This window comes from Haliotis asinina, chromosome 8 (genome assembly GCF_037392515.1).
Source record: "Haliotis asinina isolate JCU_RB_2024 chromosome 8, JCU_Hal_asi_v2, whole genome shotgun sequence".
Classification (NCBI taxonomy): domain Eukaryota; kingdom Metazoa; phylum Mollusca; class Gastropoda; order Lepetellida; family Haliotidae; genus Haliotis; species Haliotis asinina.
In genome coordinates, this window is record NC_090287.1 from 10,187,915 (window position 1) to 10,260,003 (window position 72,089).

A 72,089-nucleotide genomic window follows, 5' to 3' on the forward strand; every position below is an offset into this window, starting at 1 on the left:
TCATTTACAAACAAACGATACCATTACATTTACATAACTGAAATCATTTTTTCAAATAGGCCCAAAGGCAATGCGTAGTTTTGTAAAACGTATGCCCCACGTGTGAGGAAAATACATGCCATTGGTTATTTCGTAATGGACTGTGTATATATATTCTACAGGTCATATATGGCGCAGTTATACAATATCCTATAAGGCTCCCCGCCAAGTACAACAGCGTCAATGATAAAGTGCAAATCAAAGTCCAGTCCAGCTTGTACGTTTTTTTTCTTCAGTCACTCTATACAGGATGGATGCAGACCCATCACCGTGTTCTGATGTGTTTTGGGGGCTGTGTGGTAGTCTAGCTGTTAAAGCGTTCGCTCGTCACGCTGCAAACCCGGGTTCGACCCACACGACTACAATGTGTGAAGCTCATTTCTAGTGTCCCCGTCATGGTATTGCTAAAGGCGGCGTAAAATCATACTCACTCGAATTATGTTGATTAGTTAAAACAGTAATTATTGGTACTGATGGCAATAATGTGAGCAGTGGAATAGTCCTGAGTTTGGGATAAAGCTTTGAACAGTATCCACGTTTTATACTACCCATCAAGAGTTAAGACACGCTTAAATAAATCAGTCACTGTATGTTATGTATATATGTATGGTTACATCGAAGATGATTCTCTCCACTAAGTTGGGGTAACCAATTGAAAACCATATGCATATAAATTGCACGAGGATCCTGCATCAAACTGCTGTTGGCATGTGCAAATATCGTGCATGTGAACCACTTAGCTTTGGTGTAAAGATTTGTTAGGAATTCGCCAAGTTTTACAGGGAGTCATCATTTATTGAACACATGACAATAATCTTTTTAACTCGAATTACATGTTTAGCAATAGATTCCAATACTGCAACACACTGGAAGACACAACTTTCACTAAATAAATATAAGATTGATTTCAAGCACGTTGGCTGTGTTTATTGTGAAATTGTATGTTATAGAATAACACTTTTAGTGTGAAGTACATGGCCATCAGGATCCAAACCAAAAAAATGTTATTGAAACATATATGAGGTTTGCTATAATAAGAACGTTATCAACTCTCTGAAATAGAGGCCACAAACCTTCTACAGTAGTAAACCCTGAATATAGGCAAGAGCCTTCCTAGCTTGAAGACCGATCCGTCGGAGTAATGACGTAACTAGATTTCGCTGAACCGACGGATGATCTTCACAGAAACTCGTATATCTGCACCCAGAATACGTGGTGGCACTCTGTTGGCACCCTTCTCCATCTACCACTGATCTGCTGTTGCCTTGACAAAGAGATGGCAATTCTTCTCCAACTAAAGTATTCCGGGCCGTGGTCAGATCCAGACCAGGAAAGAGCTGAGCCAGTTCCAGGTCATCACACAGTGTTTCCAGAATATGGTCAGGGTCAAGCCTTGTCACTTGGTCCTCGGCGTGAGAGACGGCCGTGTCCAGTATTTCAGCGATGAGATAGTCCAGCACACCGGCGAGGTAGATCGCAGCACCGATGCTGACAGGAACAAAGGCTCCGGAGCGTGATCGCATGGCATTCAGAATGAACTGGGCCGATATTGTTGTCATCGTCGCTGACGAGTGGTGGTCTTTGGTACGAATCCCGTCATGGTTGTGACTTTTACGTCTTTGCATTGTTGTTGGTTCTAAGATCAGAAGAAAATATCAAACAGCATACTTTATAACCTGTACAGACATTTACTTCATCGTCGTATCCCAGTTACCGGAGACCAATGCTCGTGATGTCAATCACTTGATTATCGGGTATGACATGCATAATTTCATAGATATCTAAATCTTTAACTGACCACCATGGGTTGAATGTGAGCTGGAGCAGTCTTACTTATATTATAATCACATTTTATCATGAATTACACCGAAATGCAACTCCCAAATAATAAAACTATTGTAATATACATAATAATGGGAATACTTGAGAAAGCAAAATCAATGTTAACGATGTAGAGTGAGATGGCCTGTAGATGTAATGCTAGACTGAACACGTATGCCTTTGTTCAAAGTATGGCTTTATGTCACCAGTATTCCCTCACTTAAAACAGTGGAACATACATCGAGGAGTAAATTTCGTCATGGTAGAATGGAGACAGAGATGGCATGCTCGGTAATAGATGAAACCAAAGAATATATTCTTTCATTCATTGAACCTCTTTGTTTCTAGAAACAACACAACGTCATACATAGATATAACTGTTTATTAGTTTTCATTTTAAAAAAAAACAAAACAAAAAAAAACAAAAAGAAAAAAAGTCTACGAATTTATTGAATTTATTTCAAAAATAAAACTGGATTAAAGGTGAGCTGATTTCAACAATAATAAAATTACGAATTTGCAATTTGAGCCAGCATTTATTTCTCGCGTTGTTTTATTATTTGTAATAGCGACACTGTGGAACATGAGAAACACTTTTGAAGTTCATGTCCTGTTTCATGTTTACGTTGGAGATAAACTTTTATTATGCAAGCAATAATGCAGCAAATGTTTACGATCTTAGAGTGGAAGTTAATAAATGTTTGTATGGATTGGTGTATTCAATATATAGTTATTCTTCAAGAACATGAACTAGTGGACATTATATATACTAGTATTATAATTAATATTAGTATTAATGTAGTTACCATGTGACAAGAACCTTATGACTGGGCATTACTCTTTAAAGTGTTACTGTCCATTGTGACCTGCCTATTGTTTATAACAGCTGAAACACGTGACACGAAAGTAAACTGTTTCTCTGTTCAATATATGTTAAATAGAAGCACGCTACAATAAAAAAAAATATGCCGATCGTTTTAATTTTCCTTTTAAACTAACAAAAAAAAACAATAAATCTTTTCTTAAATATTTGTTCAAACGCTTTATCTTTAGTGGGTTAAAAAGAACATGATAGAAAATGCGTATATTTCTCGAACATCTAAATATTGTTATTTAAATATATATTACCCATGTTACTTAAATATACTAAATATTCCGCAACAGTATTATATTTCTTCTTGTTAAAGCAGCCGATGTAAACATTTGATGTGCTATTTCGGGACAACTTCAACTTCAACGGCAAACCAACCTCCAGTCTGTTCAGAATATATATTGGTGGGGTAGGTGTTACAGTGAAAAGTTATTTTGTTTCATTGTTGGGGAAAATGATATAATTAGGATTACGAAACATTATAATTCTGATCTAAACGAATGATCCTGAATGAGAAAATATACATAAGAAAATACCTGGCATGTCTTCATATACACTGTGCGAGACAGAACAACAGGTTATGTGCATCAAATGAAAATTTCGCTTTATATTTATACCATATTATGCCGTTAATATAATTCATCATGTACTGAGAATCCATGAATCGTTTTCTGACTACACGTTGTATTCTGTCTCATGATGTAACAATTGAACAAATTCGTAGAATTAAAGTCTGACCCCCAAATCAACATTTTGCTCTTTCTGTTGAATCTTTTGTTTTTCGTTTTCATTGACTGATTTTATTAAAGATACAAAACTTGGTTCATATCAGTAACGTTTAAGTGCAAATAATACCCACATATATGTAAATAAAATGAAATAATCTGAATAAAAAGTTACAAAGTACCTTAATCGGAAAGATCACTGCTCCCGACTGTTTTTTTCTCTCTCTCTCCGAGTGGGCATCAATTCAATGTTTCCCGGGCAGTCAGAAGGGGTCGGGTCAGCGTCCTGCTGTATTGGAGGCGGGGTATAGGTTTCATCATGTCTAAATTTAGCTTCATTACGGGCAGCGGGCAGATAATTTCATTACCTTTGATGAGGAGAAGCGTGGGGGGAAGGGAGCGTGACTTGTTGATGGAACGGGCATGTACGAACATGTTGAGATTCCCCTTGAACACGCTGATACATGTTGCGCTGCAGAGCGTGTCCACTATCAAAAGGCTGCTGGGCGTGGCCATGACATCCGCTGAGATGATGCAGGTGAATATTAATAATATATCATCTCTACGATCGGTACTTGCCAATCATGTATTAAGAAAGAGGACATCTTTATGGTTATGCAGTTTCATTATTCTGTACAGGCGACGTTTAGATATAGAACCAAATGTCGTTGTCAAGCAGGTATTACCAGGTGAAATGGTGACACTCTACGAAAATAATATGAAATATCTTTCAAAGAAAATATAGATAATTAATCTGAGCTAGCCACCAATATCTCCCAGCAGATATGTCTACAAAGTTAAAGGACCACTGTGACGTTATGGATAACCATGACATCACAATGAAATGGCATCACTAATCACCCCCTTTACGCGAGTCTGGCATAGGTTCTAGCATTGTGACGACACAACCGTCAGTCGTAATGGCGTCATAGTCTAGTGATATTACTGTAAAAGTATTACACTTGTATGCTTCTCGCGATGTTAGTCGTGTCATCCGAGCCGGTGGGCGACCGGGGACAGTACTACGTAGAGTGGCACATCAGACTTTATTACCCAGGGAGAAACATACAACGTATTTATCCTGCTGCCATTTAAATGTACAAAATATGATTTTATGAATTAAGTTTTGCACTGTAGTCTCTGTTTTGCCTTTTTTGAATAATGAAATTAAGAAATTGCAGTATTTTGAATATTTATAGTTTAATTGCAGGTCTAGTGTTAATGTTGTGGGTAATGCAAATTGCTAACATAAGAATCGGGAGTAGTGCACTTTACCTGGCACACTTTTTCCGATTTTTTTCGGATGGATATACTCGCACCAAAGGTAAGCCATCCCCAACCTTTACTCACTAACCCTAAGGATCTAGAAGTGGGGTGCCCAAGGGCTAAGGATCTAGAAGGGGTAAGGAGCATTTCATGAAAAATAATTTAACAAACATTTGCATAAAAGCCATAGCCAGGATCAGGATCAGCACCAGGAGTCACTATCAAAAATATAGAAAATAAATGTATTGAGTAACAAAAAATCCCCACGTGAAAAATCTAACCAGGAATTCCGGAAGTGACGTTACGTTATTTTTAGAACGGGGAACCACAAGCAAAATGGCCACATTACAAGTGTGTCGGCGGTTGTTGTCGCGGGTTGCCTTGAAGACGACATCAGCTCCAGTGACAATTAACCCAAAGAGATATTTGAGGGTAAGTAGTTGTCATGTGTCTAGAAGAAGGTATGTTAAAAGGTAGTGTTTGTAGACCATAAATGTGACAGTGAAAGTTTAAAATCAGTTTCACTTCTGTGGGTCATGCATGCATGGCTGATGGAGTGAGCTCTTTTACGAATGAGGTCAAAATAGAGAACTAGGCCTGACGGTTCAAAATGCGTAGCAGAGAAGGAGGGAGGGGGAATAATGGCATATTGGAAGTGATAGATTTGTCTTGTGAGTCTGACCAAGCATCTAGGGCCCTTTCTGTTAGAGGTTGCCAATCACCTATACCTCTTTGTCTGATAGTTGAAAAGTTATCATGTACAAATATGTAAATCATTTTTACAGGCAGTGTTCTGTTTTGCACAAGGCACCATACCAGGTTCAGATGTATTCAACAAGATCAATCATTTGCTCTTCAGTCCAAGACCAGGGAAACCTGAGATAGATAACTTAACTATTTTTTCCCCAAAACCTACATTTTACAATCAAAACTATGTGTCAGAAAAATAATTATGTAGATCTACATTTACTTTAAAGTATAAGTCTTTCAAACCTTCATTCAAATATTGATTCTCAAAATGTATGGATATTAGTATGTTCATCAAAACTTTGTTGAATGTTATGTCATACATGGTTCATATGTTACATCAAATCGAGGGAGCTGTTGCATAATTTATTGTGTATGATATTGTAGAATTTATGGTGTCAGTATAGAGGTCACTTATGTAAACATTTATTGGTGAAAGTGAGAGAAACCTGGGATAGTACACTGCACCTAAGCAGAGACCATGTGTACATTATATATATATACAACAGAGGATGTAATTGTAGGTGTGGTTATAGATTACTTTGGCCACTTATTTATGGAGCTATTTTACCACCATGTTTACCTTATTCCACCAATATTTATTTCCTCTGATAATCAAAGGTTTAGGGTAAGGGTTGGTGTTTGGGTGTTGGTTTGGGTTAGGGCTGGGGTTAGGACAAGGTATGTATTCTAATAGTGCAGGGGTGGAAATAACCCACTGCCTGACGTCCCAGACTAGTGCTTTTTCTGCAGGGCAAGCTAGTTTGTATATCACGCTGTACCAGTGTCCAGTTGACTTTCCATTGTTAATTTTGTTGTTTATTTAAATAATCAACGAGGAAATCGGCTGGTATAGTGGAAAAATTATCAGGGCAAGTGAATTTACAAGTGCCACTGTACCGGGGTACTTTAGCAGTTCAAGAATTTTCCGTCCCTGTAGTGGCCTTTAACTGTTGAATTCTGAACACAACACCTATGGATTTCAGTTTTGGTTAAGGTTTGTCATAACATGAAAATATGTTAGTTGGCCTAAAAGCAATATATTTGTGTTATCACTGTCCAGTTAACCATTGTCTGAAATGTGAATATTGTTCTGACAATGCATATATGTGTTATCTGTTTGAGCTATTGTATTCCATAAGTAACTTACATGTTGCAGGCTGGTGACAGGTTGCCAGATGTTGAGGTATATGGAGCCACGCCGAATGATGTCATCAATCCTGCTGAGTTGTACAAAGGAAAACGAGGCGTTCTATTTTCAGTGGTTGGCGCCTTTACACCAGGCTGTAGTGAGGTAGGAAGAAATATTCAATTAGCAGTTTTTACTTTAATATGCCCAGATTGATATAGTGTGAAAAAGAATGAAATTCCAGTTTGAAGTATTTTATATTTAGAGACATCAAGTCTGTTAATCATGGTTATGAAACAGGCCAAGCCTTGTTAGCAAGGAATTGTAATTTGTGGATGAATTTCTATTCTTATCTTCACCTGTACATAAAAGTGAAAGCTTTCAAGTTTTGTTCTTTTACTTTTAATGTGACTGCTGTCTACTGCTTCAATATTCATCATTCTAGCTACATCAGAACAGCCTGTAAACATTGTTAAGTAATCTGGTCCATATATATTCATAGTGGGTATTTAAGTATCCTAGTGAAAATTTGCAGTCTAAGTAATAATCCTCTGTACTTTTCATTACACTCCACTACTGAGTCTAACAAAACCTTATGGGACGTCGCGTCAGGTAACCTTTGAGATTGACCAATCAGAACACAGCTTACCAAATCGCAAAAGTGGACATTTGAATGTACCTTTGGAACTTTTTATCTTGAAAAGGTTTGTACCGGAACAATTCTGAATGCTATTTAGCTTACGCTCGCTTCTGTGTGACACACATACAACCATGACAATGGTGAGTAAACAGTCACTGAAAAAAGTGTTTTTGGCAATATTCAAGGATGTCAGCTTGCGGAAATATTAGCTAATGGTAACCATGTCAACAAAAAAACCCAAAGCGTATATACTGCAGGTCAAATAACTGTGTTATATGCAGAGTTTTGTTTGTGGAGAGATCTGTGTCAGTGACCTGAATATTTTGAAAGTCCCTCTGATCACTAGATAGTAGCCGTTGTCTGATTGGTTAAATCTATTTAACCGTCTCACGTTTCATTGGATGGGTCATTGGTTGCTCAAAGGTTACCTGATGTGACCTTCTACTAGGTTTTGTTAGACTCAGTGGTGGAGTGTAACGAAATACACTGAGATTAAGTTTACTCAGACTGGAAAATTTGAGTAGTATATTTTATCTTCCATACAAGGTTAATTTAGGGCAGAAAAATACTTCTTAGGCTTGCCATCATAGGAAAACTCACAGGCACATAGTTCTGTTACACATATTTACAGTGGAATCCCTCAAAACCAGCATCCCTCCAATCTGGCATGCTCTCAATATCGGCACAAGAATTTGGTCCCAGCAGAAGCTAGTTAGTTTATGATCGTTTGCATGCTTGCTAATCTAGCATCAGCCTACTCCATACTTCAGCACAATAAAAAGACCGCCCAACTGACTGTTTGTATAGTAGTTTAGGTTCACAAAACTGGCATCCGCCATCTTGGGTCTCCTGTTGACTAGCTGAACATGTATTAACAAACACAGTGGATTATGGTTAAGTATGGTGGTTAAGCATAAGCAGGTGAGGTAAATTGGTGAGTGGCACATGTCACACGGCAAATTGAATTAACTGGCATCTCCCTGTTTGTCAGTCGCTCACTGTGTTGAGATGGCTTTAAAGATTAGCTGTAACATCCCTCTTGCTGAACTCACCTCAAACTTTGCCAAAGGTTCTACAATAGCAGCCTTTGTTTCCTGTGACATGGACATACCAATGGAGACTGCACGAAATTTTGATAAACCCTGCATGCTCACTATACCGGCATATTTTGCAGGTCCCAGTGCATGCTGGTTTAGAGGGCTTCCACTGTGTCTTAAGAGGTCACTTTCAAATGATGTAACTGTGCCTGCTTCATTTGGGGCTTTATTTATGCTTCACCATAGTCTTGCCTATACTATAGTGTGAAAAACATCTGTTTACAAACTCGTAAAGAAATGTGAAAAAGAAATGATGAAATGACCATCTCAACTACAAAACTGAATATATTTCTGGTACAAAATGTTAATACAGTCCATCTGTGTCTAAATCTCCCAAAAGAATTGCACTCTAACTCAAAAACAAATAATTGTAAATGACTCAAACTAATGCCAAAGTAATAGGAAAAACACACCAACTCTGCCAAATTTTGTTATAATTTTTGTAAACAAAATATAAAAGTTGTTTAACAAACCATCATTACATCGATTCAATACTGCAAGATTTTTTTACATGGGTGTAACAACAGCTCACATAACAGCTAGGTAAGCGGGAGGCTTAGACGAATATGTCATCATGGTCATGTGATGGTTTATCCTGCTGACTGAGCGATTGATTCATCTCACACATTGAGTTTTACTGAGGATGTTAAAGCCTTAATTTATGAGGTCAACTTCTTCAAGTCTGAAACTTGTGGGAGATTGTGACTCAAGTGGACTATACATACTATCAAATGATTCCTTTGTTTCTGTTCAATTTCAGTCACACATTCCTGAATACATATCTAATCATCAAAAGTTCAAGGTAGGTGGAGAATACCGATCTGAAAAAATATGCCTAAGGAATTCACCTACTGAATTTTTAGTGTGTGATACGTTAACCATTCACTGTATTGAATGTTACTTCAGATATGGCAGTGCAAATTAATGCTTGGGTTTGAGTCTCATATTGAATTCAAAGTGTGTCATCACTCAGACACTTTGATTAATCCCAGAATGTATTAATTACAGATCTGATGTTATTACATCTGTTTTCCAAGGAATTATTTATAACTGTGGTGTAAACATATTAAATGGTGTTAGCATTAGTTTACAGTCTTGTCACGAGATGTTCAACTTTACATTACTATGTTTATACTGATGTCCATTTAGTCTTTGCACACAGAACATCATTGAAGGTACACACTGACCAAAGCTTCAGAAAATATGATATGTGTATGAATTCATCACATTCATGAATTCTACCGGTTTAGCAAGATCTGCAGTATGTTTGAGACTTCTTAAATACAAATGACACATTGTAAACAATGTGAGTATGAGTTACCACAAAATGAGTAGATTGTGGTGGGAGAATGTGTTTTTTTGTATGTTTACTGAAGCAAGAATGCACGATTATCTACATAAAATATCCTGATATTGCATCATGAATTTACCTTACTCATGGAGCAATTGTTTGTCATAGACAATTTCCTATGAGACAGGGTGCCTCATTCACAGAATGTTACTCATGAGTTTGGAACATTTTTGAAGTGGTATGGTAGTGGAGAGTGACTCCTACATTTCAGTCCTGGCAGATTCCTGTATAGAGAAAATGACTTGGGGTACATTTGTGTTGCATCATACATGACTGTTCATATTTTCTACTACACCTTTGGCGGTGGGGTTGGGTTGTGGATAAAGTGTGGGCTCGTTACACTGAAAACATGGACTCGATTCCCCACATGGATACAATGTGTGAAGCCCATTGTTACCCACTGTGATATTGCTGGTGTATTGCTGGTATACTGCTGGTATATTGCTTGTGTATTACTGAAAGCAGCATTAGCCCCATCTCACTCACTCACTCACTCACTCACTCACTCACTCACTCCAGCACCCGATCAATGGCTGATGTTTCTGTGACAGGAGGAAGGGTACGATGTTATCTGCTGTGTGGCTGTCAATGACCCCTTTGTCATGAACGCCTGGGGGAAGGAGCTTAAAGCTGAGGGAAAGGTAAAATGGTTTATGTCATGGCGCAATGTCTTGTTTATAACAAGTTCCAAACTCCATCTTGGATGCCTTGATAAACTTGAACTATTCAATTGTTTAGATAGTATGTAAAATATTTTTTTAATTCAGTATATATATTTCTTAAAATCTTTTTGGGACAGGGGCTTGAAACTAAGCATGAGTGGGTACCTGATGTGTAGAAGTCAGTTTAAACTGTCATGATTTGTAATCAAACATGGCTGCAAGCCATTTGAGAAATAAAAAAAATGGTTTTCAATCTTAGACTTACTGTCCTCAGAAACCAGTTGACCAGTGAAACAAGGGCCTTCAGATGTGTGCTCCCATGATGACTCCTAATTTGGTGGAAATGTTTGGAGTCTTATTGAAGCCATATTTGAAACACCATATGTGGGAATCACTCAGTGACTTTCGCCAAAAATATGATGAATTCTGGTACATGCAAAGTTACAGTATACTGGTACATTCTGATATGTTCATAGGGTTTAGGTTTGAAACTTAAGGCAAAGCCCACTTAACCATTGTATGTATAGCATGCAGAGGCCCAAATAAGCTTCGTATCCAGGTAAAATACATGTATGCAAAGACAACTTCCAATTATGCATTCAAGAATATTTGTTGTGTACCAATTACACATTTAAAATGTTAGGTTCTCGAAAAATATTAACACATATGTGTATTCAATATATTCATAAAAATGTGTAATGTGTAATGAAAAAGACACAGCTATCACGTTGTATAGTTAGTACTGTCAGTATAGGATGAGTGATATTTTATGAAAACATTTCCATTGATTACTGCATAAGGCAGCACACACCTGCTTAGTAAACTTACTCAATGACGTATACTTAAATGAGTAAAATTCCTAAAATACCCACATAACAGTGGGTAAAGGAAAATGAAATACCTACTCAACTTTCATAATACCCACTCAAAAAAAAAAAGTACAGTGGGTACAGAACCCTCTTTTTGGGAGCTCTGGAATTCTGGAATGAATCAGTGAATGTTCTACAATAGTGTGATCAGTCAGAGAAAATGTTGGTTAGTTAGTTTCTTATTTAATATTTGTGAAAAACTTAACATATTTCAATAGCATGTATTGACATCTTGGTATGATATGTTCTGTTTTTGTGTTTCAGATCAAAATGCTGGCGGACACAAGAGGCGAGTTCACGAGGGCGATGGGCATGCAGCTGGACTGTACCAAGCTTCTCGGGGGATGGAGGTCCAGGAGGTATAAATGCCTATGTATTTCAGCTATTGTTTGCAGTGAAAGTATTAATGTTAAAATGTTATCTGTGATGTTGTTGTTGGAAGAAAGTAGATGGTAATCCTGTTGTTTGTGGGATTATGAGTGCTTTTGGTATTTGTTAGTTCTATATACATCATTTATCCATATTTTATCTATATGATGCTATGATAAATTTTTCATGTAAAATGAGTTCAACTAGATTTGCAGCTTTTCTGTAGTGGCAGAGGACAGCATGATACAGCTGTAGCTTTTTGTTGAAGGTATTCTATATTGGTAGAGGACAGTGTGGTACAGCTGTAGCTTTGTGTTACAGGTATTCCGTAGTGGTAGAGGACAGCATGATACAGCTGTAGCTTTTTGTTGAAGGTATTCTATATTGGTAGAGGACAGTGTGGTACAGCTGTAGCTTTGTGTTACAGGTATTCCGTAGTGGTAGAGGACAGCATGATACAGCTGTAGCTTTTTGTTGAAGGTATTCTATATTGGTAGAGGACAGTGTGGTACAGCTGTAGCTTTGTGTTACAGGTATTCCATAGTGGCAGAGGACAGCATGATACAGCTGTAGCGTTGTGTTGCAGTTATTCTATATTGTTAGAGGACAGCGTGATACAGCTGTAGCTTTGTGTTACAGTTATTCCATAGTGGTAGAGGACAGCGTGATAAAGCTGTAGCGTTGTGTTGCAGGTATTCTATAGTGGTAGAGGACAGCATGATACAGCTGTAGCGTTGTGTTGCAGGTATTCTATAGTGGTAGAGGACAGCATGATACAGCTGTAGCGTTGTGTTGCAGGTATTCTATAGTGTTAGAGGACAGCGTGATAAAGCTGTAGCGTTGTGTTGCAGGTATTCTATAGTGGTAGAGGACAGCATGATACAGCTGTAGCGTTGTGTTGCAGGTATTCTATAGTGGTAGAGGACAGCGTGATACAGCTGTAGCGTTGTGTTGCAGGTATTCTATAGTGGTAGAGGACAGCGTGATACAGCTGTAGCATTGTGTTGCAGGTATTCCGTAGTGGTAGAGGACAGCGTGATACAGCTGTAGTGTTGTGTTGCAGGTATTCCTATTCTATAGTGGTAAGGCACAGAGTGATAGAGATGTAGCTTTGTGTTGTAGGTATTCTATAGTGGTAGAGGACAGTGCGATACAGCTGTAGCTTTGTGTTTCAGGTGTTCTATAGTGGTGGGGCATAGGGTGATACAGCTGTAGCTTTGTGTTGCAGGTATTCTATAATGGTAGAGGACAGCATGATACAGCTGTAGCTTTGTGTTGCAGGTATTCTATAGTGGTAGAGGACAGCGTGATACAACAAATCAACGAGGACCCAGATCACACAGGTCTTGTATGTCTGCTGTGTATAAAGAACATGAAGAGTCGGGCACAGGCACCGCCATGATAAAGGACTGGACCACATGTCCTGCCATAGTCTCCCTTTTCAACTTTGTGAACTTACGCTATCTTTTGATTTGTATCATAATTTGTTCACGTTAATCAAGGCACTATCTCCGTCCGAACAGAGTAGGTTATCGGCTGATAGTTTGTTTCAACGAGGACTTGGGATCTGTGCAATCTGCGGTTGAATTCTCTGTAGGACCATGTTGAGTTGCAGTTGCATCCTACTATCTTCAGTTATCCAGAGTCTTTAGTTGAATTTTACTATCATAATTACCTTAGACTCATTTCCTGTGACAGCTTGGTTTTGAGTCTGATATCAGAGGGACAGGTCTAAGAATGTGTGGTCGGTTCTGTTGAATCAGGGGATACTCTATGATAATGTACACACATCAAAGATTATGATGTAATAATGCTATCATGGTAAATTGGTCCACGGTAGAATGAAAATATCTTTCACTGCACAACTTTGGATAACAAACGACTTCTCATCTGCACACATCACTGCTCTTATCCTGAAAGTTAAAAATGCAGTTCTTCTTTTCAAAAAGTTATTTTCACAATATCGAAAATGAACAAGAGTTAATGAACTCACTGGAAGTATGTTGTCTTGATTTCAAACATAAGCCAAATTCTATTTTCCTGAAGAAAAGAGTTTGTGTCCAGATGTTTTTAATATCTGGAAGTGGCTATTCTGTTGATGCTGAAGGTGATACGAGAGAGTCCACTTGTGTATCTCTACGTGGGAATGGATATATATGCCAGTTCACTTTTGGTAGTGATAAGTATTCAGTTTATTACTGAAGGAGACTTACTGTTTGGAAGTGTTGTCAGACAAAAAGTATCTGATATTTTGTGAAACATGATTACTTCTTTTCAAGTTAATCAAAAAGTACTATAGTCAATAATATTTTCCCCTGTAGTTTTCTTACAGCATAAAATTTCAAAATTCCAAGCGATTGTTTAGTAGTATGTAAGTAAAAATAGAGGAAACCCGAGTTTAGACAGAATCTCATGGTGAATGTATCTATAGCTCACCTGTACAAAGATATGTATTGTGAACACCTGCAGGTGCATGTATATGGAAATTGTATAGAACAGCATGGCTCCCTGACTCTGAAGAAAGGTTCAGGCAAACATTGAGATCTGGATACTGCCAGAATTTGTGTGTGTGTCTAGATTGCGTAATACGTCTGGGAAGACATATTTTTCACTTCAGGTCAGCTGGTGATCATTCCTGGCCTATTTGTCTATTTTCATGGTTTGTCAAACTAGTCATGACTATGTTTACTCTGTATTGTCACTTTTATCAGCTGTCGTGGAAATCTGCTGGGATGTGATTGTGCTGGCTGTGTTTTCACGATTAAGTAGCTTGTGTTCTAACTGAACATATTATATAGAAATTATGTTTTCAGAAGGGTTATTTTGCCTGTGTGGAAAGTTTGCCTTTCTGTTTTGACTTTTATCTGAAATTGTTTACTTGCACAGTGATATGCCCATCTACATCTTGAAATCAGTGTCAGTTGAAATTTGTGGCCTTAATTCTGGCCTTTCATGAATCTTTTCTGTATTTGGACTGTTATATCATCTTGCTCTGATGTTAGAAGTCTTGTTTGTTAACAATTGATCACTCCAGCAAACTGTCTTTACCAGATAACAGAACGCCAAAGAGGAACTGTCAGAAGCTATATTTTATAAATATTTGCAACTACATCTGGATGTACATGTGTACTGTGCCTTTCATTCCTGCTACATACATACTGCTTCGGGTAGTCCTTTCGAGAGCTGCTCGTACACCAGTTTTTGTGATTGTGTGTTGTTTTGCCTTGTAGAAAAAATAAGTTTCTTGTCTTCCATTTCTGTCTGCTGCCAGGTCTCAATTTGTTGCAGCAAAACAAGATAACTCTTTACACAATCTTCAAACTGATTTTGAGATGTAATGTTACTAGAGCTTTGAGCTCAGTTGTGTTTCTTAGCGCACAGTAAGCAGTTAAGATCAGTTGCAGTTAATGACTTTTATCTGTGATCAAAGTGGCCTTGGCAGTTAATTTCTCTTTATTTCTAATGATAATCTGAAACTCAGATTAATTTAGAGAAACACATTTGAGTTTGTTTCAAATCTCGCACATAATGCTAATTTATATATAAGATGGCTACAGTCAGTAAGTGATGTTCCTTGTCATACCATGATCAGTTCTGTAGGAAGTCAGTACTGTCTTTCTCTTGTGAAAACACTCATGACCCATTCTTATGAACAGGTTCCTTGTGTACAGTGCATTTTCTAAAAATACAAAGTTTCAGTTCAGATGGAATAATAATAATTAAAAACCCACTACATAGCACTCTGTCAAAAACCATGAATTTCTGACTTTCTCATTAACGAAAAGCCAGGAAATAGGCGACCAGCTGTATGTCTGTCAGTGTGTATAAAGTTACTCTTGTACACTGCTGTATTTTTGGGGAAAGAGTATGCACTGTACACAAAAATACACATTTGGTAGTGCTTCTGAAACCTGCCATTGTTGGGTATGTTGTTTATATTTTCGATTAGCTTATATTTGAAGAATTGTTCTTTTTGGAAATCAATCCTAGTTTGGTTTTACCACTTGCTTCTGCGAGTATTAGAATTTTGGAAAGTGAGAAAGATACTTCTTAAAGGATAACTGTTATGTGTATGATAAAGTGTCATGCAGTACTGGAGCAGTGGATTTGTATTCAGTGTTTTTTGATGTAAACCTAAATTGATGTATTTTTTGTTTCACTGTGTTAGTGGTGTCCATTCATGAAGACGGTGTTTTTTATGTCAGACAAATGACTTAACTTTTCAGGGAATATATTTTTAATGTTCGTATACATTTTTCAGAATCTGATAAGAGGTTCCAGATGAAACACTGGTACATGCTACTGTTGATCATGTTTACCTGGGGAATACAGATCTTGTAGTTACAATGAATTGATCTGGTTCTGGTGTTGTCATAGTTACTTGTTAATCATGAACATATTTGGATAATGGTGAATGTGTAAATAAACGTTTATGATCTTGACTCTGACTTTCAACATTAAAGAATCCTGGTTTGAAGTGAAGTGTGATGAAAGACCATAGTTACCATGGTGAACGTCCATCAACACCCAACACTGAGCAAGATCAACTTAGTAAACCTTTACTGGGATTTAGGTCATTGTACCCTAATCAATGTCCAGTTTATCAAGTTGGACGTGCAGGTTCAGAGTTCCAGAAGAAGTTTATATGAGACAAATGCAATCTGTGGACATCCTTTCCATTCCATTATCTTGTTCTAAAACACAAGTTGTAACACCTGAATATCTCCCATGATTTTATTAAAATATATTCTTTCAACAAAATATGGAAACAGTGTTTTCATTCTTGACAATGCTCACATGTTTAACACTGATATATGATGACACATAATGTGAACACTGGCTTGTTCATGGTGTCCTAGAACCACTGGGACATACACACCATACCAACATGCATGATACCATATGCCATCTTCAGTCACCGCTCAAAACACTATCGGTTCTGGCTCTGTTAGAAAAGTAACTTTGCCAAGACAATATCCAATTTTCAGTTAATTGGCAAAACAAACTGTATATGTACATTTTGATACTAATGGTAAAAGTCTTACACTTAAGACAAGACCTTATTTTGTGAACAACCCCTGTTAATGTGCTTCCCAAGCAGGGATTTCAGAATCTGATAGACATTCAGTAGTAGGAAGAACAGGAAAAAATGAATTTCTTACGGACAACAATCCACATTTTTCAACAATTTCAATTACAAGAAGATGACAAAACTTCCGGACACTGGAAGTCCAAAGAGGAAATGCCAGCATAAATGAGGACAAGTATGTCCTGTACTCCAATGGCTTCGCTCCTGTTCTTCCTTTCTGATCTACCGACCTGAACATAATGAACAAATATCTGCTGATTGGATAAAAAGCCAGGTTTAATGGAGTTATGTCCTTCTGTATAAGACATGTTCCAAAAGTTATATCAAACGCTCATACATTCGGGATGCGAGATGTTTTTACTACCTGCAACATTGTGTATCTTGTTAGGTGTGTCCTTTAGCAACAAAGGAGCATATTTACATGTACAAATAAAAAAAAAACAAGACAAGACACACACTTGCTAGACATATCACAAGAAAACATACAATGATATATATCATGCTTCATATAATGTCAGCAACCATGGAAAAACGTATCAGTTGTGACCTGACAACCTTAGTCCCCAAATGCCCTGTTGCACCATCACCAGTAAAACAAGCATGTCATGTCTCTCCTGCACGTCACCGTCAGTATTCACTATATGCACATCCCCTCCCCGACCACTAGGTGGGGTTGTAGTGTGGACTCAGTGGTCTTTACCAACATTCTCAATAAACACAAAGTTGTTCTGCAGAATACAGATGCATGGGACAATGTCATAACAACGGTGATGCACTACAAGAGAAGGACAATAATTAGATCATTTACAGTAATTTGTCTTTTTTGGTAACTTTGAAACTGTGGTTTCAGCTGGAAGAATGAGAGTATGGTTTTACGTCATTTTCAGCTATATTCCAGCAACATCACAGCGTGGGACACCAGATACAGACTTCACACATTGTACCCATGTGGGAAATTAAACTAGGCCTTTGGTGTGATGTGCAAACGCTTTAACCAGTAGGCTACCCCACTGCCCCTCAGCTAAAATAATGTAAGACTGATACATGGAGAGTCTGATGAGTGACTTCTGTTTAGATCCAGTCTTATTTTGTTGCATTCAATGAAATGATACCTTTCACAATATCCCTATTGTCTGGTGAAATGGACAAATCTTGAAATCTGCCTTAAGTACTGGTCCAAATGAATGAGCTAATGATAATAAAACTGGTCCATTTAATTACAAAAAATATCCAACAAGGGCTTGACATCAACAACCCTTACAGGATCAACACAACCCACTGACATGGGAAGAAAAGGGAATGCCAATCATAGGGCAGTAAGTGAGCCCAGTGTTAAAACAACTGCAAACCACCTGAGTACCGCTGTACAAAGAAATCTTAACCGAAGGAGATTGCAACCACCATACCTTAACATATATTATGACTGGCGTATCGCTAAGGTTGCTATGTTTAAAGGCACTCTGCTCTATCTCAGACAGTCATGACTCTAAAATTCCCAGTGGAACGGGACTCAAGCCCTGTTCTGCTTGATGTTAGCATAAGATATTGGCAGGTCAATGTTAAAGTATAGGAGTTACAAATGCAGTGTTTATGGTGAGAACACCTGTGTTACCCCAGACCGTTAAAAAGGAGTACCACTTGTACACTTCTACCCGTGGTACAAAAAGACATACCACTGACAACCATTCCTGCCCCAAAGTGAGACTGAGTAAAGATTCCACACATTCATGCACACAATATCACAGGGAAACTTGGTCCAGATTGAGACAAATTATGATTATTTTAAGTCAAACCATCTTTCCCACAATATTAATGGAAAAACTACCAAAAGATTGTGAACCTTGAACCCGTCACTCACAGGTGCTGCGCCTCCCGACATCGCCTTCGACTCACAGCTCATCTCTGTTGCCACAAAAAAGAAACAAAGTTAGTGCAACACAACACACACCTGGCAAAACAAATCAGGAAATTTATTTTGAGATTTCAAATACCCAAAAATTACCGCTGAAGATGTAGGCCATAGGATGTAGGATATCAAAATGAATCTTTGTAAGGATTCAGATATCTCATCTGCAGCCATAATTGCATTTGACAGGACAGTTAGTCATTTGAAAGTCACTCAGTTATTACTGAAACAAACCCATTAAGTTTACCAAATAAGATTGCCATTGCTTGTGGCAACATCGTAAACTTATCAATTTGACGTAAGTAGCAATCTGATGAAAAAACATTTTAACCTTTCCTGGCTTGACTAATTAACAATGACAATTATACTTTTTTTCTCGTTACTGAGATTCATCGATTATTCATTATATACTTTTTTAATAAATAAGAAAAGAGCATACAGTGCAATGAACATGGACAAAGTTAAACATTAAATGCAAGCAGGAAAAGATGATATTTTACCAACAGATATCTGTAAGATATGAATACAGATCAAATTTGAATTACGTTAAGGGAATGAGAAAACTGAATTCATTCACGAATCACTTGCAAGTCAAAACAGCAGCTTTGGGATTTGAATCGAAAATAAGCTTTCTGATTATCATATGGATTGACAGTTGATGAAAATCCTCCATATCAACACCGCCTGAAAGAAAGAAAACTGTGCTTTTTATAACATTCAGCATGCCTTGGCTCAAAGTGAAATGCTAGGTACAGCTCCACTTTTATTTACATCCACTGAGTTTGGTTGCCAGTTTTGCCAATATATACAAATTCCTCAACAAGTCATGCTCTTATACAGACCAGTAGTAATGTGCACCTGCCTCACAAACATGCATGAAATGTTGCGAAGAATTGTTTGAACCCCATGTTCATACATAATTTAGCTTTAAGTACAACATTAATCAGCTGAATTTTAAAAATTTTTCACAATATTATTTAACTTGTCCTCTGACCAAGACTAACATCTACACTCCAAATAAAGGTACACAAATTTACAACATTTGTTGTGCTTTAAAGCTATTATACTTTGAGTTTTTACAAAAGCAAAATGTAAAATATAAATTGAAATGAGAATAATAATAAATGTAGACATGTCCAGTCATTCGAAATATGAGGCGGATACTGTTCCCAATTTATTCGCTTAGGTTTGGGACATGGACAATGACTTTGTGAATGTGATGACTCGCATCAGTCTCAAAGCATGTTCTCGTAGTGGGATTTGTAGGTAGGGACTAACTGGCTGTTGATGTTGGACAGTAAAACAGATCAGAGACTGACATCACACACAAGTATGACAACACAACACGGACATATGCTGGGATCTGCTGGTTCATGCTGCCAACATAAACAACACCAAGACTAAGACAATATGTAAACATACATTCTCTGTAGACTTGAGTTTCTTTCTTTATCAAGGGTGGATTTCAGCCATGATGTGTCTGATTATAAAGCTTTCACACTCGGTTTAGCAAGTTTCATGCAGCATGGATCAGGGCCACCAAAATGAGCTTCACACATCAATGTTTATGTACCTGGGGAGTCAAACCCAGATCTTTGGTGTGACTGGTGAACATTTTAACCACTAGGCTACCCAAACACCTAATATTCAGACCACTGTGTTTTGAAACGATTTTACAAATGAAACTACAGATGAATCTGTTGGTAACCATGGAAGCAGTTTCAGTATTAGAAATGAGGACAGGACAGGTGCTTATATATTTTGCAAAATGACCATGTCAGCACTAAATGATAGATGGGAAGGTGCGTGTTAGGATGAAAACTTAAGAGCAGAAATGAAGTGCCTGTCAGAAATGTTCATATGGGCCAACAAACCCGCCCACCACACCCTACCCCCCAAAAAAGAATGAGAAACCACAAACAAACTTCACGTCAGGGTCCGTACACCAAATTTATAAACATGACATAAAAACGTGAATTCCTGTCACTCTATCAGGCTATGAACAATATGACTAGCTCTAGTTTAGTTGGAAACTGGAAGAAATTAAATCATGAAAATTAAGAATTATAATACCTTACTGTAATCAATATATTTCTGTAAAATACCATAACCATGTAATATGTTATATTATTTGAAGGCTCAAGCAATACCAATCCCAAGGTGTTCCAAATATTACGAAACTGTCACAACACCAAAGGGAGACAATCAGTCAGGGTTTCATTACCACAACAAAAATGATGGACCAACAAAAAGGACTTCTACATGCACTGACCAAAAACCAAACCTACCTTGCTTCACTGGATTAGCACATAAGGATCTTTGATAAAACCAACATCTCAATCTGTCCAAGATGAACTATGTCATGTATGGACACACATACAACATGTGAAACGTGCCTGTAGCAAATTGTCCACGACATGCACCAGTTTATCATCAATGACAATGGAGGCAGACGACAATTTCTCCCATGAAATATTGCAGGTTATGAACCAGGACAGGTAGTAAAAATTTTCAAAGTACTCTGTACTTGTTCTAAAGCTACAATACACAATTTTTCCACATAACCACCGTTTGGTTTTTGCCCTCACCAACCTCACTGCAAATATCCAGTCTCATGAATGCATTGTCCAAAAGAACAGACTAAGTAGAATCCTCATGTGTCTTTAATCCCACCATGATTTGAAAGAAACATCTTATATGTTGTTCCCCCAAACAGATATGGTTCATGTGAATCACAAGTTAAGGTATACAGACATTTAGAACAGTTTATATTTTAACAAATAAATGTTGATAATTGAATACCTTGTCTAACATTTTCAAAAAATTAAATGAAAACATAATCAATATATTGTGGCCTGTCATGTTTATTATACAAGCCCAGGTAAGTAGATCAACAAGTACCACAAACTCTGTGTTCAATTTCAAAACAATTTACAAATTCAGTTTATCCAAACATCATCTTGATTACTGTACATCAACGATACTGACAAAAGCTACAAGTCGCTCCAGTAGAAATTTTTCTTCTTCATAAGCAACAAATATACAGGGACAAATGTACTGATAAACAATATGCCAGAATGTAGACACACAGTTATGTTGTCGTCAATAATAGCACCTAATACAAAATACTGAACCAAAGATTTGATTCTCTCTGTAAGTCTGGTCAGTAACAATCAACAGCCTGCAGCCTGGTTGCCAACACCAAATGACCGCTGTAAAGCATGATCGCCATCATAAATAGCCCACCCTAGTGCAAATGGGTAGGCATCACCGGTAACCTACCCTAGTTCGAGTTGCCACCATCAGCCTACCACAGTGCACACTGGACACTATCAACAACAGCCTCCTACAAAGCAAGCAAGTCACTATCGCAAATAACCTACCACTGTGCAACCTCACAATCAACAACGGTTTATCATTGTGCAACGTCACTATCACCAACAGCCTTCCACAACCTGGTCACTATCACAGGAACCTTATTAAAGTGTAATCACACTAATCCTAACATGATGCACCATCATCAAGAGTCCACTGCAACCAGTTTGCCATCACCTACAATCCCAAAGCATACAGCTAAGCTCAACCCCCTTTTGACAACAGTACAACTTGGTCATCTTAGAGTCATGTGAACCTTCACTGTTGTTTAAACACCACGGCAACTAGTGAACAACCAGAGTGAGGTTCTAACCTCAATACACCATTAGGTGATATAGGAGGAGTCCACAATAGACATCAGGGTGAACACAATGCAAGTGAACTCTCCCAGTCTGGATATTCCAGCAGTCCCTGTATCATCATGCATTAGAACAGTATGGAGTGTGTTAGTTGGGAAGTGGTGTTAGTTCAGTCATAGATGTCATCAAGATAGTCGACAACTTGCTGCCACCAACCGCCATCTGTCTGGAAATCAACATCATCTTCTGACGATGCACTGTCTGTGGCACTGAAATAAACATGGCTGTTATATGAGAGACATGGCATACAGAGAGACACAACAGACACCTTACAATGGAGGACATGGATGTTGAACACTAAAGGATGACGAACAAGTGAAGGAGTGAGTGAGTGACTCTTTGACACCACTTTCTGCAATATTCCAGCAATATCTCGGCAGGGAACACCCAAAATGGGCTTCATACATGTTGTACTTATGTGAGGAATTAAACCCCGGCCTTCGGTGTGATGAGCCAATGCTTTAACCACTAGGCTACTCATACACCCATTTTGTGAAAGGGGGGATATATGCTAATATACACTGATGTATAAGAGAGTAACATTGCAAAGGTAGGGGTTTAATGTTCATATACAATGATGGACATGAGAGATATTTTGCACTGATAGAAAAGATTACACACAGGGCATGAGTGAGTGAATGTGGTTTTAAGCCTCTTTTTGTAATATTGCAGCAATATCATAGGTGGGGAACACCAGAAATAGTCTTCACACATACCCATACATGATAAACATATTTTTGTAAGAGAGAACGCATCTAAAGACAAACAAAAAGGTAAGTTTTCTGATAGAGCACAAAATATAACTAGATACATTGGTTAATATGGAAGGCACTTTTCAACAGACCCAAGTGATGCTAAATGAAGAGGGAAGCTTTTCTGAGAAGTATCTGTGAGAAAAAGATTCTGTTGAGAAGTTGGTTAGACAAAACATTCAGAACATTCTTTTTCTGGTTTTACCTCAGCAAACATGACGACCAGTGTATGTCTGCAAGTGCATGCATTTGTCTTATAATCATACTGGATCTATACTCAGGCTATCAAGACCAATACATTATATAGATTATCAAAAGAACCTGACAAGTACCGAGGAAGGTTTGGTTGTCTTCAAAAGACCTAAAATGTGTGATTTATGATGTGGATAATCTAAGACAAATGGTATTTTGTACACTAACCTAAACAGTTCACCTTACAAGTAAAGCCTGACTTAACAAAGAAACACATACACTGTCTGACAACAGGACTCCATGGCGGAATTCATGCATGCTCACATTCATTCAGGTTTTGTCCATGATATGCATGAACTGGGCAAACAGGCCCTGACCATGTACTTTGTATATTTTCCAAGTTTTGTTTCAAAGACTGATATGGCAAAACAATATCAGAAGAAGTGGTAGTACCTATAAACAATGTACCTCTAATTTGTGTGTTAGTGCTATAATTATTTATTATTGTATCAAATATATCACATTGAAAAAGAATATGATCAGTTTCTATATTGGTACAAAAATAATTATTCTGCTAAAATATACAGGAAGGACTAACGGATGTTGAACAGACAGACAGGCAAGGAATATACCTTCAGTTCTGCTGTTAAGATGTGTCCATTTACACCACAGTCAATGTCTTTTCTAAGGCTGGGACGGGTACCCTGAATACCCCAGACGGGTGAGTAATGAGGTGGACCCGGGTACCCATCTCAATACCCTAACCTGTTATGATCATGTGATTAATAGATAAGAATGTACTATGTTATCCATTGATGTTTTAAAGGTTGTACTGTCTTTGAAGATTTAATTAGTCACCTCTTTGAATATAATACATAGTTAACATAATAAAACAGGCATCTGGGTAGGGTTGGTAATAAGGGGTGGGGTACTCTGATAGATAATTTGGACCTGTCCCAGACCTAGTATCTACCTTGCCAAACATGTATACACGTGTAGGATATATAGTTCTCTACAGTTCATCTGCTGTACAATATCACATAATAACACTGCTTTTGAAATATGCTGATATGTGTCCTCATTGTATTCAGATATCACAAGGTAAAGCTTTTCTATACAGAGCATGCCTTGATACATCTTTATCACAGATACAACATGTAAGGCAATGACTGATGTCATGTGCACATACTGTTAAAATCAAATGGTCAAGTCATACTGCATGCCTACAACACCCAGAAAGCTTGAGATATTCTACATGTTGATTTATGGATCTGGCCACTGGCAAAAGTCACCAATTTCTCAAAAAAAAAAGAAAAAAAAAAAAAAAAAAAAAAAGAAAAATGTTAATATCCCATATATGTGGAACTAAATATAAAATTTGACAACAGTCATTTTTGTGGAGTAAGCTTAAAACAAATTCCAGTCATCAAAATACTTCCACAAGTTGTTATTGGAAGGGAAGTAACCCTTGCCACAACCTGTGCAGTTTCAAACAATGCTATTCAATGCTGATTTCACTGAAAGGCCCCAAAGTCCAAGAGATTATTTATGATGCATATTTTCCATAACCACCAAGATAATAGTACTGAACAAAATATCCATAAATCAATAAAAAAATAAAACACATTAATTCCTGAAATTAGCAACAATGTCATTACAGGGTACACTAAGTTTTTAGATGCAACTTCTAATATCTCAGTGATGCAGCAAAAACCAGATTAAGCCAGACCAATTTTATTCCTTGTTTGATGGATCTGCCAGTCAAACTTTTTCAAGAATATGATAAAAAAAGCAAACATTTATTTTCACTGCTTAAAATATAAAATCCTAATGTTTTCTCATTTGCAAAACATGTGAACTTGGAATTTTTAAAAAAATTTAAATTGGTTATTGCCTCATATGCACATTACAAATTACCAAAAGTCAACTACTTTTAGTAATTCAAAGGAACATTACTTAAGGATTGTTGATTTTATCTTTTTTCCTACTACCTTTAGGTTTTCTGAGGACAACAATCTGTAAAAGAAATAAAATTAGTCTGGCTTCAAGCTGAAATGTTGTGCCAGTGAACTGGGTTGTTTGTATTTATAATACATTTGTGAGTGGAATGATAAGACTGTTGACATTAGGCTACTGGCTCATAGTTCAACTGTCATGTCTCTGTTCACCTAGCACTGAATGGGTACCAGGTAGGGTGAAATGCGAATGTTACTCTTCTAGTACACCACTGGTAGCTTGGGTTGTGTACTCCCTAGGGAGTTGAGATTATAGAGCTGGTCACAACATGAAAGCTGTGTACATTAATCAGAGATTCAAGAAGGAGATGAACACCAATGGGGTAACATAGAAGGCACTGAATTAGTGCAGACCTGTGTACCATATATCATTCTCATTGCTCAATAATTAGTAATAAACAACTGATTGGCCATCTAAAACCACCCAATCCACAGTTGTTACCACAAATACAGTCCAGGATCTGCTTCACAAAGGGATCACAGTGGGTGGTATGATCACTGTGAGAATCTGACTCTGGTCTCAAGCACTATCTGCTCGGGGAGATAAACTTAGAAGTTGCATCTGTGTACTCTGTCATCAGTTATCATTTTGTCACTTGAAAGCTTGTAGACCTAATTGCTGTAAATGAACTCCAAAATCCAAAAACACCCTCACACAATTGAAAACATATTTTCAAAGTAAAATATAATGAATAACACTCTTCTGCATTCAAAAGTCATTTGATTGGTTGTTGTGTTCAACATTATGAGAGATAGAGTTTGGGAACTAGAAAGATGGGCTGGGGAAGCGATGTTCGCTATGAAGCCTGCATATCATATTCAACTCCAGATAAAGTACAAGTACTTTTGGCTAAAATTTCAATACCAAAATATAATGTTTTTGTAATAATTGTGCAACAAAGAAACGAAACATCTTGATCAGCACTACGAGGTAAACGAGGGACTACAACACTGCTTGAAGTGGATCACAGTTTCCATCATGCAAACTGGCACAAAAGAACAAAATGTTTGACTGTGACAACACATTAGCAGCTTGTTCCTCACTTTTTACATCCTGTGGCCTGAAGTCCATTGTACTGCAGATAGCTGGCCACGAAATTACGGAATATGCGACTGAAGTCGTCAATTAACGTGAAGTCCAATGCTGCAAGGTTGTCTCTCTTCGTGTGCCAGACTTGTGGGAAGGGGTATGAGATAAGATGGAGAATGGAAACACCTGCAATAGAGAGTATCATTACTTGTTAAAACATATACCTACTGGTTAGTCTCAGTTATGCAGAAGCTGATAACACTTAAATGGCAAGACAGTATGTGTATCCTCTTACCTAAATGTCTAAAGCAATGCCACTACTTGTCAAGTCTTAACTGTTCCTATTTGGCCTTTTTACAAGTCTTTCTATGGCCACAAGATAAACCCATTCTTGGCATACAGATGCAAAATCATGAGTTATTTCATGTGTTGCTGGTGGTACACATGGGCAACATGTGTCAAGGTACACACGGAAGGTCAGCTTGTAAAACATCATCACACTAAGGGAGACAACCCTGCTGATCCGATGTGGATCTTGACTCTACACTGAACAGTGTCTCCATTTCCATGATATAGCAAGGATATAGTGGTGAGGATTCCAGACTAAGTTCCCTGTTTCCGCACAAGGATATACTGAGGATTCCAAATTTTGTTCCCTTGGCAATCAAAGCAGGAAACAATCATAAAAATTGGGCATTTTTCAAAGTACTCATTTGTTTAGATGCAGGGGTCTTTTAACATTGTACATATAATATACTAACACACTAAAGTATACATGAAACTGATCTCTGAAAGTCTTCACTTGTGATTTTTTTCCATATATTTACATCAGTAGATAAAATATTAAACTCCGCTTGTACAGTCTTCAGACATAATGAACTATTAACTTCTGAAATAAATCAAGAAAACAAAATTATGAGAAAGGGCAACTGTTTGATGATCTCTGACATTCTTCAGTTCTGCTGCACCAAATGTCAACCTATGCCTTTATTAGGGATCTCGTATGATATCATTTGATTTGTTTTTTATAGGATTAACCACAACTGACCTTTTGCTTGGAAAGGCACATGATCGTCTTGCACTCCAGCTGTCCTGGCCGCCATCGAAGGGAAGAGCTGGTGACGGTAACCATTTGAGTTCAGCTGCTGTCGCCGAAGCAACTTCTTTTTCTCCAGACTTTTCTCTAAAAGAATGACACAATCATCAGACAATTTTAAAATACAAATCTATATTAACTAGGTTGTGTTGTGATTGAATAGCATCTTCATCATCCTATTGGTTAGGAAACAAGAAGACAAAGTCATCAACATCCCCCACAACGGCAAAATACGATTGTCTACTAATCATGATGCAAGGACAGTATTGTAACGATTTTCAGTTCTGCTCCAGAAAAGAACACTACAACCAAATTCAGTTGAAGTCAAACTTGTTGCCATGGAAATGCAAAAAATGTTTTATTCAGATATCCAAACCTATCAAAAGCAACCACTACACCACCTCACTTATCTGTGTGCCAAGACTGGTGTAGAACTAGTGAACGGTTTTAAAGTTCTGCTCTAGAAAAGAGCATAACCACTTTCAGTCACTCTTGTCATGGAAATCACAAAAAGTAAAATTGGCACATCTCGGGATCATGGTGAACATGGCGAACATGTGTACCAAGTTTGATAAAGCTAAAGTTTGGGTGATTTGCTCTGGACAAGATTTCCATGGAAACTTATATAAAATTCATACCTGATCTAATCCCCAAAAGGCACATTTATGGATCATGCTTGACGTATGTACTAAGCTTGATGAAGCTAGCATGTATAGTTTGGAAGATCTGCTCCAGACAAGATGACATCTTCATCAGTCATATTGACAACCTAAGCCATGCAAACCACAAATAAATGGCACATCTAGGTATGATGCTTGCCATGGGTACCAAGTTTGGTTACGTTATCACAAATAGTTTAAGAGATATGCTTTGGACAAAGTATTGCGGAAGTGCCATACGGACAGATGGAACTCGTTCCTATACTTCTATGTTGCGGGGGTGAAAAATAGGCCTGATGTGGTATTCAAGTTTTTTAACTCACATGGTGACATGTGTGCCATAGTGAGTATGGCTTATTGTATTGCACCAGACTTTATGTAAGTTAACGATGCCAACACACTGAAACATCAGATCCAGATACACTGACTCTTTTGCCCAGTCCTTGTTGTATACCCTTAGCGAGCGAGAGACGCTGTTTTTAGCAACATTCCAGCAATATGATGGATGGGGTGACCACAATTTGGCTCCACACACTGCACCCATGACGAGTGAATTCTTTAACCACTAAGCTACCCCACTGACCCCAGCAGCTGAACTCCGTGAGAGAGAGAGAGAGAGAGAAAGAGAGAGAGAGAGAACAAAAAAGAGAAACCTAAAAGCAGCAAAGACACAGACAACCCACCTATATTTAGATGAACGCCTGTCAGTTGCCAATGATATGAACTTTCTCTAGTGTGTCTTGTCAAGTTACTCATACTCATTCCATTACAAAATACAGATAAAGATTGCCTTGCATTATAGACAGTATACAAAGACCGGGCTTCACTTACCTATCTTATTTAGCTGAGTATACAGATCTGAAGTTTCCAAAACAATATTGGCGAACTTGGTATCTGAGGCTCCAATTAGGTCCAACAGAACAAAGTCAGTCTGAAAATGTCAGCCCAATAAAACCAGGTTGTATTCCACAAATCTTTCACAATGACAGAATATATTTGTGCATATGGTTGCAAACAAATTTCAACCTATGCACACAAAAGATTTATTGGCTCATCATTTTTCAGATATCACCCTTCTTAAACAATTCAGTTCACATATTTAGGACTCAAAACAGAGACTTTGAAAAAATCCCACAGATAACAGAAACATTGTGTAAATTTGCACAATTATTCATTTGCGTACCATTAACACAATAATAAGTTTTTGGTGTATCGTTTTGTAATAGTATTGGCACTGTTTTGCAAATGGCATGTTTAGGAAAGTTCCCATGGTTCAGTGCACTGTTACCATTTGCATCCCTGACCAACTCACAGTTCAAACTTCTAAAGCAACAGCTAAGACAGAAAATTTACTTCACAGTTTACATTCTTTAAACATATCGACAATTTCTTACCATAAGATGTACAGAAGAAGGGGTACTGTAATCAAATACACTGTGAAGCTTTGTCTTTTCACTGGCTTTACAACTAAGTAAGTGAGTGAGTTGGCTTCTTGCTGCTTTTACCAACATTCAAGCAACATCACTGGGTCACCATACATGGGCTTCACACATTGTAACCATGTGGGGATCAAAACTGGGTCTTCAATGTGACTCCACAAACACTAAATTTTTGACCCCACAGCCCTAAGGACAACTGCTGGATCTCTGTCTACTGTATTTTACTGATAAGTATTCCCCTTCATTCAATTACTATACACCAGGAATGCTCACTACTGGAAATATCGAAGTAAGACTTACAACGGTGCAGAGATATATGTATACACACTGCTACTTACAATGGTGAGGAGATATGTGTATACACACTATCTGCTACTTACCATGGTGCTGAGATATATGTATACACACTATCTGCTACTTACAACGGTGCTGAGATATATGTATACACACTATCTGCTACATACAATGGTGCTGAGATATATGTATACACTCTGCTACTTACAATGGTGAGGAGATATATGTATACATACGATCTGCTCCTTACGGTAGTGCTGAGATATATGTATACACACTATCTGCTACTTACAACGGTGCTGAGATATATGTATACACACTATCTGCTACTTACAACGGTGCTGAGATATATGTATACACACTATCTGCTACTTACAACGGTGCTGAGATATATGTATACACTCTGCTACTTACAATGGTGAGGAGATATATGTATACATACGATCTGCTCCTTACAGTAGTGCTGAGATATATGTATACACACTATCTGCTACTTACAATGGTGCTGAGATATATGTATACACACTATCTGCTACTTACAACGGTGCTGAGATATATGTATACACACTATCTGCTACTTACAATGGTGCAGAGATATATGTATACACACTATCTGCTACTTACCATGGTGCTGAGATATATGTATACACACTATCTGCTACTTACAATGGTGCTGAGATATATGTATACACACTATCTGCTACTTACCATGGTGCTGAGATATATGTATACACACTATCTGCTACTTACAATGGTGCTGAGATATATGTATACACACTATCTGCTATTTACAATGGTGCTGAGATATATGTATACACACTATCTGCTACTTACCATGGTGCTGAGATATATGTATACACACTATCTGCTACTTACAATGGTGCAGAGATATATGTATACACACTATCTGCTACTTACCATGGTGCTGAGATATATGTATGCACTCTGCTACTTACAATGGTGAGGAGATATATGTATACATACGATCTGCTCCTTACAGTAGTGCTGAGATATATGTACACACACTATCTGCTACTTACAATGGTGCAGAGATATATGTATACACACTATCTGCTACTTACCATGGTGCTGAGATATATGTATACACACTATCTGCTACTTACAATGGCGCAGAGATGTATGTATACACACTATCTGCTACTTACCATGGTGCTGAGATATATGTATACACACTATCTGCTACTTACAATGGTGCTGAGATATATGTATACACACTATCTGCTACTTACAATGGTGCTGAGATATATGTATACACACTATCTGCTACTTACCATGGTGCTGAGATATATGTATACACACTATCTGCTACTTACAATGGTGCAGAGATATATGTATACACACTATCTGCTCCTTATGGTAGTGCTGAGATATATGTATACACACTATCTGCTCCTTACAGTAGTGCTGAGATATATGTATGCACACTATCTGCTACTTACAACGGTGCTGAGATATATGTATACACACTATCTGCTCCTTACGGTAGTGCTGAGATATATGTATACACACTATCTGCTACTTACAATGGTGCAGAGATATATGTATACACACTATCTGCTACTTACAATGGTGCTGAGATATATGTATACACACTATCTGCTACTTACAATGGTGCTGAGATATATGTATACACACTATCTGCTACTTACCATGGTGCTGAGATATATATATACACACTATCTGCTACTTACAACGGTGCAGAGATATATGTATACACACTATCTCCACCTTACGGTAGTGCTGAGATATATGTATACACACTATCTGCTCCTTACGGTAGTGCTGAGATATATGTATACACACTATCTGCTACTTACAACGGTGCTGAGATATATGTATACACACTATCTGCTCCTTACGGTAGTGCTGAGATATATGTATACACACTATCTGCTACTTACCATGGTGCAGAGATATATGTATACACACTATCTGCTACTTACAATGGTGCAGAGATATATGTATACACACTATCTGCTCCTTACGGTAGTGCTGAGATATATGTATACACACTATCTGCTACTTACCATGGTGCTGAGATATATGTATACACACTATCTGCTACTTACCATGGTGCTGAGATATATGTATACACACTATCTGCTACTTACAACGGTGCAGAGATATATGTATACACACTATCTGCTCCTTACGGTAGTGCTGAGATATATGTATACACACTATCTGCTCCTTACAGTAGTGCTGAGATATATGTATACACACTATCTGCTACTTACAACGGTGCTGAGATATATGTATACACACTATCTGCTCCTTACAATGGTGCTGAGATATATGTATACACACTATCTGCTACTTACCATGGTGCTGAGATATATGTATACACACTATCTGCTACTTACCATGGTGCTGAGATATATGTATACACACTATCTGCTACTTACAACGGTGCAGAGATATATGTATACACACTATCTGCTCCTTACGGTAGTGCTGAGATATATGTATACACACTATCTGCTCCTTACAGTAGTGCTGAGATATATGTATACACACTATCTGCTACTTACAACGGTGCTGAGATATATGTATACACACTATCTGCTACTTACAACAGTGCTGAGATATATGTATACACACTATCTGCTACTTACAATGGTGCAGAGATATATGTATACACACTATCTGCTACTTACAATGGTGCAGATATATATGTATACACACTATCTGCTCCTTACGGTAGTGCTGAGATATATGTATACACACTATCTGCTACTTACCATGGTGCTGAGATATATGTATACACACTATCTGCTACTTACCATGGTGCTGAGATATATGTATACACACTATCTGCTACTTACAACGGTGCTGAGATATATGTATACACACTATCTGCTACTTACAATGGTGCTGAGATATATGTATACACACTATCTGCTACTTACCATGGTGCTGAGATATATGTATACACACTATCTGCTACTTACCATGGTGCTGAGATATATGTATACACACTATCTGCTACTTACAACGGTGCAGAGATATATGTATACACACTATCTGCTCCTTACGGTAGTGCTGAGATATATGTATACACGCTCTCTGCTACTTACAATGGTGCTGAGATATGTGCGTGAGGGAGTTACAGGGTCTGGTTTGTCTGCCCACATCCGAGCAAGATGGCGGGCTCCGTAGATTGAATCTGTCGCTGTCCATTCCTTGAAAGCTTCTTCCCCATCAAAAAATACCAACTGGACGGTTAAATTTTTTGCCTGTAAGGAGTTACAAGAAACACAGAAATTGAGACAATGAAAAATGTAATGTGTACATATTTCAGACGCTGTTGGGTATGGAGGTTTCAGGACCATGTGTGTTGTTTATGTTTTGTGAACTTAACCCTATTTCAACATATTTAATCATTCATCATTCTCATTTAAACTCAAACGGACAACGCAGTATTCTGTTATTTGAAGGTACCTCTGTAGGATCATTCTGAAAATAGAGTACTATCGTCTTAGTACTACAATAGCGTAATCTTCAGTACCCTTTTATCTACCATGGGTAACTGTCTACCATCTATCCACCTGCATGGGCTAGCAGTATCATGTTTTTATGATAATTATACGTCCATAGTCATAATAGTTAGATATAGTGAAGTATACCTGAGCTAATAACCACATACCTATGGTAGCCGACCCTTATCATGTAACTCTGTTCAGCCTTGTGGGATACTGTCAGAAAAGACAACCACACTGATTGTCTGCCATCAACTCATGTCAGCCCCATTTAAAATACAATGCATCCACTTAACACAAAAAACATAGCACAATAATCACCTTAATATTACTGTAATTTCACTGAGCATAGCACATGTTGTATGTACAGATACTTGAATGAGGTGTTTCAAGACACGTCAGAGATTTGCCTGCAGTGATCCCAGACTTTGCTGAACAATGGATCTACTCATCGTGTTCATGGTGTAGAAAGAGAGAGTCTGTCAACTCACTGAAGGCTGACATGATCGACATGGTCAACTGATGAAGGGTCATGTTTGTTTCCAGCCGATTACAGGTCGTTCAATATACAAGAGGTTCATACATCCCACTCAACACAAGAGTTCATGACAGACAGGCAGCAAAGGTATTGGTTTTAGATAACTAGGTAAACATGTCGATTAGCGTATCTGGTAATAGGGTGCTACCTGTAATGATTATGAAATTTATGCAGGTGAAATGGGGGTCTCTACATACGTTAATATCTATCAAGAAGGAGCCAATATTACAAATAAATTGATTGTATTTTCAACAGAAGTGTTCTTCATTCATTGTCAACTGTTTTCAAAGTTGTACATCTGTTCTATATCAACTGTGTTTTACCTGTCAGTATTTCATGTCAATGTCACAAAAACCTCAGACTTTAGTTGTCAACATGTCAATTGTCATCATGCTAATTTAAAAACAAGCAATCGCTCACCTAACGTCCATCACACTTCAGACAACTGGTAAAGTATGGACATTTTCCGGTGCTTTCAGTTTCAATGTGTCCACAACTCAAATCAGTGTCACCAGCATTTAGAGGAGTTTTCTTTTTTGTGTTTATCCTATTCCATAATTATGTTAATAATCAAATATGACGGAGGCCACATATCATTATAGCTGATGTGGATGAGGATTGTGGAACTAGCACCAGTGTACAGTTGTACAATTTCACTGACATGTCAGAAGTAATGATGTCTGTCTAATAATGTGATCAACAAGATAATGGTAATATAACCATCATCACTTAGGCTCCTTCTTTCAAAAGGAAGAAATTTCTTCATTGAGAGACACTTAAGAAGTTGGGAAATAAAATGTAGACAATTTTTATGTATAATAACTTCTTTTATTTTGTTAGTACAATGCTTTGGCACAGATTCTTGTTTGATGATTTAACAAAAAACTGTACCAAAACACTGAACTCACAAAATATAAGAAGCTGTTATAGATAAAGGTTGTCAATATTGAATAGAATTCAACTGCAAATTTACACATGTGACATGTTTATCGAACACTATCATCCTGATTACAAGCCCTATAAAACACAATATTCAAATATAATTTTCTGTCTAAAACCTATCATGTTGATGTAACTGACAATCACTCCCATCTCAATGATAGCACACCCACACTCACAAACAAACATCCATTCTTTAATAATACAACTGGCAATCACTCCCAGAAATTTTAAACATGATAGAAGTATTTATAGAAACCTGGTGCTTTTCCTAAAAACATCCATCATCAACATTTAGAGAAGTATTTTTCAAAACATTCCTTCGACATTTTTAATGACCAATCACCAAATAGAGAGCAGGCCCTACAAACATCAACCGACTGTGTTTGTCCCTACCGCCTTGACATTTATTGTTAGAGGGTAACTTCAATATGCTGGTTCCGACTTATATGACTCTACACCTCTAGCATCAGCTGATACAAAGTAAGCAAACATCACACTACAGCAACCAACAGTCAAACGGTCTTTGTCTTACAGAGGATTAGCATTAACTCAACGCCGAAGCAGGTGAAGAATCCTTCCTCTTCCTTCTTGTAAACATGGAAGCTCGGGCTTTTTTTCGCAATCTTTTTTATGAGGCAAATGGTGAAGGACTTTAAAAGTTAGTGATAATGAATATTTGGAGAAATTTTGTTTGTAGTGAAGACTGGGCACACAATTTCAATGACAAATATTTTCAGGATCCTGATAATTTTTGTTTAATAGATAAACAAGAGTCATCAGAAGATGACATATCTCCGCAGTCCCCACATATTTGAAAGGACAAATCATCTGACAGGTACTTAATGTCTTTTCAGAAACGAAGCCCATCCGACCATTTTGAGGCTTAGTCTGAATTGTTTTCATGGAAACCAGGAAAACTAAATACGCCAAAAGTTTATAAATAGCAAAAGGCATGACTTTGTAGTCTGCCTCAAATATCTGCCAACTTTTGCAGAAATATATTGAACAGTTTTTGAGTTCTGCCCCTTAAACAAAGACCATCCGAAACGTTTCCATGGAATCCAAGAAAATAATAAATCATAAAAACCTGTAAATAGCAAAAGGGACCACATTAGGTTCTGACTCATAATGTACAAAGTTTTGCAGAAATATATTGAACAGTTTTTGAGTTCTACTCTGGAAATGAAGCCCATCCCTTTATATTGTGACTAAGTCCAAAATGTTTCCAAGGAAACCGAGAAAATAATAAATCACAAAAACCTTTAAATACCAAAAGGGTCCACTTTGGGGTCTGCCACACAATTCTAACAAGTTTTACTCACAGATATTGAGAAGTTTTTGAGTTCTGATCCGGAAATGAAACACACCTCTCACTTTTGAGACTAAGTCCAAAACGTTTCCATGGAAACCAGGAAAATAAGAAATTCCCAAAACCTGTACATAGCAAAAGGCACCACTTTAGGTTCCGACTGATATATCTACCAACTACTGCAGAAAAATATTGAATGGTTTTTCAGTTCTGTTCCAGAAACGAAGCCCATCCGTCCATTTTGAGAATCGTCAGAATCGTTTCCATGGAAACTCAGAAAATTATAAATTGCAAAAATCTGTAAATAGCAAAAGGCACCACACTGGGGTCTGAAACATATATCTACCAAGTTTCGCAGAAAAATATTGAACGGTTTTTGAGTTCTGCTTCGGAAACAATGCTCATCCCTCCATTTTGAGTCCGAAACATTTCCATGAAAACAGAGAAATGACACATCAGAAAAACCTGCAAAGAGCAAAAGGCACCACTTTGGGATCTGCCACACATATCTAACAAGTTTTGTTGACACATATTACAAAGTTTTTGAGATGTGCTCCGGAAATGAAACATACCTCTCACTCTTGAGACTATGTCCGAAACGTTTCCATAGAAAACGAGAAAATAATGAATCACAATACCCTGTATACAGTAAAAGGCACCACTTCAGGTTCTGATTGATATATCTGCCAGGTTTGAAGAAAAATATCGAACGGTTTTTGAGTACTGCTCCAGAAACAAACACCACCCAACCATTAGACTAACACCAAAATGTTCCATGGAAAAAGTAAAAAAATAAAAATGCCAAAACTCTGTAAATAGCAAAAGGCTTGTTCAAGAACCATGAGATTATTATATCTATCAAGTTTGGTGTAAAAATATTGAACGATTTCTAAGTTATGCCCCAGAAACAAAATGATTACGGACGGACGGATGGACGGATGGACGGACGAGGCATTGACTATATCCCCCTTCATTACATGCCGGGGGCATAAAAATATGACATGTTATTAATGCTAAAATCCTAAAAGCCTTCAAGTCAGTGTGTGAACACTCATGAAAGCAAAAGACCTTCATAATATACCTTTCGTAGCAAAACCATATTTTGTTTGATACTTCAGCTTTCCATGTTGCGCAGATCTGACCAGCATAACACCAAAAACCCCGACCTGTTCCAAAAACCCTGAGAATTTCAGGTAGGATTAACTTTAATTAACATGTTATCGAGTGTAAAGGAAGTTCTTGTATACTTACAGACTCCTTGGCAGGTTCTTTTTCAAATAAACAGGAAAGCTGTTTTGCCAAGTCCAATAATATAGCACACGGAACAGCAGAATCTGTAGCACCAATAAATTCTATTTCCTCATAATACTTGGAGTCAAAATGACAGGCAAGGACAAGTCTCTCTGCAGCACGGGGATTATATGTAGCAATAATATTGTTAAACTCTTTCATCCCCAGTGGTGTAGAGTCTGTAAATGGGTCCTCGTCTATTGTCCATCCTAATGGCCTTAGGCGTTTCTTTATGTGCTGAAAGGTAACACAAAATGTATTTAACTGAAGAAAACTAGAGTCATCAGAAGGTGACATATCCCCCTGGCCCCAACATATTTGAAAAGACAAATCATCTGGCAGTTACTTATTGTGTTTTTAGACCAAGTCTGAATTGTTTCCATGGAATTCAGGAAAAATGAATTGCTTGATCAATACAATTAACTTTGACATTTGACCGTCTCAACTGATTTGTAAAATTAGTTATTCAGTGGACAGTATGTTAGGAAGTACCAACCTCTTGCACGTCCTTGTTGGCCTTTGTCCCTGAAACTCGCACTTTCATGAATGGCATCAGCTCCTGCTCCTTAAAACTCTTCATGTCTGAAAACAACTCCGACAAGACATGTAGTGCTGAGTCCGTCTGCCATTTTAGTGACCGCCTCTTCCTCTGAAAAGACAAGAGCCACCGATAAACAACATCATATCACATAATCCCAATCAATTTGTTGTGTATTGCCCAATTCAACAATCTCTGTTTGTGAATAATCATATCTGGAAAATTGATCTAAACAGTTGGAATAGCATGGCATGCAACAACTATGCCCTCAGGTCTAACCCCCTTTTCTGGTAGCTTATATTATGATGGGTTGCTGAAAATCGATAATAACCTGTTAAGCTGTTAATATCATACCCCTTGAAAACAGTTTTTAGTGTTACAAAGTGAGTGAGTGAGTGAGTGAGTGAGTGAGTTAGTTTAGTCTTTAGTCTTATTATATCTATCAAGTTTGGTGTAAAAAGACAAGACCATCCAGTGATTGACAGCATGAGCATAAATCTACACAACTGGGAACCAATGACATGTGGTCAACCAAGTCAGCGAGCCTAACCATCCGATTCCATTAGTCACTTCTTGCGACAAGCATAGTCGTCTTTTAGCAATATTCCAGCAATATCACGGCTGGGGACACCAGAAAATGGGCATCATACATTGTACCCATGTGGGGAATCAAACCCGGGTCTTTGGCGTGACGAGCGAATGCTTTAACCACTAGGTTACCCCACCACCCCTGTTACACGGCCCTGTGATAGATTATACATAGTTATTTGCAGTATACATGTGTTTGACAGAAGATGTCATGTTCATATTTGGAGATAGCATTATCATGATTATACATCAACCATTAGGTCATTACTCTAATACATGTTATAACCAATATCAACCCTAAAGCTGGCTAAGACTATTCATAATCAGAAATATCACTGATGGGAAAAATTGTTAACAGTGATCAATACCAAAAATAAGTCACTGGTAATATCGAACATTAATTAATGTGGTGAGATACAGAATCAATTGACTCACAAAGCACAAAGCCATGTCTTTATTCATGAGCAGTATCGAAATGATGCTCAGGACACTGTATTGTCAGTAATCTCATAAACATCCTACCACTCACCAAGGAATATGAATATTTCTTCCAGACATTTTTTTCTATTTTAGCTCAAAAATAATTCTCCAATATTTACTGATAATATATCAATATTCAGGAAATAATCAGTTTCTATTATCTATAGTAATGGCCAGATCTTTTAAGCTCTAGTATGCTCATTGATACCAGCAAACTGTTCACGTTCAGAAAAGGTGTCTTCTAGCAACGATAAAATTTAGACACTTGAAATAATGTCTCTCTATTCAGCATCTTCAACACTAAGTCTGGGTGAATTGACGCAGGCTTCTTTATGCAAGTCTGCAATATTCTAGGTACATTATGGCAGCCAGTAAACAATTGAATAACAGTCTGGAACAGACAAAAAGGTGGTCTGTTGGTCTGAATGTTCAGTCCATTCTGTGTCTGGGGATGGATGGGTCAGGACAAATACCATTTACCACGGTATCCTTGTATACCTACAGCCTAATGGAACACTTCACTAGGTGTCCATCCAGTGATAAGGGAACTTTAATGCTGGAATTTTCTGCTACAGCAACATCAAATACTGCAGTTTGTTTTAGAGCAATATAAACCATTAAACATGACCAATAACATTACCACAGAAATATAGGTGAAACAAAGGTTCATGTATCTATTCTGATGGAGTGACATAAACAGTGAGTAAACATGTTTAAATGTATAATTCCATCACTTGAATTTCAACCATGACTACCAGAAGTCTTCTAAAAAACTGATAACATCTAAAGAAAATGGACAGCACTATTGATTATATCATCACAGACTTGTGTTAAACTAGTATTAAAGCATCAAAAAGTACTAAGCATAATTCATACTTTGGCTTGGGCTAAATGTCATGCTAAACATCACCAGCAACCACAGATCTATTTCAATATATTTTAACAAAGTGGCAAAATAATTTGTGTTACTTTAGAATATCAGTTAAACATTCTGGTGTAAGTCCCTTATGAAGAGGCATTGTTTGACATCATGCCTTCCTACAAAACTAGATTACTACTTACTACTAATGTCGGTGTTCAAACACAGCATATACCTCATGTATACTGAATATGTTCAACAGCCATGATGTCAGATGTACTGGCATAGTTGTTTTGCAATTGATCTGCATGTCATGTCTAGAGTCAGCAGTTTATTGCGACTATATTGACACATGTACCTTGCTTTCAAATGTCTGAACAAGCTGAACAGGTGCCCTTCTTGATGTACATTAACATAAATCACATGTATTACCTGATGAGTGAGTGAGTGAGTGAGTGAGTGAGTGTTTAGACCACTTTTAGCAATGTTCCAGAAATATCACTGCAGGGGACATCAGAAATGGACTTCACAAATTGTATCCATGTGGGGAGTCCAACACTGGCATTTGGAATGACAAGCGAACACATTAACAACTTGTCTTCCCCACTGCCCCTATCTGTGGGAGTGCTCAAGTTTAACAAATGTTCAAGACCTAAATGATTCCTAGAGACATATATAATGCATTGTCAGTTCTACTAGTTCATATACTACCCGTTAAGTTGACAAACACCCATATTTCAAAGGCTGAAATAAAACACGTTGAGTTTAGTTTTACACCGCACTCGGCAATACTCCAACAATATGGCAGCAGTCTGAAAATAATCAAGTCTGGACAAGACAATCCAGTGATTGACAGCATGAGCATCGATCTACACAACTGGGAACCAATGACATGTGGTCAACCAAGTCAGCGAGCCTAACCATCCGATTCCATTAGTCACTTCTTGCGACAAGCATAGTCGTCTTTTATGGCAAGCATAGGTTGCTGAAGGCCTATTCAACCCTGGACCTTCAGAGGTCCACATATTGTAATTCCAGTCAATTATCAATACCCAGGTGTTACGATTGTTCTACCAAGCAATATTTTACCACGAAGTACAGGAGTCAAGTGACCCTTACATAAGCATGGTAAGCATGTGACAGTCTGAACAATACTCTACACACATGTTATGTAAGGCTTGCCATAAATCACCAGTCTGCTGACACTGTCAACACCCTGAGGCTATATAACCACTGGGCATAAGCAATATCCTACTGATAAAACAGCTGCAGCTCTCCTAAGCTGTGCAGGCTTCTAGTAAATGTGAGCTAATATACAGTAATGGTCCAATGTAATAATCAGAAAGTGAAGGACCGTCAGACTTTTCATTATTACCTTGGTTAGTGTACTTAATCTGTATATATTTTTCCTGATAAATTTTCCAGTGAGACTTCCCACTGTATGCCCCTAGTATATATATTTGGATAATGCTGAGCAGGATTAGGGTTGCTTTTACAGAAGGAAACCCTAGTCTTGCAAGATGAAATTAAACAGGGCATACAGGCGGAAGTCATTCCAATATCACTTAATACATACCACCAAGACTTAATGGTGGTATCATAAGATGTTTCATGGGCAAATATGTTTGTCTGTCTGAATAAACCCATCATACAGTTTAATAATACATACTCCCAATTCCCAAAGATCTAAGACCAAAGTCCCCACCAGAGGGATTTATCTTGGATTCCATGCTCAGTGCCCTTGGCATAGAAGGAAATCAAGATTTATGGATGTCAAGTTCTTCAATGTGAATAACACAACGTTTAGAGTGACATTTTAGAGCATATGCTTGCTATTTCATCAGATGAATAGTAGGCAATATCGTAGTGGGAATATATAGACACACGAGGCACTACGAAGAAAACATGTTTAACAATGTTGACAAATGAGGAATGCCTACTATTCACCTGATGAAGGAGCAAGCATATCCTCCGAAATGTTGTGTAATTCACAATAAAGAAGTTGACATCCATAAATCTTGCTTTTCTTATGCATTCAACTTCTAAATTCCCTTGAAAGACTTGGCAGATATATTGAGAAAACATGTTAAAAGTTTATTCAAAAGTTTACTACATATACCAGAAGTCTTACACGGAAAGTAGTACTGTAAATCACAATTTTCTACAATATGCCAACATGACGAGGTGACTATTCAACCATTAGGCTATGCCAACACCCCCTCAACACTGGAAGCCAACAGACACTTGGGTATGATGGAAAAAGGTCACAAGGATGGCAAGGAATCGAGCAATGATGGGTGATAGTGACATTTTCTGGAGCTTCTGTTCCTTACAAGTTGACATGCATAATTTTCTCCCAGGTTGTCAAATATTGGATTTAGATTGTGTTGAGATAAACAGCTGTCCTATTCATTAACTATTTAATAGCATACAGGAAATACAGTCTCCCCATTACAATACAACACAATACAATAAAGACTCTTCAAACAGTAGAATACAACTAGGTCTCTCATCACGCAGTACGACCCAATACAACAAAGACTCTCTTAAACCAGTACAAATTTACTACAATACAATATAGCTACAACTTGTCAGCCAGTACAAGACGATACTTAAAAGACAAAGACTCTCTCCCTTCACCCACTAGAATACAACAAAGACTCTTCAACAAGTACAATACAATTCTACAAAGTCTCTATTCAACAAATACAATACTGTACAACAAAGACTCTCTTCAACCAGTACAACACATTACAACAAAAGTCTCTCATCATCCAGTACAACAAAATACCACAGTGACTCTATTCAACAAGTATAATACTACACTATAAAGACTCTCCTCACAGAGCAGAATACAACACAACATACAACTCTCAGCACAACGTACATAATACCATTACACTTAAGTACTTTTAATGCTCATCACGTCATAAAAACTTAATCAAACTGAACCATGTTATCTCACATCAAAACTTTCTATTGCTGATCCACCACAAACAGTTCCTGCAATCAGTGGTTTAGCTGTGCATCAATGTCACAGTTCCTCTGACACTGATACACAGACAGGTCTATTGTTTCTGTTATTGATTTAGACGTGACACTGCATTCCACATAGTCCTCTAAATTAACATGGGAGATGACTGTCCATCAGATTTCCATGGTAACTGCATCCTTCCAGTTCCACAACAGATTCTCATTCAAAACCATTTAAGTCTCAAGGGGTACACAGAGCACAGGTCTACTACTGCTGCTTCTCCCTAGGGATCAGCTGCACACTGTAATGGGTATGACTATCAAAGCATAGTGTCAGCATGCCATGATTTCCAGTCCAATATTCTACTTAGCTGCTGAATTCCTATAGGATAATATAAAAACACTGTTTCAAAGTATTTCATCAAAGCTTTCTGATTTATCCACTTTCTGTCTTACATGTTCCAGGCTTTGATGCATTCACAGCATCAAAGCCTGAAATTATGTTAAATATCTTAGAAGGGTCCCAAAATAAAATTACAAACCCCCTCTCCCCTCCCCACAAATGCATTAATATCAATTATACTTCCATAAATGTCATAGATCAAATCACCCTGTTTACTTGGCGATGACTCAAATTATATTCGTTTAACAGAACCTGAGGAGGAAAAGTATTGAAAAGCAAAGCAATCGATGGACATAAACTAGAACAGCTATTTGGATTATATGTCCCTTGCTTGATGTCTATGACCCTCATCACACCTGCCAAGGTCCTGAGTCCCGATCCACAAATTGTTCATAGCACTACAACATTTGCAAACCTATGTTAAAATGTCAGAAGGCTACATATGGATCTGGATCGTCAACATCTTACAGGTCACATGTGTCAAAGTCCTTGACACACAACACCTTTCAGGTCACACCTGTCAAAGTCCTTGACTCTCAACATCTTTCAAGTCACACCTGTCAAAGTCCTGGACTGTCAACATCCTTCAGGTCACACCTGTCAAAGTCCTTGACCCTCAACATCCCTCAGGTCACACCTGTCAAAATCCTGGACCTCCAACATCTTTCAGGTCAAACACTTGAAAGTTCTGGAGCCACAACACCTTTCAGGTCACATCAAAGTCCTGGACCTTCAACATCCTCTAGGTAACACCTCTCAAAATCCTGGAACTCCAACATCTTTCAGGTCACACCTGTCAAATTCCTGTATCCTCAATGGTCTGTTTTATGTCATACCTGCCTGTCAGCAACTACACTGTATCTCACACATATACACTACAACTTGATCATACTGAACACTTTAGCCCTAATGGCTTCCTACTTATTCAGCCTACAGTAATTGATGAATCTACACACTGCAAACAGTGAAGTGTACTGGGATTAAGCTGAGACAACATCTCATCAGCCATTGGCTACCATGTAGAAACCGTATTCATATCTCAACAACGCCATGGGACATCAGTGTAAGTCCATATCTGAATCATGACACACATTGTCTTGCCTGTGGTTGTAACTACATCAGCAATTGACTGTTTCTAGCTAATGTTTCAGATACAATCAATGACTAACATGATGTTTGCTTTCATCATGGTTTATCTATGCAAATCTAATTACTACAAGGGAGCATGCATTTCACATTTAACCTGCTTTAATGCTTAGGATTCAAAATGACAAATGTGAAAACATACTGCAATCAAACATTTAAAGAAACAATGCATTGCATTCCAGTGCAGATGACACTCGGGCAGATGCCATTTTGGCAGACGTCTTGCCACATCAACCTTTCAGTCATAGAAACATACCAACAATCACATACATGGACAAATTGCCCTGTGAAACATGGAGCCTCTGACTGGTTAAGGCACGCACTTAACAGATGTGAAATCCAACAGCCTATTTGCATACAAATTGAAAATTGATGCAAAACTCACAGAGTGCATCCATGGGAGTGCAGAATTTTGCTAGCAAGATGAATGTTGGTATTCTATAATTTGGCACCATTTAAATAAATATAAATATGTACTGAGTGCTAAATAAATATTTATATGTACTGAGTGCTAAATAAATATTTATATGTACGGAGTGCTAAATAAATATTTATATGTACTGAGTGCTAAATAAATATTTATATGTACTGAGTGCTAAATAAATATTTATATGTACTGAGTGCTAAATAAATATTTATATGTACGGAGTGCTAAATAAATATTTATATGTACTGAGTGCTAAATAAATATTTATATGTACTGAGTGCTAAATAAATATTTATATGTACGGAGTGCTAAATAAATATTTATATGTACTGAGTGCTAAATAAATATTTATATGTACTGAGTGCTAAATAAATATTTATATGTACGGAGTGCTAAATAAATATTTATATGTACGGAGTGCTAAATAAATATTTATATGTACTGAGTGCTAAATAAATATTTATATGTACGGAGTGCTAAATAAATATTTATATGTACGGAGTGCTAAATAAATATTTATATGTACTGAGTGCTAAATAAATATTTATATGTACTGAGTGCTAAATAAATATATATATGTACGGAGTGCTAAATAAATATTTATATGTACTGAGTGCTAAATAAATATTTATATGTACTGAGTGCTAAATAAATATTTATATGTACTGAGTGCTAAATAAATATTTATATGTACTGAGTGCTAAATAAATATTTATATGTACGGAGTGCTAAATAAATATTTATATGTACTGAGTGCTAAATAAATATTTATATGTACGGAGTGCTAAATAAATATTTATATGTACTGAGTGCTAAATAAATATTTATATGTACTTAGTATAGAAACCCATAGATAACAGCTTCCAGCACAATCCCTTGAGTACTTTTTTCTGCAGGGGAACTTCATTTGTTTTATCTTCATCTGACATGCAGTCCTTTCCAGTTTTCTTACCCTGTGACATCAGCAATGAAACATGTTAATGACTCTCAGTTCCATACACCATGAAAACCAAAGCCTGGCATTTATTTCCCTATAGTAAGTGAGCATAGTCCACAGACTAAAATTCAAAACCATGTCAACCTTAAATATTGTTTCTCGCAAGACCTGCTTGCCACAAAAGGCGACTGCTTGTAATAATGTTTTATACCCTGTTTACCAATATCCCAACAATATTCAGATACTCCACCCATGTGATTGAGTGATTGTTGTTGTGGCAGTGGTCTGTGTTTAATGGAATAGTGATCAGATAATCCAGTGATCAACATCACGAGCATCGTTCTGCGTAATTGGGAACCAATGACACGTGACAACCAAGTCAGCAAGCCTGACCACCTGATCCCATTAGTTGCCTCTTAAGACAAATGTGGGTTAATGAAGACCACTCTAGATATTCACAGGTTGAAACCATGAGAGGAATCACATCTGAATTTCTGACATGAGGAAAGAATGATATAGCCACTAGGCTACCCTGCACACTGATCATGAATATTGGAATATGAAGTTAAATGGTTGATAAGTGGACAATGTTTATAAGACAAGAGAAATAAAACATTTTTTACAAGAAGACAAAGTCATCAATATCCTCTGTAAAGGCAAAATACTCTTCATGAGTATGTCTACGAGTTATGATATGTCAAATGTTTTGTCTCCTTAATCTAACCTCCATTTATCCGACAATCAGCTTTATCCAACGCTTTTGTTGGTAACAAATTGAAAAAACGTAGTCATATGTATTTTGTCCGACATCCTCATTAATCTGACAATCTGCTGTGCTATGGAGTGCTACGGACAATGTCAGATTAACAAGATTTGCCTGTATATAGATAAAGAGGAAGGAGAGTATTGAAAGGTTTTTAAAGTTCTGTTCCAGAAAGGACCACTACCTCCAATTTCAGTCTAAATCATACTTGTTGCAATGGAAACAAAGAAACATTTTATTAAAAAATATTCAAAAGTAACAAAAGGCATTCAAGAGTTCTGCTCTGGTAAAGAGTACTACCACCAATTTCAGTCCAAGCCAAACGTGTTGCCATGGAAATGCAAAAAGTTCAAAGCACCAAAACTACCAAAAGGCACCTGTAAACCACTAGGTCTATCTTTATGTCACTTTTGGTGTAGAAACATTGAACAGTTTTGGAGTTGTGCTCAGAAAAAAAGCACTACCCAAAAAGCATCAGGACACCACCAGATCAATCAATGTGCCAAGTTTGGTGAAGAACGGTTTTAAAGTTCTGCTCCGGAAAAGACAAATGTGCACAAACGCACTGACACAGAGATTCCATTTTAATACTCACCGCAACACTTGTTGCAGGGGCTAAAGAGAACCCCAAGTGTGGAAATACTATGTCGAACTGAATGTGTTGAAACAGAGTTGATGGACTATCACTCCACACAGTGCTTACAAACCTTCATATTCAGAACGTTCAGAAAACCCTTTGATGATCAGAAGGAAATCTGAAATGTTCTTTTTAATTTCGTTTTTTCAACTTACAAACAAAACCTTGCTGGGCAGGTTTCACTGGCTGCAAGCCACCCATAAGGACTTTAAGTGCATATATACCAGCTTACAAGACACCAAACTAACCAGATATTGTCATTTTCAAGTAATTGTCTCCAAAATGGCTTCACACAAGCAGTGTTTTAATGTTAGGGAAATTATGCAACATAACGCTCACTGTGTCAACACATCACATACTACTCTCATAATAAGAACATGAATTACTGGAATATACATACTGCTCAAAAGAAGAACATCATATTCTTTCATATCACTATAGCTACTTATCATGCCATGACATGATACATTAACTATAGTGCTGGTAGTAAAGTGAAAGAGCTTGTTGTAACTTGTACAGTTCTAGTTCTTGCAAAGAACTGACATTTGGCAAGTTTTACCATGTTCAGAGAGCTGCTACTTTCCTTTATTAATTACACAGCATATTGTAGTTATCAGACACCCTGGGCTCATAATGTTAGAAATACCAGCACAGTTGCTTAATTAAACAATACGTAAGCTGAGCTGTCAGAGGATAAGGAAAACAGAATAATCTTCTTGTAAGATATTTTCACTGTTTAGGATTAGAAAAATGGATGTACAAGTTCATAATTCCAACAGTTTAAGACCAATGCATAATCTTGCAAACTGTCCTGTTCATCACACATCCCTACAGTTTATCTCAGTTCTACATGCACTGAGTGAATGAGGGCAACACATATACACATAAGAATTGCAGTGAATAATACATTAAAATAGCAATATCTCAATGACTTAATTCCTTCTTGGACTTTACCATGCTTATATAACACATTCAGCATGAGGGACTACACACAAACAGATGCAAATAAAGTCAGACTAAAGAAACAACATTTTATCAATTATTTTAAAGTTTTTCCAAAACAACCCCAAAAGTATGTGTTAACTATTAAATGAAAAATCACTACTCAACGTGAATGTCAACTTGTGATTAGTTGACTAAGTGAAAAGGTTTATCTTGAGCTCTTGTGCCATACCAAAGAAATTACAGACTGTCATGGTAAAGAAAGTGTAATGTACTAGTGTTTATACATAGATTACTGACCTAAAACTATACAATGGGCCAATAACCGAGTCGGACCGATATGGTGACTTTGGTAAACCCAGTTTTAATGACATCAACATCATATTACATTTATCATAATGATAAAGGAAAAGACTGAACCTAGTTGGTGATAAGAAGCACACACTGATGATGCCGGTAATATAAATTTTGAAGCGTGTTTCTTGTCACTTTGCCCACCTGACATAATCACACCAATACCACTGTGGTTTGCAATTAATAAATGTTTTGGGGCATTCAGTAACCTTCCATCTCTACAGCTTCTTGACAATTATTAGAATCATCATTTAACAGTTCAAAGATTTTCAAACTTCACTTCAAACAAAACCAAACATTAGACAGCTACTCTAACATGTCAAATATTCTGTGTTTTGTCAAGTGGTTTCTGACATATATTTCTATTCATCACATCCTAGAATTGTATGACACTATGACAAAGATATGTACAGTTCAGAATACCCAACACAAACACATCAAATTAGATATTTCCATACCAGTTAGTTGACAGGTTTCACCTCAACCTGTTCCCATGGTACAAACATACTTTCATCCTTTCACAAAACTTCCTTTATTAATTTTATCTGGTATACAGAATTTGGCATATATGTGGCACAGGCATTGAATATTGCAAACACTTTCTGTAATATGTGCACATAAGAGCACATATAATGCAAAATATTTATTCTGCCTGTGCCCTTGTGACATAATCAAAACCTTGGTCACTGAATCAGAGTGATCTTGATTTTTACTCAGCTTCCTGGGTATATGCAACCCAAGTAGCTTGATAAGTGCAGGGAGGTTAAAAATCACATTATGAGGCCACATACTACCAGTTACCAATTTATAGCTGGATGAATATTGGAACAATACATGCTCAAGTGTAGGTCAGGACCAAAACCATGTACCCCCGTGCAAAACCGACTTGTTGACTGACAACAAATTGCAGACCAAGTATAACAATAATTTATGGACAATAAATTTCATATTACATTGATCTTCATAATACTGGTTTAGGAACGAACTTGTATTTATTACTTTAACGACAGATGGTTAACATATTGACTCAATCACCATGTGTGGTTCAATATTCATATGTGTTTTGCTTGGTCAAATGATTGGATCTTAACAGCATATTATTTGAAAATTAATTTGGTTAATCGTGTACTTCAAATTCAGGGATCACACAACCGTAACGGTGGTCTCTATTTCATGCAGATTCACCCTTTATGTTGGATATATTTCATGATGACTCCCCCAGACTTTTTACCATGTTTACAAGTGGTTCATTGTACTGCTAGAATGGTTGTTAGTCCAAGATAGTGCATGGTAGATCCATACCGACTTAGTTGGGGCAATATTGTTGTTTAATTAAAACTTTCATTAATTGCTTAGTTGAAACAGACAAACAAATTATTTCAGAGAGATACATGATACTGATTTAGTGACATTTATCATATTTGACAGGAACCAAAACTTACCCCTTCAGTACCTAAGTACACAGAAACAATATATTTCACAATACTTTTCAGATTTTCAACCACAACCTTAATTTCACTCACAGAGCCGAGACAGTAAATTTTTAATCACGTTTAGAGCCTTTGAAGATGTTAAATTACATAGTTTAATCCACTTTCGTCATACAACTAAGAAATTGTGATCCCAGTAAAGATGTTACACCATGGTACTATTTCCGGGTATGCACTCCCTAACAGACTCTAAATTACCATATCCAGATTGATATGTTAATCCATCACCACGTATTGTTGGCTACTAAACTACACAATCAAGGTCTCTCTTTCGAAAGACATGTCAATGAATAAGAAGTTGTTTATGTCACGAACTGCTCAACGTGCGATCAGACGCAGTGTTATCGTACACTGTCAGGACAGCTGTCGCAGTTAACAGGTGTCTCGAGCTGAACCGTCGGGTGATAAACTTACCGTTCCACTAGCTTCGTGTGTAGATTTTATCGACAAGCAGATGAGCAAAGACGTAATCCACAAGAAGCAATCGTTGTATTTCATCTTTCCGCCGCCCTAGGCCTACACGCCCGTCTAAGCCAACTGGCTCTTACAGTCTGTCCACACACCAACTTTCCCAACTTACAACCCACATGACCAACAGCTAGGGATAAACCGACCGGTAAATGTCTTGACGCTGCTGATTGGCTAATCGTAACCAATCCAAGACAGTCTTACAACGCGTTGGACCTACTACTTCGGTAAAATAATCCCATTGACTGGTGCGATTTCCAGAAGATTGGCTTGTAATGGGAAAGCAATGTTGAGAGGAAATTGCCGGACTAACAGTGGCCTATACTAGGCTAGATAACGGCAGTCTGTTTACACAGAACCATGCTCACCGATTTAAAAAGAACAAACTAAACACATACATGTGACAGGGCAACGAAGAGGAAACTTTTCTTTCTTAAATCGTATATGTAATATTTTGTGTTCCTTGGCTAAAACTATAAATTGAGCGATACTGCAGTTCTTCTGCGGGCAACACAAACGTATGAGATTTAATATGAGTCCATCGAGACACGGTGATCTCTTTTAAGATAAAGTTGCAATTTTGCTTTACAAGCAAACCATGTTTTAAATTGAATAGAATGGTATTATTAATTAATAATGAAAGGCTATAAAGTTATTTTTAATCGTTGTCGTACATATATACGTGAATTCTGTGTGGTCCGTTTAATGTTTGTCGCATGGAAATATGAAATGTCCCAACAACAACTGAAAACATGTCTGAAACTCCTGCTTAATAACTGGCCTTGGCAACTTATATACCGCTTAATTTGGGCGAACTCCTTAAATGTTTGTAATCGTGGTGATGATTTATCGGTGATTCATCTTACCGTACAACAAGAGATACAAGATGACAGATGATACTATAATGCAACATTACAATATTAACCAAATTTTGTTCGGGTTAAAATGGGTTTCCAGGAGCCATTTTGTACAACTCAATGGGTCGTAAAGTGGGGTAACCTCATCAGTCACTGGATTGTCTGGTTCAAATTCAGCTATTATGATCGCTACAGATCGCCGCAGTATGGGTGGAATATCGATGAATTAAAAGGTTGTTGTTGTTGTTGTTGTTGTTTTTTCGAAAATCATTGTACATATCCGGGACATATCCGATCGGTACCATTCACCATTAATGTCAGTAAATATTCTAAACAAACATTTCTGTGTAATCCGGTCATCAATTATTCAATCATTTCCTGCATACAATTGTAGCTGACACAAAATCTGTATTCTCACATTTTCATTTCTGTAATGTTTCGGTAAAGTTCGAGGGATTTCCATCATTTGGATAATGATAATGATTCGTGTTTTAATCACACACGTATATACATCACAGATTAAGACTTCCAATATTTAAACGGTCAAAGTCTAATGTAGTTAATGTCACAGACATTATTGAAATGCCAATCACACTTAAGCAGAGACTTGGACGAGGATCTTAAGAGTAAATGACTCCACGTGTCTCCAGTTCTACCAGCCAGACATATGAAATTCAGATTGTACTCACAAGACTTGCAAACACCTTGGCGACATTTGGGAACTTGTGAAAAACTTTGGATTATTAAGATTTATTTTTAGTTATTTTACCAACTACTTCTTAAGCTTCGTCTTGGTTTGCATCATGTTGTACACTATTTACGATCTAAAGTACTTTTGAGGTACATGCCGATACAGTGTCTTTTGTACTTACAGTCCAGGAACGCAAAGGTAGCGTTGATACTTGTCGAAATGAAACCACTGTCGTATGAAAGTATTCATTGCATAAAGTTACGGGTGATAAGACTGGCTGATGTGGTTGACACATGTCATAGTATCCCTATGGCGTAATCGATACTCATGCTGTTGATCATTGGATTGTCTGGCCCAGATTCGATTATCTGCATACAGACGCCATGTTCAGTGTAGCTGGAATATTACTGAGTGTGGCTTAAAAGTAAACTAAAGCCACACTGACATTTGCACGAATTTTGTCCCCGCACTGGTACGCAATTTTGCGTGTCAATGAGTAAACTGGGCGTAAACTGATGTGAAATGTGTCTAAACTGTGCGGAGCTGCGTACCAGTGAGCACAGAAAAAATTGAATTGAAATGACAGCGATCAGTTAACAAGACACCTGCCCAAAAGAGACAACCAGATGAAGAGCAGGACCAGCAGAAGAAAGAAGACTTGCAGAAGAGACCGACCAAGAACCAAAGACATAGAGAAGGCTGGACACTGAAGTTGCCGAGAGGGAGAAAGATGTTTCTGCAGGTTCAGTAGCATTGTGCCTTGTTCCATGGATATGGACACTACTCTCATGACCTCCGAGACTGAGGGTTGAGGGTGCTTATTTATACAAATGAAGAAATATAAGCACTTTCTTTAATACCTTTCTGTTCACAACGAATCTGGAGAATAGTAATGAGAGTTTCAACGGGTGTTAGAGCCTGTGTTGCTGAAACGTCATGGTCCACGTTTGTGGTCGCTATAGGACAGGGTGTGACCGTTCTCTCTTTCCACGGTTCAGCGCCAACAGGACACACACACACACACACACACACACACACACACACACACACACACACACAGAGAGAGAGAGAGAGAGAGAGAGAGAGAGAGAGAGAGAGAGAGAGAGAGGAATTACAGTTCTTCCATGTTCCATCTGAAGCACCGCCCTGTGTCCCCAAATCAACATACCGGAACCTGCATCCAGCATCTACATGGGCCATCAGTACAACGCTGTGGAATCTGAAGCCCTTATAATTGTAGTAGAATGATGCAGCTTTGCATGGCATCTTCATAGCAATGCACTTGCCATCCACTGCCCTCAGACAGTTGTGGGAGTGCCATCTGCAACTACAACCTTCAGAAACCTCCTTCAGGTTGTGTCACATGAGTACTTCGTGCTTATGGACTTCAGCGATGGCTTTGCAGACCTCTAGTAAGAACTTGCAGACTGTATTAACTTCATCTCTGAAGATTTACTGTAGAACTGCATAAGAATTACCAGTGGCTGGGAAGCGAAGAATGGTTGCCAGCTTGGGTCCCACCTCCAGCAGTTCTCTCATACATGTCATGACCTGGTCTTCTCAAGATGAAGGGTTAACTTCTTCTCAATCTCTTGGAACAAGTCCGGGGAAAGTCTCAGGTAATGTCTGTATAGCCTCTTGGATCTTCCTTGTGGATAGACACCTGTTCTTTTCTGCATTGACTGCTTGTTCTCTGGTGTTCAACATCTTGTACGTCCACAGACTGCATTAAGCTGCTGTTATGCCTGGTATTTTCACAGCGTGGCGTCAAGCGGGTCAAAGTGCATGTAGCAATGATGCCCATGCTGGAACAATGCGTGTCGTGCCTACCGTGCCATACACTAGACGTAAACAATGCACCCACAATAGTTAACACATACATACATAAGTCGTGTGATAATGCTCACCATTTTCGGTCACACATTGCGTGCCAAATGCGTAATGTACGCGTAAACAGGACGCGAACAGTGCGCAAACAAGGTTTCACTCTTTCATGCGTACCATTTCATTTACACGAACTGCCACGACAAACTGCACGTCAGTGCGAAGGCAAAGCTCGTACAAGCATGTAGGTGGCATAACTCATTCGGAAATGACGAAGTTATGTTTTCCTACACAGTGAAAGATGAACACTAACTGCTGAACGCCCCGAGGCACCTGAGGTCTACAGCATATTATTTATAAACAAATGATGTATAACTGTATCCTATTTTAAATATCTAGGTGTAATGTTTTAATATGAACTTGATGAGAGAAAGTCTAAGGTACACCAGAGTTCGTCTGACATCAGCATTCCCAGTATTGTAAGTTACCCACAGTTTACATATCCTCCAGAAGACGTATCAAAGTATATTAATTTCCGAGCGATTTCCAATTTGCAAGTTCAATTTGATTCATCAGTTTACACGATGAAACGAATAACTATCTATTTCTCCTTTCTGTAAATGAAAATTCCTGTCCTGATTTGATATCTGATCTTCCTAGCAATATATGAAATTGATCTTCATGACCATACATGGACAAATGGAATGTCGAAATCGTGTTCGGGTTGATCCGAGCTAATTACACTTCACAAACAGGTATTATTACCATATACATTTGCTGGCCGATGACACATAAAAAACCAAACATACTGATAAGACACTATACTCAACATAGTATGATTAGAGCGGAGTATTTATATTACATTTTACAACTTATAAAAGATCATGTTCTTCCTCGGCAGATTTCAAAAAGTGTTACATGATCACAGTCATTTGATCAATAACACACTGCGCCAGATGCTGTCGTTATCACTGAAGAAAAATGATCAGATTATATAGTTTATCATTCCTGTTTTTAGAATTTTGATATTTAAGACACATCTGTGACACCTTATGTTTAACATATCCATCTTTTGTCACGAAGGGACATGTGATTGTAAAAAATGGAATACTATTGGTTGATGGGTTAATGCGAAATCACAATTATGACTTATTGAAAGACATCTTTTTCATTGCAAAATGAGGACGTTTACATGATGACGCCCACACTAGTATTTCGGTGTCGTAATGGACATTTGGTTGTCTTTCTTGCATTCCAACTGTCTGCCTTCATTGCCTCGACTCTCAAGTCAATGATTCCAGATTTTGTGACAGAGAGTTGTGTGCAGTGACTGGTGAATTTCATCACACTATCTTGTGAGAGTTAATGGGTCCATGTTAACGCTGATCGTTAATGAAATACTACATGCATATAGTTGCATTATTGACCGAAAGGGGAGACCAAGGTGCGACTTCTCCCACCCAGCTGATTGGCGACATGGTCACAATATCGATCACTCGTTCACCTGCTTGTTTCACTTCTATATAAGCGACAGCTGCTGATGTTGTTGAGGAACCTTCTGACAATGATGAAACACGTTATCTCATCTCTACATTGATGCCAAACATGAGTCCACAGCTGTTGTGCGAATCCATGACAACTTCACATGAAATACACACAAATAATGCATGGCCGTGTTGCATGTTTACGGTTAAAAAATGATATTTAATCGATTTTTCTTCTTTCAGAGAGCTTTAAACGGAAAGACCTTCGCGAAAAACGTTTCTTAGTTTAGAAGTAGGAATACACAATGCTTTTAGAAAGTGTATACATGTGATGTTTGGGATTACACGTCCTTGGTACAAATGGCAAAAGTACCAATTGTAGTTCATCTGGGGTTGAACTCCATCCGGGATTCGAACCCATACTTCAGAGTGAGGCTTCTTATCGCCACCGATCTAACTCACTCACCCACAAGGACTGCCCGAGAAATGGTAGAGCACTGGTGCACACTGGTGTATTTGGGATATGGCGAAAAGCTATGGATGCATAACACCTCTCAGAAAAGTGACCTCTCACGCACGCACGCATACTTACCTTATCATTAGTACACAAAGTCAGCAACAGGGTTAATTGGCTCTTCCACAAACGTTTGTTTAATTGGCTCTTCCACAAACGTTTGTTTAATTGGCTCTTCCACAAACGTTTGTTTAATTGGCTCTTCCACAAACGTTTGTTTAATTGGCTCTTCCACAAACGTTTGTCCACCTTCTAAGGTTACATCACACTCTTCCTAATATCCCAACATTCTGTAGGCAGAAAGGGAAATTTTGACCTATAACATATGGCAACAACCAATTGACCAGTCACCGAAGGGTATGTCGTTTGGTTTGGAGAAAGGGTACTGGTAATTAATGCAGTTTCAAGCTTTATGACACCGGCATGCAAATAATCGGGCTGTACCAGACAAACCAGTGATCAGAATTATTTACCAGAATCTCATATTGGGGAACGATGACACGCAGTGCCGATTCCGTTTCAGCCAAACATTATGCCAAGAGATTAGTTCTGGGGACCAATTCTACTCCGATTCCTCTTGGGGTCTATTGTAAATGATAACGACGGTTAGTAATTAGACGCGCGTCTAATGCATCATACGTGACCTTCAACTTCCGCCACTATGGGAGACAATATTAGAAATCATCTGCACAGTGTTTCCTAGGGTTAATAGGGCTATCTTTGCAGAAGATTTCTCAATGGTATTTAAAATAATTGAAAAGCAAAAAATTCTGTATCTTCCTTGAAAGCATCTTTTCCCAAAATTGTTTAACTGTTCAAATTAAACCAAGGTGTAGATATGGGTATCAGATGTGTTACTAATGCACAACGCTTCACTTTTCGTTACTTCAGTGCTGGGTATCACCGTCATGAGGCACTGCATGATATGGTGTTTTAGATTTGGAAACGAGTGAAAGAAACAAAGAAACGTCCTACCAGTCTAATGTTGATATGTACTGTGCCGACCATGTAATTAGCTACAAAGCATTAGTAATATTTCATACACTATACCATTGCTTCCTATAGTAACATTCTTGGAGAACAGGAGAGCTACAGAACCTCAGCCATATTCATTTTAGAGCGTCATGGTTTATATTTGCAGGTGGGCTATAGAGCCTTGGTTCTATTCTTTGTTAGAACATCATTTCTAAACATTGTATATATACGCAGGTGGGCTATACAGCCTTGATTCTATTCTTTGTTAGAACATCATTTCTAAACATAGTATGTATATGCAGGTGGGGTACAGAGCCTTGGCGTTATTCTTTGTTAGAACACCATTTTCTATATACGCAAGTGATCTACAGATCCTTGGTTCTATTCCGTGTTAGAACGTCATTTCTAAACATTGTCCATGTACGCAGCTGAGGTACAGAGCCTTGAATCAGTTCCTGTTAGAACGTCATTTCTAAATATCGTCTACATATGCAGCTAAGCTACAGAGCATTGGTTCTGTTCCTTGTTATAGCGCCATTTCTAAACATCGTCTAGCGTTGGTTCTATTAACTCCCAGAACGTCATTTCTAAATACCTCACTCCTAAACATCGTCTACATACGCAGGAGAGCGACAGATCCTTGGTATTATTCCTTGCATACAATGTCACATCTAAACGCTATATAGCAGGTGAGCTACAGATAGTTGTCTTATTGGTAGTTTGATTACCGAATATTTTATTATTGTCATTTCTAAACATCGTCTATATGTGCAGATGAGATATAGAGCCTTGGCTCTTTCCCTTTTTAGATCAGCATTTCTAAACATCGTCTATACACGCAGGTGAGCTACAGATCCATGCTTACCAGTATTGTTACTGTTGGTTATACAACTATACATTACATGTGTTGCTTGTCGGCAGTGGAGATGAGTTTCCAATCAATGACCTGATGCAACTAGTGCTGGCTGATGACATTTAGCTGTGTATAGCATCACGGGTACTGGATATAGCCGAGCTAGAATGTCGTGGGGTCAACGATAGGACACAAGGGGATCTGCTGCTATTTACAGGTACTCTCACGGGTCTACTGCAAATCAGCTGTTTACAGGGAGTCCTGGTCTTGGAAACTTAACTACAGAAACACTTCATGATGATTGCAGTGCTAAACATATCAGTTAGAAATAAAACAAAAACTTACCCTTTATACTGTTACCGCTGGTCGACATGGCGAAATTGGTTGACTGGCTCCATCTATATGCTTTCTTAATTTTAAAAGATTTTTACGACAATCAAAAGTTGCTGTTTTAACCCATAATCGACTGACGTAACTGCACTCAAAGAGTAATTACTCTGAATGTACAACATTTGGTATTTTTATTTAATCGCCACATCTTGTTGTGAATGAGAAAGGATTAGTGGAATATCTTCATGCCGAAAACGTTACTACACTGTAGACTCATTTTATGGACAGCAGCTTGTTGTACATTGTATGACGGCGCCGTCTCGGTACAGATCCGATACCGTTGTCCGTCAGGACTATTTCGTGGTGGTACTTTGGGTGCAAGACTCTTTAGCGTCGGGTTTAATACGAAGCTGTGACAGAGGATGTGTTCGGGGGATATATTCCAATAGATGGCAGACATATTACTCTTGCGGACTGTGGATGTATCCCCGAGGTGCTTACTTTATATACTTATGTGCTATTCGTGATAATTCCCCCATGACAGACAGCAGAATCGTATATGCTTCTCTCTGAGGCACACGTCTAAGCGTTGCTGTCTTATTTGGAATCACATGAAACCTAAACCCCGGGACCCTGGATTTCCTTGTACTGATTAATGAGGTCAACACGTGTAACCTGACTGATTGTGTGTTATCGTGACCTGACGTGTTATGCTCATTGTTTCGACCATCAGTTTATTCTGGTCGAAACTCGATTATCTAAACAATTTGTCACAAGGCCGTAATATTGATTACGGTACGAACGACAGATGCGGAGAATGAGGCGATGATTGATCACAGGAGAGGCGAACCCGTCCGCCATGCTTCCAGGGGTGGAAGTTGATATCGGCTTTAAGTAATGGGTCTCGAGTAATCGCCTTAAGTCGCCGCTCACCCAGGCCCACCATCATCCCCGCCTCACACGTCAGGTCTCGCCAGCTGTTACTGTTGCCGACGTGTTACGTGTTCCAGTTTACATATGCAGCAGTATTGCTTCCTCATCTCAGTAACGTCACATGACGGTAATTTACTCACCGGAAGTACTATCTTCATAATTGAAGAGCTAAAGGCAAGGGTAATAACTCTAAATGACAACTTTTGGAAAAAGTCGAATGGGTAGGCTCATTCTTTTCACATGTAAGTCACTTGCAATGGTCGTGTCTCGAAACGATGCTGTTACGGAGTCTGTCTTAAGAAAGATATAGGCTGTCTACAGGAGTCGGGATATATACTACATGTATATATACTAGGCACCAAATGAAACTGGTCATAAATCCATATGCTCAGTTTCTGCCTTGAACCGAATATTTATTTCCAGACATGAAAGGAAAAGGGGCATAAACTGATAAAATCATATGTAGTTTCTGTTTTTGGTGTACTTTGATGCACACCATTCTGATATTGAGGATGTGCTTATAACAGTGTACAAATAGCCATATTATATGTATTGTTATGCATCTTTGTTACACGTTGTGCAACAATGTTGCATCTTGAACAGTCTTTATAGATAACATCTTTTATTTCTTGAGTGCGACGTTTCAGGTACCGCTGTCAAGCATGACGGAACAAGAATCTGTATGGAAACGACATCGAATTGTGATATTTTCACATTTGAGTTAATTTGTGAAATTAGTCAAATTGATCAAAGACAGTGACATCACATTTTTTTGTTGTCTGTTGGTTAAACACATACATTGTAGTTCTCTTACGGACTGATTCCCAGTGAAGCTCTTAGTTTCAAATTGGCAACCCACACACCATGTATATTGAACCAAAAGCAGATCTTGCAATTTCAGCACAGACTTTTCTATCTCCAGACCCGCCTGCTCCATGTAAATGACATTACTGGAAGATTTTAAAGACACCCTGTCAAGATTTTGTACCATTCAGACATGTGATACGACTGAAGATTTAAGGCTCTGTAAAATAAGCTTTGATTGGAGGTTTATTTTTCGTACTTTGCACATCCAAGGAGGAACACCCGCGTATCCGATCGAGAATTTAACAGCAAAGTAATGGTGGTTAGCCACAGTGGAACAGTTTCTAATAATAGTTTTGAATACACTCAGGTCCCGGGCATGGTTTTGGGAAAGAAGATACTGGTATGTTATTTTGCAAGATATACTTATCTGTTACATGAAACCACCCCATGTCCACAATATAGCGACGCGACTTATAAAATGTCAATAGAAAGGCACAGTAAATAAATCCTGTCAGTTTCTTCAAAACTGTAGACGTGAATGAGTGATCATTCCTTAAAGCAACAACAGCAATCTTTTCGTAACAACACAGGAAAAACGTTCCCAATAAGCACTTCCTAGGAAAATCGTTTTTACTCCCAGACCAAATTAACTTGCCAAACCTGTCAAATCTAGTAGTCTGTGGAATAGAAAATCGAGTGAATGTGATTGTTTTAAGAATTGAATGTCTCGCAGAGAATCCCGTGTAGTCCACACGATACCGTATAGCTTCAGAGACAAATTGTAAGCAATGATCGTGTGCCAATGTCTCATTGCAGCTTTAAAGGTCAGCGGCCAATCAGGACGATGTTCCCAACTAACGTAGTACGGCAAGCTTCATCCCCAGCAGGCAGTAGTCTAGGGGGGAAGTAGGTGATGTGTTGATGTAACGCGCCTAAGGTGATAGGATAGGTCAGTAGGTATAGTCAGCGGGTGTCGTGGAGGACACGGAGGTGTATGTTGTGTATGACCTTGTAGCCTGGTATGGTCATTTTCAGCGGCACTCTTGTGTGAATGGCGTTTTACGCCGCTATTGGAAGATTCCATGCTCGCGGCGTTCATGCCATTGTCCCATACAATATGTTGTTGTAGGGAATCGAATCTGATTAATGATGTAAGCCAACGCAACTCAGTTCAACCTTGGCAGATTATTAAACAAGCTATCGTAGTGATTGGTTTTGCAAATGAACGTAAAATCGAGTGAAAAACAACAAAACAAATAAAACACCATTGTTGCAATAAAGGATTACAAATTCCAAACAGGCAATCATGGCCGTCTGATAATCAAATCTGGACCAAACTATCAAGTGTTTGAGAATGGAAGCTATTAGATAGCGGTTGGTGGAGACTCTTGCCTCGGAGATATGCCTACCACTATAACAGTGTAACTAATACACACACTACACATACTCCGATTATAACCTAATTATATATATATATAAAGCGGCCTAATTTTTCTTCATATGCACGATTCGTCATGTGCATTTCGAGTCGCCTGTAATGTAAAACAAGTGAGAGAAAAAGAGGAGGAAAACAGTTTGTCATATGAACTGAATCGACTGAAACCAGGCTTGGTCAGGACCAGCAGTGTCCGTCAGGTCAGGTTCCCCGTTATGCCAGTGAATGGTATTGCAGTACCGCAGCTCCTATGTGTTCAACAAGCCATGGTGACAGAGCCTGAACTACCAGTCAGATAATATCGACAAGACTATTCCATAATGATGAGAAATGTCTACCAAAAGCAGGATCCGCGGTGTGATTTTTAGTTTAGAATATACATATGTCTGTGAGCCAGCACCAGTGGAGATGATAACATGGCTCTACGTGAAAGTGAGCCTACCATGCCCCACTGATGGCATCTGTCACAAACACATGCAAAGGCAAGCCAATTGTTGTAGAATGGATAAAAGAGCCGACGGTTTCTACTTCCAGATACAAACTATTAAAAAAGCCTACAAGTAACCAGAGAAGCAATTTAATCAGAAGCTTGAGGAGGTTATATTTTCATCTGTCTCATTAGAATGTGGCCAACAATTGTTCAAACATTGAAATAACACACACACACACACACACGCACGCACGCACGCACGCACGCACGCACGCACGCGCGTTCATTTATCATTATTATGAAAACATTAATTGTGATGATCTGCTGGTTCCTCCTTGCTTGCATTATACATGAACCAGCGTGGATAAAGGGATAGTTTGTCGCTCTTCCACTATGGTCCGTCTTTTCTGATCTTTGATGCAAGTGCTTCTTGTTTGTCAGGATATGTGAAGGTCCCGGGGTAGAATTGGCCTTCAGCAACCCATGCTTGCCATAAAAGGCGACTATGCTTGTCGTAAGATGCGACTAACGGGATCGGGTGGTCAGACTCGCTGACTTGGCTGACACATGTCAGCGGTTCCCAATTGCGCAGATCGATGCTCATGTTGTTGGTCACTGGGTTGTCTGGTCCAGACACGATTATTTACAGACCGCCGCCATATAGCTGGAATATTGCTCAGTGCGGCGTAGAACTACACTCACTCATTCACTCACTCACTCTCGTTTGTCAGAGATCCTGTGATTAATGTCCACATTGCTTCAATGCCCACGTGATCTTCTAAAGGAGGACGCCATATGCATGGAAACAGTGGTATTTTCGTGGATGCTTATCACTGCTGATCGCATATTGGGAAAGTTTCTTAGCAGGATAAAGCCACCAGATGAAAAACGATAGGAGCCATTACGGAAAACAAGGCAAATGAATATTTTGGTCAGATTAGGTATCATATGTGACAGAAGGGAATGCATTGTACATTTTTACTTCATGTCTCTCTGCGAATATGAGTGATAAGCAAGCATGCGGCTAGATGATTTAGCATGACATGATCCAATGATAAACGACATTTAAGCAAATGTTGTTTGTAACTATCCTAGTTTCACGTTTCATGGTCATTGAAAAGAATCATCTTTATTCCAACAGAAAGTGTGTATGTAATGTGAGGCAAGACTTGACTAGAATGCCAATCTAAGAGCGACGTGATAAAGGAAAACATTAAACAGAAAACGTTCATGTGTCATAGTTACATGATATACCATACCAAGTAGGGAATATTTCATTTTGAGAGCATGTCACTAGCCAATGCCCATGCATATGACAAAAGTGATACTTGTCCATACAGATGAAAGATTTCCAAAGGAATGGAATATATTGTCACATTTACCTTCTCTTCATTATCTGTTTCCTCACTGGCTTCATCATGTACATTTTACCAACCTTGTACATCCAATATCTCTACTATTTTAATGGCATACATAATTGCCATGATCCTAGCTATGTTTAAAGGGGAATCGGAGAGAGCATTCCAATAACAGAGACATCGCTAAAGGGATCGTTTGAAACAACGGTTGTGATAGTCTTATGGCAAGGTACAGCAGACGAATATACGTATGAGGAAACTCAATTATTTTAAGAATACATGTAGCTCTACAGATCATCATCCACGCGTGGGTTCCATGTTTGTAAATGTCAGAAAGCTTTTTTCACACATAAATTGTGAACATCACCTACGCTTGCATATTTTCATGACTTCCTCAAATACAAAAGACTCTGATTGCCTGTGGGTTAGCATTGTGGACACAGGTCTGGACACAGTATTTATACATGTGTCATCAATGAGCAGCACTTACCGTTATTTCACGTGTTAAAATATACTAAAACGATGGACTGTGAAGTGTGTTCACAGTCTCTCAAATGCACTTTTTATTTGATCACCAGCGTTACAAACGCAGATGTAGTGGCACACGATAGTACATTTCAGACAGTGGTCACATGGGCCTCGAATGTTAGGTTTATTTCCAAGCATGGTTAAATCTGGGAAATATGGTTCCTTCATGTAGTGACTTGTTCTGTTAGACGACCTCAGTCCAGTCAAGAATTATTCTATAATAAACCATCGTAGGTGTGTACTACCCACGAATCGAAAGTATATTATCTTGGAATCAGTATGTAAGGCGATATTTGCTATCATGTAACAAGGTCTCATCTTATCTTCACAAAAAATAATAGATGATTGATATTAATATCATTAAACCATTTATACTGAATATGTGTCTAGAGATAGTTGTTCTTACACAAGCCAGTATTGTTTCTTTCCAAAATGTCCTGGCAATCCTTGTTTCTTCTTGCAATACGGGTTACTGTTAGAAATGTAGAGGGCACATTTTGATCACAATACATGTCTTAGCTGAATGAAATATTTCTTTCTTTTCTGTAATTAATTTATTACATTAATTTTATCAGATTTACATTTCCACATTAATTTGAAACATTTTATCTGAAAATCAAATTGAATGTAAATGTGAACGTAAAGATATGCATGCTAATATCACATGTCATACCTCAGCGACTTTCATCTTTTTCCATTACCTTGACCTGAAAATTCTAAATTTCTATTAAATGATAATGATAATTTTAAACTGGATAAAAGAAATCTTCAAATGGTGCAGTGAACATTTTCATCATGTTTAAAATTCTATCGATGTTTTTCTTTCTAATTGCCTTCAATAATATTCCAAATTTAAATCGAAATTTATTGCGACGTGATCAAATATGCCCATCAGTGACAAAAATGACACACGATGCCTTTCCGGTAAACAATTAGCTTGTCTTTGTGTTGGAGACCAGCGTCACCAACGTGACGGAATGCGTCCATATTTTCAGTGCTGTTCCACCTGGGTGGGTGAGTGAGTGAGTGAGTGAGTGAGTGAGTGAGTGAGTGAGTGAGTGAGTGAGTGAGTGAGTGAGTGAGTGAGTGAGTGAGTGAGTGAGTGAGTGAGTGAGTGAGTGAGTGAGTGAGTGAGTGAGTGAGTGAGTTTAATTTTACTCAGCAATATTCCACCTGCATGGCGCCCTGTAAATAATTGAGTCTGGACCAGACACTCAAGTGATCAATAGCATGAGCATTAATCTACTAAATTGGAATACGTTAACATGTGTCACCCAAGTCAGTAAGCCTGAAAGACCCAATCCCGTTAGTCGCCACTTACGATAAGCATGGGCTGCTGAGGGTCAATCCTGCCCCAGATCTTCGCGGGTCCTGTGATATCTGATATCAGGACTGTATGATTGTGATTCAGACACGCAACTCATAATATGCCATGATGCACTCAACTCTACCACCATCATCAAGTGCTGGATTCCATCTTCGCATTTACGTTTAATAACATTGAACATTACACAAGCTTTCCATTGAGAATTTGAACGAGATGTTCTCTCATTTAACATTTCCTGCTGTAGATGATATGAAACCAAGTTATTTACGTTTTATTTCAACAGATCTTTTCGGATGAAATCTGTTTCTCGAGACACTGACTACAAGGAATTAAAGATAAAACAATATATTTACTTACTTTTTATGTAGGCATGAGGGAAAGTTTTCACGTGACAGTTATGCACTTTATAAACTGATTATATATAGTGCGGCTTAAGTAAGCTCATATTTGTCTTTTTTTCGTGAGAAATGTTTTCGATATGCGGCAATCCAAATCAATACGAAAAGAGCAGTTTGGATACTGCTGTATTCATAAAGCTATATACATCATCACCGGTAACTCCATTATAGCATTAGCTAGAATGTATTGGTAGATATTCTACGGTTTATTTTCAACCACCAGGTTGTTTTCTCAATAATTCTTAAGACCAATATTAAGTTACTATTTAACTCGGAAGTTCACATTCTATTCTGCATTGACACTTAACTCTAAGATGGCGAATGTATGGCTTCATTGGGCAAAATAACAACAACAAAAAATAAATAAAAAATAAATATAAGATTGTGATTAATAGAATAAGATGCCTCACACTGTAGAAGTTTTGTCATACAAATACTTGTGTGTGAATACATAGAACGAGATATCGCACGTTACACGTCAGTGCATAGGACAATGGTTCCGACAAGCAATGCTTTAGATATGGAAACATTATCCGCAATTGTTAATGGCGGTGTCCGGTCCTGTGTGTATGGTTCAGGTCACGAATCAGTTGAGCAGCGTCTAACTCGGGGAGTCCTTGGATGGGTGATCGTGCATGGCAGCCTGACTCCTGGGAGTTTCGAAGACTTCAGTCCTGCCCAATAACGAATCACATGTTATACATGACTTTTTCCAACCTTGTACCCATTTTCTGCTGGGTGAACAGAGGCAGTTTTGAACATTAAGACGGGATCACATGTATAGCATGTGCTTGTGGGGTACAAGTTAGGCAAGAGGGTTTTTTAAAGAGTGGAAGGGCATCCACTGACAAGGTGTTGGGCAGTCTCTGTAAATTCATTACACAGTCAGCATTTCGTGTTCATATTTTGTTTAAGGGTCACATTTTAGCGATGGGGAGTGGGAAGTGACGGGACCAGAGCAGCAAAAAAGAAGTCCCCAGATTCATATTTGAGACCAGCCCACTTCATGCTGAAAAAGGAGTCGGTTGGATTGTTGTTCTGATCCACACATTGCATGTACACACTATGCAATGGCTTCTCAGAAAGCTTCTCCACAAATAACCGACTCGGAGCAGACTTGGTGAAGGGCTTCATCTGGTTTACTCCGATCGCGTCCAGTAGTACATTGCCATAAAAAAAAATTAACCTCAGATTTCAAATTCTGTCTAACAACCTTGGCACGCTTAAAATAGCTATTGAATCCCTTGCTTTTATTGTGGGACGTGACATGCATCACCAGAGGATCATTCGATAAATAAATATGTGCCTAATTTCACAGCAAATTTGTATCATGAGGAGCCTCCACCTTAATCAAACCCCGTCATCCAAAACTGATTGGCATAAATAAACGATTAAAAGGGGAACGATGGTGGCGTGTTCTGTTATCAGATATGATCCTTCTGGTCAGAGAATGAAGACTGTGTTTCTTGTTTTGTCCAACCAAATACTCCAAAGGGATAAGAGAGAACAGTCACAGCAAACGTATTGGTGGCTTTGACCTTGCTTCGAGCATATAACTCTGAGTTCCAGATTTTCTTTAAGCGAGATTTAAACTGGACCCATAGTTTGTCTTGAATTTGTGCATTCTGGAGCTTGTCTCGAACTTGTATTCCAAGATAGGTCTGAGCCTAATCTTCCACAAGATGCTCAATAACGTCTCCCCCTTGTAACTTGAGCCGATCCATCATTAGTTACCTTGCCACATTTCGAATAAAGGGTATTGCATTTGTCAAGTCAAAACATTTCATGTCATGCCAATATCATTAGAAAAGGGCTCAACAAGAACAAAAACCCACTCAAAGAGGTATCTCCTTTAGCAACACCCCTTTCCTGTCCCCTTCCGCTCGATGACACGAGGTTTATCAAACACCCCGTGAACATTTTGTATTGTGTATTGAAACATGTCATAGGGAGGAGGTTTTTGGGACCGGTCAAGACTTTCTTAGAGAGAAGTATTTTACGACTTTTGCAGAAGCATGGAGGGACTTAAAGAATTAAAGCAAGGGAGTAACGGTGTTTGGACACAGGGAAACAGTTTCCAGTACCGGTTTCAAATGCCATCAGGCCCTGTTTAATGTTTTTGATAACACGTTTTCAGGCAATCTGCTGGGCTGTAAGAGACAAACGACCTAGTTATTTCCTCATGCATTGCATGGTCATAATCACTCACCTATGGCGCCTCATGGTTACAGTTGCCGGGTACAGACAACAACTGTTTCCAGAACACGGTTTTCATGATATCTAAAAAGTGTATTTTGTTTGATGAATTTGTTCTTCTTTCCCATTTTCTTTCTTTCAGCTCAAACCTTAATTTTGGCCTTATGGGAATCGACAATTTGGAGACGTATGTTTTCTTTGGTTGTCTTATACATTAATTTTGATTTTACAGTTTAGACATGGGATTCCTTGATGATCTTATTTTAAGGCACAGCTCTATCCAGGAAATGTTTATCTTGTTTCATTAGAAACCGGGTTTTCTTTGGTGTGTTCTTGGTATTAGATGTGTTTTTCCTTCGAAATTGTGTGAAGACAAGGTTCTAGCTATAGTAGCAGCAGAGACACAGCAATTCATGTAATGAACAGTCTGCAGAAAGTTCCATAGAAATAATGTCATGTAATAAATTAATTTCAGGTTTGGGAATTGGCCACAAGTTTTTGAAAGGTATATCCGATATTTCATCTTAAATACAATGAAACAAAATATGCACAGGATTTCAGGAAAGATCTGCAACTAAAGAAGAGGCAGATTGAGGGTCCGAAACTTCGGAACCAATAGGCTCTAAGTCGAAAGAGTTTCCATCAGGAAGAGGAAAGAGGTTGGCGTGAACATCCATTAGATGATTTGGGTCTGCTGCCAAATGAGCATCCTGTTCTTGCAAAAGGTTCCTCAAGGGCACCGGCTGTGGGCCGAACTGGCTCACGGCGTATGAGATTTTTAAGACGATGATATTGGTCGCGGAGATTTTGCTCCATCGGGCGTGGCATTGTCCCAATGCGGCCTAAGCGACTTGCCATCAATGCATAGATTATCAAGAGGTTCTCACAATCAAGTAGTGGGGCTTTGAGATGGTTTGACCAAGATATTCTTGGCCGGGTTCTGTGCTTTCCCCTGGGGCAAGTCCCATCTGAAGTAAAAAATAGTTTACTCTAAGTCTGTCTGTAGCCTAATGAACAACAACCCTCGGCAGGTCAGCCCTAACTTGGTGATGTACGCTGAAAGCATTTTTATCATTATCCGAGGTTTTATCAATAATTATCACAATGTATAAACGCTTTGTCACAAAACCATCAAAATCTATTTTACGGAAAAAGTAATTAAATAGAGAAATAAACAAAGAATAACTTTGAGCAGTATCAAAACACAGTAGGTGTGCGTTCTTTCTTTGCTGTTTGTAACTAGTGTGATAACACAGTTCTATTTAGAATTCTTGAAAGGCTTTTAGAAGTTGGACTAACAAAGATCCAGTGACATTAATGTAACAGTGATGCACTCCATAGTTCCACTTGCCATTAGAAAACATTACCCAGTACGATGGGATACAAGGGATACGATACTACACTATAAAAGTTTAAGGTTTATATACGACCGTATCTAAAGTTGTGTCGGTGATTGTCGGTCCCGTATGTTGTGAGTTTTTACGTTGGTTTAAACCGTACTTATTGTGGATTACGGTTAATCACCGCTAACAAAGACTATCTAGTTAATGCGTTTTGTGTGTTCGTAATACAGGTTTAGAAGATAACACGATTTGATCAAATGAGTTGAACTATATCATGTTCTATTCTTATCGAGACGTGTTGAACCAAAGGTACTCAAGCAAGGCGCAATCTGCATCCTTGCCTATAATTGGTTGAGCCCAAGGCATGAGACTAGAACGTCGGCAGGACCCTTAGGAGTCGTCTCTTTTCCCATGTTACAGAAGCTGCTTACAGCGATATCGAGTTTATGGCGAAAGGCATTCTTGAGTCATAACCATGTACAGAGGTCTTGTCGTTGAGATGAACATATAAACTGTATCACGCCACAAAAGCTCAGACAGTCAAAAAGCAATATCGATTATCTGTGGGCGTATATCTAATTACGATTTCTTTCCAAGTGTACAAAAATATCAGATTCTCGAAGCATTTGAGATTATATGTCGGCAATCAAAGAGGACTATTCCCAAGAAATAGTGCAGAAGTTTGTGTATGAAACATGAAAGAAAGGTTACTGGAGATATGAGCTGTGCTGAAGTGGTATACTTCTGCAGTCGGCATAAATGTAATTAGAGTTCAGTCAATAATTCGGGACGAGGGAGGCGTTAGATGTAATGAACTGGCTTACATAACTGTTGTATATTCAATAACAAACCCCGAGGGAGAACGATCAAAATTGATTTCTGTATACTTCACCATCCGCCCGAGGCGCCGCAGTTAGGTGTGCCTTGTAAGCGGGTCAGATTCCTATGATCATTGCTGGATGACAGGTTTGTCTGGTAAACATCCAGGATCCACATGAAGTCCAACTTTCTACCTACATTGCGCTGATACGCATATATGTGGTGGGTTATTGGTTGCACAATGCGTCAAAACGTCACACTTTAAAAATATATTTTAAAATTTAGATTTATATATGTATTTCTAATTCGTTGTGTTTCTTTACCAAAACAGCTCAGAGAATATCTTCGATCACGAAATGGATACTGAAGGAGTAAATGAGAGGATTGCTCAATAGATGACTGGGTCAAATCGTGGCAGGAGTCAGACAGCGACACAGTCGGTGTATATTAAGTGTACGGCCGCGGAGTAGATGTTCCGATTGCTTTGTGGCTAGACAGCTGAAGTCAACTGAAGTGTCTGACAGCATCTGAGCAGAGCCTGGAGTGTGTACGGACTGTGACCTGGTCTGACAGACATGCAGTGTGTAGAGACTGTGTGATGGTCTGACAGACATGTAGTGTGTAGAGACTGTGTTATGATCTGACAGACATGTAGTGTGTAGAGACTGTGTGATGATCTGACAGACATGTAGTGTGTAGAAACTGTGTGATGATCTGACAGACATGTAGTGTGTAGAGACTGTTTGATGGTCTAACAGACATGTAGTGTGTAGAGACTGTGTTATGGTCTGACAGACATGTAGTGTGTAAAGACCGTGTGATGGTCTGACAGACATGTAGTGTGTAGAGACTGTGTTATGGTCTGACAGACATGTAGTGTGTAGAGACTATGTGATGGTCTGACAGACATGTAGTGTGTAAAGACCGTGTGATGGTCTGACAGACATGTAGTGTGTAGAGACTGTGTTATGGTCTGACAGACATGTAGTGTGTAGAGACTGTGTTATGGTCTGACAGACATGTAGTGTGTAAAGACCGTGTGATGGTCTGACAGACATGTAGTGTGTAGAGACTGTGTGATGGTCTGACAGACATGTAGTGTGTAGAGACCGTGTGATGGTCTGACAGACATGTAGTGTGTAAAGACCGTGTGATGGTCTGACAGACATGTAGTGTGTAGAGACTGTGTGATGATCTGACAGACATGTAGTGTGTAGAGACTGTGCTATGGTCTGACAGACATGCAGTGTGTAAAGACTGTGTGATGGTATCACAGACATGTAGTGTGAAGAGACTTTGTCCTGGCCTGAGTCTTGTGTGTAGGCTACGACAGTCCCGACTGCTGCAAGAGTGTTTGAATGTGTAAGTTTCCCCAACCTTGCCTCGCTATAATGGTTGATGACTCCGTGCTAGGAGTTCAGTTCGTCCTAATGGGGACTCGTTTAGAAGAATAAATCATTATACATTATAGCACCGTTAAAAGCCCGTGTGCTTCAGGAGACGGGCATTCGATCACATACCGGACATGTACATCACTATCAACAGAACACGCAGATCACCTAAACACAGAGTGCCGTTTCTGCAGCATGTAATTTGACTGCGCTTTGATGAGGACTCGTTGACTGGAAATCAAAGGAAGAGGATTACCTCAACGGTACTCAGTCCGACCTTACAGAGGACGCTATTTTGAGATGTTAACTGTCGACAGGGGCCACTTACGTCATATATCTCTGGTGTATAATGCATCTAACGTTGCTGTAGTTGTGTAGATTTCCTTAAAGGAACGTTTCTGGTCGATTGACATTTGTCAGTGTCAGGGAGTGATTGTTGTACATGTGTATCCGTGGAGGAGTAGCGCGACAAACGGATGGAACGGGAACCTACAGACTCAGCGGGCGTGTTTGTTTGTTGTTCAACGACGTATTACTGTTATATGACGGTTGTCATAGGTTATCGAATCTGGACCATATTATCCAATGACGGACATCATGAATACCGATCTCCCAAACAGGGATACAAAGACATGCATCAACAAAGTTAGCGACCATAACTACCATATCCCTTTAATATCCTCAAGCATTTATTACCGGGGACAATTCTAACCCTGATTTACAGGGATATTCCTTTAGACCAAATGTCCTTTAGACCAAATGAAGCTTAAGAAAAAATGATATTCTCATACTTCAAGCATTGATCAATAAGGACCGTTCTATGCTCAGTAGTGGACATGAAGCTTCAAAAAGTGATATCCTCTTAGGTAAAGCATTGATTACTCAGGACAATTAGAACCCTGATTTTCATCGGTATTCCTTTAGACCAAATGCCCAGTGATGGATATGACACTTCACATCGTAAAATCCTAAAATCGTTGTTCATTACCAATACAAGTTGAAATGACTGTTGTGATGTGGCAGTAGTATTCACTGGGTATTGATGTTCCAAGTGTAATGCATTATATATACGGGTAGTCAGTGAGGGGTAGTGGAGTGCTATAATTACGCTTGTGCTATATTTATACAGAGTTCTGGAAGGCATTACGCTTTCCACTTCAATATGTTAGAGAATCACCTGGAATCTTTACCGTATAAATACATTAGGAGCCAACTCTCGC

At 38.3% G+C, this 72,089-nt stretch overlaps 2 protein-coding genes across 4 annotated transcripts; one reads left to right on the forward strand and one right to left on the reverse strand.

Moving 5' to 3' along the window:
• Positions 1-5,028: 5,028 nt before the first annotated feature.
• LOC137293673 (peroxiredoxin-5, mitochondrial-like) lies at positions 5,029-16,027 on the forward strand. 2 transcript variants are annotated; one of them, XM_067824364.1, is made up of 6 exons: positions 5,029-5,154; positions 6,629-6,763; positions 9,096-9,137; positions 10,238-10,327; positions 11,482-11,576; positions 12,868-16,027. In XM_067824364.1, exons 1-6 carry the CDS (start codon positions 5,059-5,061, stop codon positions 12,986-12,988), a joined length of 579 nt encoding a protein of 192 aa, XP_067680465.1. In that variant the 5' UTR covers positions 5,029-5,058; the 3' UTR covers positions 12,989-16,027. The 2 variants fall into 2 exon arrangements, with proteins under 2 accessions (XP_067680465.1, XP_067680466.1); XM_067824365.1 differs by lacking the exon at positions 12,868-16,027 and adding an exon at positions 12,491-12,575 and having other exon boundaries at positions 5,055-5,154.
• Positions 16,028-16,306: 279 nt separating this feature from the next.
• On the reverse strand, positions 16,307-50,535 carry LOC137293672 (glutaminyl-peptide cyclotransferase-like). Of its 2 annotated transcripts, XM_067824362.1 has the most exons (9): positions 50,323-50,530; positions 37,868-38,020; positions 37,333-37,608; positions 32,891-33,049; positions 28,891-28,990; positions 27,353-27,487; positions 26,319-26,490; positions 22,472-22,524; positions 16,307-18,577 (listed from the first exon to the last, which is right to left on the reverse strand). In XM_067824362.1, the coding sequence occupies exons 1-9, from the start codon at positions 50,404-50,406 to the stop codon at positions 18,453-18,455; spliced, it is 1,257 nt and encodes a 418-aa protein (XP_067680463.1). In that variant the 5' UTR covers positions 50,407-50,530; the 3' UTR covers positions 16,307-18,452. The 2 variants fall into 2 exon arrangements, with proteins under 2 accessions (XP_067680463.1, XP_067680464.1); XM_067824363.1 differs by lacking the exon at positions 22,472-22,524 and having other exon boundaries at positions 50,323-50,535.
• Positions 50,536-72,089: the final 21,554 nt, after the last annotated feature.

Excerpts from the sequence above, each read along its gene's own strand:
- LOC137293673 (XM_067824364.1), top strand. The coding sequence starts at position 5,059 with ATGGCCACATTACAAGTGTGTCGGCGGTTGTTGTCGCGGGTTGCCTTG. Across the intron at positions 6,764-9,095 it reads TTACACCAGGCTGTAGTGAG|TCACACATTCCTGAATACAT; the intron begins GTAGGAAGAAAT and ends GTTCAATTTCAG. Across the intron at positions 11,577-12,867 it reads GGGGGATGGAGGTCCAGGAG|GTATTCTATAGTGGTAGAGG; the intron begins GTATAAATGCCT and ends TTTGTGTTGCAG.
- LOC137293672 (XM_067824362.1), bottom strand. The coding sequence starts at position 50,406 with ATGAAATACAACGATTGCTTCTTGTGGATTACGTCTTTGCTCATCTGC. Across the intron at positions 27,488-28,890 it reads TACTCAGCTAAATAAGATAG|AGAAAAGTCTGGAGAAAAAG; the intron begins GTAAGTGAAGCC and ends TCATTCTTTTAG. Across the intron at positions 18,578-22,471 it reads TGATTTCCAGACAGATGGCG|AGATGAGCTGTGAGTCGAAG; the intron begins GTTGGTGGCAGC and ends TTGTGGCAACAG.